The 67,223-nt window shown below is 47.6% G+C and overlaps 1 protein-coding gene and 1 pseudogene across 2 annotated transcripts; both read left to right on the forward strand.

Annotated features, from left to right (window-relative positions):
- The first annotated feature begins 2,284 nt into the window (after window positions 1-2,284).
- LOC120361543 (heterogeneous nuclear ribonucleoproteins C1/C2 pseudogene) lies at window positions 2,285-3,469 on the forward strand (annotated as a pseudogene).
- Window positions 3,470-13,368: 9,899 nt separating this feature from the next.
- Window positions 13,369-57,676, forward strand: RAB11FIP1 (RAB11 family interacting protein 1). 2 transcript variants are annotated; one of them, XM_003938113.4, is made up of 6 exons: window positions 13,369-13,822; window positions 36,701-37,143; window positions 39,220-40,027; window positions 41,923-43,809; window positions 44,544-44,652; window positions 52,981-57,676. In XM_003938113.4, exons 1-6 carry the CDS (start codon window positions 13,452-13,454, stop codon window positions 53,197-53,199), a joined length of 3,837 nt encoding a protein of 1,278 aa, XP_003938162.3. In that variant the 5' UTR covers window positions 13,369-13,451; the 3' UTR covers window positions 53,200-57,676. The 2 variants fall into 2 exon arrangements, with proteins under 2 accessions (XP_003938162.3, XP_010347004.3); XM_010348702.3 differs by lacking the exon at window positions 41,923-43,809 and having other exon boundaries at window positions 13,374-13,822.
- Window positions 57,677-67,223: the final 9,547 nt, after the last annotated feature.

Raw genomic sequence — 67,223 nt, forward strand, 5'->3', positions numbered from 1 at the left:
ATTAGCCGAGTGTGATGGCAGGTACCTGTAATCCCAGCTACTCAGGAGGCTGAGGCAGGAGAATCGCTTGGACCTGGGAGGCAGAGGTTGCAGTGAGCGGAGATAGTGCCACTGGACTCCAGCCTAGGCAATAAGAGCAAAACTCTGTCTCAAAAAATTAAAAATAATTAAATCAATAAAGCAAAATTAATGTATGGAGATAGAAATTAGTATGGGTAACTTTTGGAGAGAAGGGGGACTGGGAAGGACTCATAGGCAGATTTCTGAAGGTGCTGATACTATTTCTTTACCTGGGTAGTGAAAATTCACTAACACGAACATTTTGGTGGACTTTTTCTGCATAGGATGTCTATAATACATTTTTCTTTTTGCCTCTTTCCTTTATTATAGCTATTCTAGCTTTTAATAAAGAAGTTTGTTTTTAAAAAATTGTTACAGGCTGGGTGTGGTGCCTCATGCCTGTGATCCCAGCACTTTGAGAGACCTAGGTGGGTGGACCACATGAGGTCAGGAGTTCGAGACCCAGCCTGGCCAACACAGTGAAATGCCGTCTCTACTAAAAATATAAAAATTAAGGCCGGGCGCGGTGGCTCAAGCCTGTAATCCCAGCACTTTGGGAGGCTGAGGCGGGTGGATCACGAGGTCAAGAGATCGAGACCATCCTGGTCAACATGGTAGCGCCGGGCGCGGTGGCTCAAGCCTGTAATCCCAGCACTTTGGGAGGCCGAGGCGGGTGGATCACGAGGTCGAGAGATCGAGACCATCTTGGTCAACATGGTGAAACCCCGTCTCTACTAAAAGTGCAAAAAATTAGCTGGGCATGGTGGCACGTGCCTGTAATCCCAGCTACTCAGGAGGCTGAGGCAGGAGAATTGCCTGACCCCAGGAGGCAGAGGTTGCGGTGAGCCAAGATCGCGCCATTGCACTCCAGCCTGGGTAACAAGAGCGAAACTCCGTCTCAAAAAAAAAACAAAAACAAAAACAAAAAACATGGTGAAACCCCGTCTCTACTAAAGATACAAAAAATTAGCTGGGTATGGTGACACGTGCCTGTAATCCCAGCTACTCAGGAGGCTGAGGCAGGAGAATTGCTTGAACTCAGGAGGCGGAAGTTGCGGTGAGCCGAGATCGCGCCATTGCACTCCAGCCTGGGTAACAAGAGTGAAACTTCGTCTCAAAAAAAAAAAACAAAATAAAAAATAAAATAAAATAAAATAAAAATTAGCCGTCATGGTGGTACGTGCCTGTAATCCCAGCTACTCAGGAGCTGAGACAGGAGAATCCCTTGAACCCAGGAGGCAGAGGTTGCAGTGAGCCAAGATTGTATCATTGCACTCCAGCCTAGGCAATAGAGTGAGACTCTGCCTCAAAAAAAAAAAAAAAAAATTGTTACTATACAGGTGTGAGCCACCATGACTGACTTACAATGAACATCTGTATATCTATCTATCTATCTAATCTGTATATATATATATATATACAGATATATATATGGAGAGAGAGAGACAGACAGAGAGAGAGATGGAGTCTCAGTCTGTTGGCCAGGCTGTAGTACAGTCGCGCAATCTTGGCTCACTGCAACCTCTACCTCCTGAGTTCAATAGATCGTCATGCCTCAGCCTCCTGAGTAGCTCGAATTACAGGCACCTACCACCACACTGGGCTAATTTTTTTTTTTTTTTTTTTTTTGAGACAGAGTCTCACTCTGTCACCAGGCACTAGGCTGGAGTGCAGTGGCACAATCTCGGCTCACTGCAACCTCCACCTCCCGGGTTCAAGCAATTCTCCTGCCTCAGCCTCCCGAGTAGCTGGGACTACAGGCGCACGCCACCACGTCCAGCTAATTTTTGTATTTTTAGCAGAGACGGGGTTTCACCATGTTGGCCAGGATGATCTCGATCTCTTGACCTCGTGATCCACCCACCTCGGCCTCCCAAAGTGCTGAGATTACAGGCTTGAGCCACCGCGCCCAGCCCAATTTTTGTATTTTTTTTTTTTTAGTAGAGACGGGGTATTGCTATGTTGGCTAGACTGGTTTCAAACTCCCTCCCGACCTTAAATGATCCACCCTCCTCAGCCTCCCAATTGCTGAGATTACAGGTGTGAGCCACTGTACCCAGCCAAAAAATATTTTTTAAATTTAAAACTAGAGTGGGGATGTTACTATGTTACCCAGGCTGGTCTTGAACCTCTGAGCTCAAGGGTTCTCCCACCTCAGCCTCCCAAAGTGCTAGGATTACAGGCATGAGCCACCATGCCTGGCCTAAACCTTACTATTTTAGAAAGATAATTTAGGCCATTTTGTGAAGAGATGAAGACTGAGCGGTTGTGTCCGCGTTGCCGACCTTGAGCAGCAGTCGGCTTCTGCACGTAGAACCCGGGAGTAGGAGACTCAGAATCGAATCTCTTCTCCCTCCTCCCTCCTGTTTTCGGCTTTGTGAGAAACCTTATCATCAAACACAGTGGCCAGCAACGTTACCAACAAGACAGATCCTCGCTCCATGAACTCCCGTGTGTTCATTGGGAATCTCAACACTCCCGTGGTCAAGAAACCTGATGTGGAGGCAATCTTTTCGAAGTATGGCAAAATTGTGGGCTGCTCTGTTCATAAGGGCTTTGCCTTCGTTCAATATGTTAATGAGAGAAATGCCCGCGCTGCTGTAGCAGGAGAGGATGGCAGAATGATTGCTGGCCAGGTTTTAGATATTAACCTGGCTGCAGAGCCAAAAGTGAACCGAGGAAAAGCAGGTGTGAAACGATCTGCAGCAGAGATGTACAGCTTCTCTTTTGACTCGGACTATGACTTTCAACGGGATTATTACGATAGGATGTACATTGCCCAGCACGTGTACCTCCTCCTCCTCCTATTGCTCAGGCTGTAGCACCCTCGAAACGTCAGTGTGTATCAGGAAACACCTCATGAAGGGGCAAAAGTGGCTTCAATCCTAAGAGTGGACAGCGGGGATCTTCCAAGTCTGGAAAGTTGAAAGGAGATGACCTTCAGGCCATTAAGAAGGAGCTGACCCAGATAAAACAAAAAGTGGGTTCTCTCTTGGAAAACCTGGAAAAAATTGAAAAGGAACAGAGCAAACAAGTAGAGATGAAGAATGATAAGTCAGATGAGGAGCCGAGCAGCAGCTCCGTGAAGAAAGATGAGATTAATGTCAAGATGGAGTCTGAGGGGGTGCAGATGACTCTGCTGAGGAGGGGGACCTACTGGATGATGATGATAATGCAGATTGGGGGGATGACCAGCTGGAGTTGATCAAGGATAATGAAAAAGAGGCTGAGGAAGGAGAGGATGACAGAGACAGCGCCAATGGCGAGGATGACTCTTAAGCACATAGTGGGGTTTAGAAATCTTATCCCATTATTTCTTTACCTAGGCGCTTGTCTAAGATCAAATTTTTCACCAGATCCTCTCCCCTAGTATCTTCAGCACGTGCTCACTATTCTCTCCATCCTTGTCCTTCCCATGTTCATTAATTCATATTTCCCTGCGCCTGGTCCCATTTTCACTTCCTTTGACCCTCCTAGTAGTTTTTGTTAAGTCTTACCCTGTAATTTTTGCTTTTAATTCTGATACCTCTTTATGACTTAACAATAAAAAGGATGTATGGTTTTTATCAACTGTCTCCAAAAGAGATTACTCTTGTTATGAAGGGAGTACAGTTCTTTTCATTCATACATATGTTCAGTAGCTGCTTCCCTAACTGCAAAGGCAATCTCATTTAGTTGAGTAGCTCCTGAAAGCAGCTTTGAGTTAGAAGTATGTCTGTTACACCCCAACATTAGTGTGCTGTGTGGGGCACTTCAACACAAACATAACGATGTATTGTTTGTGAATGAGAGTTGGCATGTCAAATGCATCCTCTAGAAAAATAGTGTTAGAGTCTTAAGATTTGTTTTCTAGCCGGGCGCGGTGGCTCAAGCCTGTAATCCCAGCACTTTGGGAGGCCGAGGTGGGTGGATCACAAGGTCAAGAGATCGAGACCATCTTGGTCAACAAGGTGAAACCCCGTCTCTACTAAAAATACAAAAAATTAGCTGGGCATGGTGGCGCGTGCCTGTAATCCCAGCTACTCAGGAGGCTGAGACAGGAGAATTGCCTGAACCTAGGAGGCGGAGGTTGCGGTGAGCCGAGATTGTGCCATTGCATTCCAGCCTGGGTAACAAGAGCGAAACTCCATCTCAAAAAAAAAAAAAAAAGATTTGTTTTCTAAAGTTGATACTGTGGGTTATTTTTGTGAACAGCCTGATGTTTGGGACCTTTTTTCTTCAAAATAAACAAGTCCTTATTAAACCAGGAAAAAAAAAAAGAAAGAAAGAAAGATAATTTATACAGGGTGTAGTGCTAAAGATGGCAAGGACTGAATGGACAGATGCGGAAGCTTTGCAAGTCATTTATGTCTGTTCTTTTTTTTTTTTTTTTTTTTTTTTTTTGAGACGGAGTTTCGCTCTTGTTGCCCAGGCTGGAGTGCAATGGCGCGATCTCGGCTCACCACAACCTCCGCCTCCTGGGTTCAGGCAATTCTCCTGCCTCAGCCTCCTGAGTAGCTGGGATTACAGGCACACACCACCATGCCCAGCTAATTTTTTGTATTTTTAGTAGAGACGGGGTTTCACCATGTTGACCAGGATGGTCTTGATTTCTTGACCTTGTGATCCACCCGCCTCGGCCTCCCAAAGTGCTGGGATTACAGGCTTGAGCCACCTGGCCCGGCAATGTCTGTTCTTTTTTTTTAAAGGGCCAGTCCTACAGCATAATTTTTTTTTCTTTTTTTTTAAAGGGCCATGTCTGTTTTACTTAACTTGAACTGCCTTCCATTTATAAGGAATCAGAAGGGCTAGAAATGGTGACACAAAGGTGAAATACTGGCCAGGTACAGTGCCTCATGCCTGCAAGTCACTGATTTGGGAGTCCCAGGTGGGAGGTTGGCCTGAGGCCAGGAGTTTGAGACCAGCCTGGGCAACACAGTGAGACCCCATCTCTACAAAAAATAAAAAAGTTAGCTGGGCATAGTGGCACACAGCTGTAGTCCTGGCTACTTGGGAGGCTGGGGCAGGACGATCTCTTGAATCTAAGAGTTCAAGGTTGCAATTGAGGCAGGAGAATAGGGAATTAGGGTAACTAAGGGTTAAGGTATAAGCAAAAGAACAACAGGTGCAGCCAGTACTAGCTAGGATTAGGCAGCATCCAGGCCACACCCTCGCTCCTGTGATAACACTTCAGACTCTGGTTGCATGCCGATCTTTCACAGGGTGTAACCAATGAAGCACCTAGGGGTGTTACCAAATTGTTTCAGCTTAATAAAAACCCTAAAGAAGCCGGGCGCGGTGGCTCATGCCTGTAATCCCAGCACTTTGGGAGGCTGAGGTGGGTGGATCACGAGGTCAAGAGATCGAGACCATCCTGGTCAACATGGTGAAACCCCGTCTCTACTAAAAATACAAAACATTATCTGGGCATGGCGGCGCGTGCCTGTAATTCCAGCTACTCGGGAGGCTGAGGCAGGAGAATTGCCTGAACCCAGGAGGCGGAGGTTGTGGTGAGCCGAGATTGCGCATTGCACTCCAGCCTGGGTAACAAGAGCGAAACTCCGTCTCAAACAAAAAACAAAAAACAAAAAACAAAAAACAACCCTAAAGAACATTGCGATCGGCAGGGCGCGGTGGCTCAAGCCTGTAAGCTTGAACCCAGGAGGCGGAGGTTGCGGTGAGCCGAGATCGCGCCATTGCACTCCAGCCTGGGTAACAAGAGGGAAACTCCGTCTCAAAAAAAAAAAAAAAAAAAGAAAAAAAGAAAAAAGAACATTGCGATCTGGGCTCTTGAGCTGCTTGCTCGAGCCTGTTCCCACTCTGTGGAGTGCGCTTTCGCTTCAACAAATCTGCGCTTTTGTTGCTTTGTTTGTGCTTTTTGTTCAATTCTTTATTCAATGCACCAAGAACCTGGACAACTTGCAGTCAAGACTACCCATCTGGTCAGGCGCCGCACGACCGTAATCCCAGCACTTTGGGAGGCCGTGGCGGGCGGATCATGAGGTTAAAAGATGGAGACCATCATGGCCAACAGGGTGAAACCCCGTCTCTACTAATAATACAAAAATTAGCTGGGCGTGGTGGTGGGCACCTGTAGTCCCAGCTACTTGGGAGGCTGAGGCAGGAGGATTGCTTGAACCCGGGAGGTGGAAGTTGCAGTGAGGCGAGATTCCGCCACTGCACTCCAGCTTGCCGACACAGCGAGACTCCGTTTCAAAGAAAAGACTTCCCATCGGGTAACACAGTGAGCGATGATTGCATCATTGTACTCCAGTTTGGGCGACAGAACGAGACCCTGTCTCTAAAAACAAACAAACAAAAAAGAACAAAACAAGAAACAAAGGTGAGGCACCTGTTTCCTGCTTTTGAGATGATTCCAAGTGAATAAAGCAAGTCCTGAATAAAGCCTAAGAAATACGCTAGGAAACAGAAGTAACCCGGCTAGGAGAGGCCTAAAGCAAGGCTTTGTGCGGTGCGAAGGGAAGGGAAGGGGTGCACATTTTCTACTACACTGTATTCGTGGGATCCAGAGGTCTTCTTTGAGGGGATATGACAAATTGGAAAGACAACACCTTTGCATTATCTGCAACAAGCTTTGTTCAACAAAGCCGTGCTCTCAAAAAGGTTGCAGGGGAAATGGCTAGCCACGTGCCTGTTGAGATCATTTTCCGTCCAGTTTTCTGTCCATGCTGAAGGCTTGCACGCCATTTATGCCTTTTTTTTTTTTTTTTTTTTTTTTTTTTTAGACAGAGTTTTGCTCTTGTTACCCAGGCTGGAGTGGAATGGCGCGATCTTGGCTCACCGCAACCTCCGCCTCCCGGGTTCAGGCAATTCTCCTGCCTCAGCCTCCTGAGTAGCTGGGATTACAGGCACGCGCCACCATGCCCAGCTAATTTTTTGTATTTTTAGTAGAGACGGGGTTTCACCATGTTGACCAGAATGGTCTTGATCTCTTGACCTCGTGATCCACCTGCCTTGGCCTCGCAAAGTGCTGGGATTACAGGCTTGAGCCACCGCGCCCAGCTATGTCTTTTTTTTTTTTTTTTGAGACAGTGTCTGCAATCTTGGCTCACTGCAACCTCCACCTTCCGAATTTAAGCGATTCTCCTGTCTCAGCCTCCCCAGTAGCTGGGACTACAGGCACGCACCACCACGCCCAGTTAATTTTTTTATTTTTACTAGAGGCAGGGTTTCACCATGTTGGCCAGGATGGTCTCAATCTGTTTTTTTTTTTTTTTTTTTTTTTTTGAGACGGAGTTTCGCTCTTGTTACCCAGGCTGGAGTGGAATGGCGTGATCTTGGCTCACCGCAACCTCCGCCTCCTGGGTTCAGGCAATTCTCCTGCCTCAGCCTCCCGAGTAGCTGGGACTACAGGCATGGACCACCATGCCCAGCTAATTTTTGTATTTTTAGTAGAGACGGGGTTTCACCATGTTGACCAGGATGGTCTTGATCCCTTGACCTCATGATCCACCCGTCTCGGCCTCCCAAAGTGCTGGGATTATAGGCGTGAGCCACTGCACCCCACCCATTTATGTGTCTTCTGCTTACCTTGAACTCCCTTCTATTTGCCAGCAGTCATGGGAGCCAGAAATGATAACACAGAGGGAAAGTACTGGCTGGTGTGGTGGCTCGTGCCTACAAGCCACTGCTTTGGGAGGCCTAGGCAAGAGGATCGCTTGAGCTCAGGAGTTCAAGACCAGCCTGGGCAACATAACAAGACCCCTTCCTCTACAATAAAAGTTTTAAAAAATTAGCCAGCCATGGTGGTGCGTGCCTGTAGTGTCAGCTACTTGGGAGGCTGAGGTGGGAGGATTGCTTGTACCCAGGAGGCTGCAGTGAGCTGTGACTGCAGCACTGCACTGACTGCAGTGAGCCTCGGGACAATCCACCTGGGCCATGGTTTCAACCTCCACATTGCCACAGCTACTGGGGTAAGGGAAAGAGAACCCGATGTCAGGCACTTGGCCTTCCTTGCCTCTCACTGGTCCCACAAGGCAGGAAGGCCCTTGCTTCTCAAACCTACACCTGGAAGGTGCCCACAGCCAATCAAGCGGGCAGGAGGCTGAGGCAGCTGGACATGGGGAAGCCCGACGGCTGTTTAGAGCCAGGTGAGTGAATCACCCCATGTGGACATTTGTCCCCACACCCCAGAGTCTGAGGCAAAGGAGAAGGTCAGGAAACCATTTCCAGCCCCTTTCTGCTCCTCCATGGGATAGCACAAGAGCCCACCTGGAGTCCCTAGAGATGGTTTCTGAGCTAGCGTCCCTGCAGGAGGGGGATTGGGGACACTGAAGGGCTCTGGGGAGTGACCGTCAGTCAGGAGGTTTCTCTCCCTGCAACCTGTTTTCTCTGCTCTTCCAGCGTGGCCTCAGGGACTCTCTTATGGAGGAGGGGCTTCCCACGGGCCTCGGCTCAGCCCTGCCTTCTCATCAGCTCTAACTGCACAGCTCGGCTGCCCAGGACCATCCAGGTGGCTGGGAGTCCTGGCACTCTCTGCTCTGCTGATTTGAAGGAGGGCAGGTGTCTCACATGTCCAGTCTAACCTGCCAGGCTTGTCCATGTGCTCAGGGCCGACTGAAACTCTTCCTCTTTCAGTCGGAGCTAGAGGCGGGGCAGGGTGGGAGGAAGGAGCAGCCTTCCTGTCCCGCCGCACCCTGGCTGCGGGAGGTATTTACAAACACTCCTGGAACTCAGTGACCCTGCGCTGGTTCAGCCGCCCAGCAAGGCCTGTTCTTTGGGAGCGGGGAGGGGTGGCCACGGTGGGGTCCTCCCAGAGCCGGTGGGGAGCCGGAGGCCTGCCGGGTACCCGCCTTGTCCCTGCCCCTGCTGTTGTCCCTGTGCATCCCCCAGCTTGAACTCTGGGTCTGAAAAATGGGTGACTCCCGGGCAGGGAGTCGTAGGGACATTGTGCTCTGGGCTGGGGGAGGGGAAAAACAGCCACCACAGCAGCTGGGGGCAGTAAACCGGCTCTGAGGCACACCTGGTGCTGGGGCTCTGCCGCTCCCTTTTCTGAAAAATTTCCAGTTCCTGCCTTGGGAAGCCCCACTCCTTCCAGCTAACCCCTGCCAGTGGTCAGTGTCCCAGGAGAGCCACCTGGATTCCTCCTGGGGGGTGAGGCAGCTGTGCCCCCCTTCAAACTACCACCTCTGCCTTCGCCAAAGTCTATTTGTGTCCCACAGAAACTCAAACACATGAGGTCACGGGTGCTTCCCCACCCTCTTTGTCTTCTAATCCTTTCCATGAGTGGAAGACATGCTTTGTTTCACACTCAGCTGGAGGAGGCTGTCCAGTTAGGATTCATGCCTGTTGTCTTTATTGGGGGAGCGGCACTAAACATGTGAGTGCTGGAGAGGAGCAGGGACTAGAGCTGGAAAACTTACTCCCAGGGTCAGTTGTTTGTTTTTGTTTTTGTTTTTTTTGAGACTCCTCTCTTGCCCACGCTGGAGTGTAGTGGTATGATCTCGGCTCACTGCAACCTCCGCCTCCTGGCTTCAAGCAATTCTCTGCCTCAGCCTCCCAAGTAGCTGGGCTTACAGGCGCCAGCTGCTGTGCCCAACCAATTTTTGTATTTTTAGTAGGGATGGGGGTTTCACCATCTTGGCCTGGCTGGTTTTGAATTCCTGACCTCGTGATCCACCCGCCTCGGCCTCCCAAAGTGCTAGGATTACAGGTGTGAGCCACTGCACCTGACCTTGTTTGTTTTTAAAGACAGGGTCTCACTATTGCCGAGGCTGGAGTGCAGTGGTGCAATCGTAGCTTACTGCAGCTCCTGGGCTTCAGCAATCCTCCCAACTCAGCCTCCCTAGTAACTGGGACTACAGGTAGACACCACCACGCCCAACTAATTTTTGAAGTTTGCTTTGTAGAGACGGAGTCTCAGTATGTTGCTCAGGCTAACCATGAACTCCTGGGCTCAAGAGAGCCTCTAGCCTTGGCCTCTCAAAGTGTTGGGATTACAGGTGTGAGCTGCTGTGCCCAGCCTCCCAAGGTCAGTTTTGAACTGAAACCTATGACTTTGTTCAGCTGGGGTGTAGTAGAAACCAAGAGGAAGGTATATACCCTCTGACTTAATTCAGTACCAACTTAGAAAAGACTAAGATGGGGAAGGGGTAGGCAGATTGGAGCAGAGGGCAAACAACTGCCAGGTGAAAATGAATGAAGGCATCTGGCTGTGACCTGCCTGCCAGGCTGTTGGCTGCTGGGCTCCTGCTCATACCTGCCTTGCAATCTGAGAACAGCCTAACCAGGTCACCGCTCAAAGTTCTCTGAAGCCTGGCTCCCCTGGTCTCACACTGTGGCATAAACTCCTTAGCCTGGTGTTCATGGTGTGAGCCCAGCCTGTCTAATTTCTGTCTTATTTCTACTATTCATTCTCAGTGGTCTCCTAAAGGATCCTACACTCCAGCCACAATGGGGTATGTGAAACCCGGAAACGCCACGACTCTCTGGTCCCCATACCTTTGCTTAGGCTGTTCTCCTGTTCTCTCCTCCTGAAACACTCTTCTGTTATGTTTCCTCCTTTTTCTGTCAAATCTGATATATCCTTCAGGGCCCAGCCGAGACCCTCCTCCTGCACGAAAATCCACCTGCTTACAGAAATCGCTCTCTCCTCAAAACACCCAAAGCATCATATTATTCAGGACTTCCTTTAGATGATCATGGTGTGCCTTGGAACTGAGCCTCATTCAGCTTTGTGGCCTTGGTAGCACCTGGCACATGCCTGGTACAAAGTAAGTGCTCAATAAATCATAACAGGGTCTTTCTCTGTTGTCCAGGGTAGAGTGCAGTGGCACAATCACACTGTAGCTTCAAACTCCTAGGCTCCAGCAATCCATTTACCTTAGCCTCCTGAGTAGCTGGGACTATAGGTGCACACCACCATGCCTGGGTAATTATTTGGTTTTATTTTTCATCTTTTTGTAGTAATGAGGTCTTGCTGTGTTGCCCAGGCTGGTCTTGAACTCCTGGCTTCAAGTGATCCTCACATCCCGGCCTCCCAAAGCACTGGGATTTCAGGTGTGAGTCTGTATCTGGTCTCAAGAAGCCTTTATGGAAATGAATTGAGCTGTGAGGTTGAATGAGTATAATGGATTATCCAGAAGAGAAAATGGCACCAAAACAACACAGGTCTGTTAGGCTTTCCTGCCCCTTCTATGCCTGCTGGCTCCTTCCCTCCCTCCTCCCATGGCCTTTACATATTTCCAACATGGCCAGGTGCAGTGGCTCACACATGTAATCCCAGCACTTTGGGAGGCTGAGGCAGGCGGACAACTTGAGGTCGGGAGTTCGAGACCAGCCTGGCCAACATGGTGAAACCCCATCTCTACTAAAAATACAAAAATTAGTGGTGGTTTGCGCCTGTAATCTCAGCTACTCGGGAGGCATGAGAATCGCTTGAACCTGGGAGGCAGATGTTGCAGTGAGCTGAGATTGCATCATTACACTCCAGGCTGGGTGACAGAGCAAGACTGTCTCCAAAAAAAAAAAAAGAAATAAAAATATTTCCGACGTACTAAACAGGGCTTCCCCGAACCGCAGCTGCACCCAAGTTTGTGATGGAGGCTGGGAAGGAGACAAGTTGAAGAAAATAAGTTGAATAATTTATCACCTGGTCCCTGCCCTCAGCAGGGCATAGGAAGTCAAACCTTGGAGAAATATGCGTGAAGCCTTGCAGTGGGAGGTTGGCAAGGACAGTCAAGGGTACAACAGGAAGGCCTGGAGGTAAAGTGTCTGGGCTACAGGTTTGTTTGTTCCGGAGATAGAGAAGATTGAGGTAGGGTGGGGCCAAAATGGAATGCCTTGAAAATGTAAGTGTTGGAGAGGAGTGGGGGACTAGTCTGTTCAGACCGAAGGGAATGCAGTTGCTGGTGAGGCAGCCAGCAGGTTAGTAAGGCAATGTGCAGGGTGGGCCAGAGGAGAACCTGGAGATCGGAGGGACACGAGTAGCCATCTCTGACCGGGGTTTGCAGATCAGGAAGAATCAAGAGATGCACTGAACCCCTGACTGGGAGTCAGGACACTGGGCTCGCAGTTGCAGCTCTGTGGAGGGACCTTGGACTTGTCACTTCTCTCTTCTGAGCTTTTCCTTAACTGTAAAACTTTAAAACCTTCCACGTGACCTTTCCAATCTGATGACTCAGTTGAACAGCTGAGCCTTTGAACTAGGACCTGGGAAATGAAGGGAAGCAGCCAATCTAACAGGCATTTAGAACAAGGAAGAGACTGCCTAGGAGCCCAGGGATAGAGGCAGGGAGAGACTAAAGAGGGCCTGGCCGGGAGAAATGGGGAACTTCGGGCTGGAGGCCTGCCTCTGTCCCGATGTTTGATTTGGCAATCCCACTTTCAGTTCCTCTTTCTTTCCTTTTTCTAACTCTGCGTCACCTTATCTGTTGAGGGGAGGGCAAAATAGGACACTCCCACATTGAACTCATGCCCCGCAGAATACCTTCCCCTTTTCCGGTCCTCACCAGGTCCTCACCAGGTCCTCACCTTCCTCTGCAGCTGCCTTCCTCCAGAGCAAGACTTCCCAGCAGAAGTAGAATGCGCAGTGAATTGAGTGGGCACCTTCCTTAGCGCCCTCATAGTTACCAACTTTTTTTTGAGACAGAGTCTTGCTCTGTTGCCCAGGCTGGGAGAGCAGTGTGGCACCATCTTGGCTCACTGCACCTCGAACTCCTGGGCTCCAGAGATCCTGCAGACTCAGCCTCCCAAGTACCTGGGACCACCGGCGCTTGCTACCACTCTCATCTAATTATTTTTAATTTTTTTGTAGAGATAGGGGTGTGGCTGTGTTGCCCAGGCTGGTCTCGAACCCCTGGGCTCAGGAGATCCTCCTGTCTCAGCCTCCCAACGTGCTGGGCATAGTTATTTACCGACAACTCACCGTAAGCCAGGCACTGAGCCAAGAACTGTAATGCATTATTATTATTATTATTTTTACAGCAATCCTAGGAGGTGATTGTTAGGTGAAGAAATTGAGGCTTGACATTAGGTAATCTGCGCAAGGCGATGTGGCCCTGGAAATGAAGTCTGCTTCCCAAGTCAGTGCTTCGGCCAGCTCCTTCCCGCCATGTGACCTTTGGCAGCTGGGGACCCCATCCTCACCGACCATCTCTCAGATCAGATTCTCCACTCGCCTGCCCCTGCCCACGTGATCTTCCGCCTGCCTGGCCGCGCCAGCCCCGCCCCCGGCGCCCTGGTGCCCCGAGCTGCCAGCGCCGCGGAGGCCGGCGGGGAGCCGCGCAGCAGGTGGGGCGGGCGGTGTGGGCAGGGGCGGGGCCTTGGCCGTGACGGGCGGGGCCTGGCGGGGGTGTGGCCGGAAGCCTTAAAGTGGCCTGGTCGCCGGGGCGTGCCGTAGAGGCCGCCAGTCGCGGCGATCTTCTCCTCGCGTCTCGGGGGTCGTTGTCACCATGTCCCTAACGGCCTCGGCGGGCCGGGGCCTGGGGGCCGTGTGGTCCCCAACCCACGTGCAGGTGACGGTGCTGCAGGCGCGGGGCCTGCGGGCCAAGGGCCCCGGGGGCACGAGCGACGCGTACGCGGTGATCCAGGTGGGCAAGGAGAAGTACGCCACCTCGGTGTCGGAGCGCAGCCTGGGCGCGCCCGTGTGGCGCGAGGAAGCCACCTTCGAGCTGCCGCCGCTGCTGTCCTCGGGGCCCGCGGCCGCCGCCACCCTGCAGCTCACCGTGCTGCACCGCGCGCTGCTCGGCCTGGACAAGTTCCTGGGACGCGCCGAGGTGGACCTGAGGGAGCTGCACCGTGACCAGGGCCGCAGGAAGACGCAGTGAGTGCGGGCGGGGATGGGAGGGCTGGCCTGGGGAGCGGACCCGTCGGGCAGGGCGGCCTGGGCGCTGGACCCTTCGAGAGTAAGCCGGGCAGCAGCGGGGAGACCTTTCCGGACCGAGCCCGCGGCCGGTGCTGGTGTTCTCACCTGGCTTCCCCTTCTGGAGCTGTCCCGCCCGACTCTCTTAGCTTTGGGGCTTCTTGGAAGCAGGGGCCGTATTTGGGTGCCTGTGTGTGTGTGTGAGAGACAGTCTCTCCCTCTGTCGCCCGGGCTGGAGTGCAATGGCAATGGCACTATCTCGGCTCACCTGCAACCTCAGCCCTCCCAGGTTCAAGTGATTCTCCTGCCTCGACCTCCCGAGTAGCCGGGATTACAGACCTGCACCACCACGCCCGGCTAATTTTTGTATTTTTAGTAGAGACGGGGTTTCACCGTGTTGGCCAGGTTGGTCTCGAACTTCTGACCTCAGGTGATCCGCCCACCTCGGCCTACCAAAGTGCTGGGATTACAGGTGTGAGTCACCGCGCCCGGCCCGGAGCGCTTTTGAATTTGCTGGACGCCCCTCAGCTTCTGACACACTGTAAGCGCTAAGCGAATTTTAGATGAATTGCCACTATAGGTGAGCAGGTGTTTTCTTACTAGGGTGGGTAGCCTGTGTCTCTGATACGCGCCTCAGCTTGCGTGGAAGGCCTCCGGATATTTCACTGAATAGAACACTTCGAGCCGAGAATGACCGGGCCAGGGCGCAGGACAGATAAACCCGAGGCTTGAAACCCGCCGACACCCCCACCCTAAAGACTAACCCCGGGGGCAGCGCCTTTGCAATGCGGGTCGGGTCAGGTGGAGGTTGGGGGAGGGGAATGGCGTGTGCCGGCTGTCACGTGATTGCAACCCCCTTCCCCTACCTCGTACTTGCCTCGGGGGTTGGTGAAGAGAATTTGCCCCTCCAGAAGGAATGCTACAGTTGTGTGGTGTGTGACCTGGCCCAGCGTTAGTAAAGATTTCTTAGGGTTGGAGGGAGCCTGCGTGGGTCCTTGGCCGAGCAGAACTGGGCATTGTTTCTCTTTGGAGTTGGTAGATCTCTTCTCTCTGGTCCTAATCCTGGTTGGTGTCTGCTCACCTGTAGCTCCCAAAGATTGTGTCAGGGTATTTCACTTCCGAAGTAAAAACTGGGCAAAAGCCATTCACTCCAAGATATTACCAATTTATTTGTTCCCTTACACAGGTGTTTGGAAAGGGTAGTGCTTGACCCAAAGGAACTTTGATTATGTTCGTCTAGTATACCAAAGCTAGCCTCGATTAGCTTAGCTGATTACTTTGCTAGACCTTAACTATGCAGGCCTGTCAGTTAGCATCGAAAGCCTACAGTCTAGGAAGCCTACAGTTTAGGAAACACACTGGTTCGCTTTGTGTGTTTTAGATATACATAGCCTTTCAACTTTCCCTTGTAAGGGAGACAGGAAAAGCCAGAGCGAGTTGTCAAGAGGCTCCCTTTACTGTGGGGTGGGTTCCATTTCAGCATGCAGGCTTGCAACCAGAGTATCTGATGATGCACTTAGCTGGCCAAAGATGAATAGGCATTTCTGAACTCAGATAAAACTAGCCTTGATGTGAGGATGGATGGGGTATGTCACAGCATCAATTTACAAGCCATAAGGTGAGCAGTGTTTTTGCTAAGGAGGGGCTGCAACGATGCTGATCTTCATCTGATTAAATGACGCTGGGGGTGTGGGCCGGCTTCCCTTCCAGCTGCAAATGGGTGCTGTCGGCCATCTATTGTCTTGCGCCATCCCAACATGTGTGTATTCACTTCCTTCTCTGCCACCTGTTTCTTATGTGGACATTTTATCCCCTTGAGAGGCGGATCACATCTCCCTGCCAGAGATGGAGATGCCAGAGTCCTGGGTCCAGAGCCCACGGCAGCCCTGACTCATTGTTGGGCTTCTCTGTCCCTAAACACCCAAGTTTCCCTATTTGTACAGAGAGCATGCTGTCAGACTTAATTGATGTTTGTAAGATGTGTCTGGGTTCTGGATTAATGTGGCCAGTGTATTCAAGAAGTGATTGAAAACGTTCTGTAATGGCTTTGTGAGAGATTGAAACCTCTTTGAGTTCTCTTTTTTCAGGAAGAGTTTAGCCTCTGCATCTTCATTTTTCTCATTTTCTGCAATGTAACCTTAAACCTACATGGTTACTCCCATCTGTATGTGAACCGATCACCGCCTAGTCACAGTATTGACATGCAGGAAAATGGTGCTTAGTTGATTTTTTTTTTTTTTTTTTTCTTAAAATAACTGCAAAGGAAGGCTTCTTTGCACCTCTGTGAGTAGATGAAATTGCAAGCTTTCCATCTACAACTTTCTGGGACTTTCCAAGGTGCTAAAGGTGCTGTGTGATGCCCTGGTGCCCAAGATAGCTGAGATTTAAAGAATAAGATATGCAGGCCAGGCGCAGTGGCTCATGCCTGTAATCCCAGCACTTTAGGAGGCCGAGGCAAGTGGATCACAAGGTCAAGGGATCGAGACCAGCCTAGCCAAGATGGTGAAACCCTGTCTCTGCTAAAAATACAAATATTAGCCGGGCATGGTGGTAGGTACCTCTAATCCCAGCTACTTGGGAGACTGAGACAGAGAATGGTTTGAACCCAGTGAGTTAAGATCACACCACTGCATTCCAGCCTGGGCTACAGAGCGAGACTCCATCTAAAAAAAAAAAAAAAAAAAAAAATGCTGGGCACGGTGGCTCAAGCCTGTAATCCCAGCACTTTGGGAGGCTGAGGCGGGTGGATCACGAGGTCAAGAGATCGAGACCATCCTGGTCAACATGATGAAACCCCGTCTCTACTAAAAATACAAAAAATTAGCTGGGCATGGTGGCGCATGCCTGTAATCCCAGCTACTCGGGAGGCTGAGGCAGGAGAATTGCCTGAACCCGGGAGGCGGAGGTTGCGGTGAGCCGAGATCGCGCCATTGCACTCCAGCCTGGGTAACAAGAGCAAAACTCCGTCTCAAAAAAAAAAAAAAAAAAAAAAAAAAAAGAATAAGAATAAGATAGGCATTGAAAAGGCGGAATTTTAACAGAAGGGAATGAGTTGTACTAGAAAAGTCATTTGAACTGGTTATTAATAGTTTGACTCCATTTCAGATACTAAAAACAAGAAACAAAAACTAAAGTCTTGGTCTGTAGATATCACTGTGTGTGTGTGTGTGTGTGTGTGTGTGTGTGTGTGTGTCTGTCTGTCTGTCTGTCTGTCTGTCTTTGCCTTAATCTCTATCAAAGAAGAGTTGCTGCAACAGAGTGTGACTTTTGTCATGGGTCCAGAAGCTGAAACTCAAGGTGTTAAGAGCTAACCGTGCAAATATTTTCATTTGTTTTCTTGATAAGACCCCAGTGTCATTTATTCAGAGTCAAGATGTGATGACATACACTTTTAAAACACCAAACAAGGCTGACATATAGATTGGATGCATCTAATAGGGAAGAATGTGTGGCCCATTTGTTAGGGAAAATGGAAATGAATTGACTTTGCATTTACACATCTGTTAAGGGCCTGGGGTCTCAGTGGGTCTCAGATAAATGAGAATCAGTTAAGTATTGTGACTGCAAAACAGACATGAATCTAAGAGGTAGAATCGGGTGACCAACATGAGGGATTCTCTGCTCAGCTCTCTAGTCTCACGTAGTTTGGGATCCTAGACTGATGGAAACCTTTTTAGGAAGCTAGACATGGTGGATCCTACCTGTAATCCCAACACTTTGGAAGATCGAGGCAGGAGGATGACTTGAGCTTAGGAGTTCAAGACCAGCCTAGGTAATGTGAGACCCCAACTCTACAAAAAAAAAAAAAAAAAAAAAAAATTAGCCAGACATGTTGGCAGGCACCTATAGTCCCAGCTATTCCAGAGGCTGAGGTTCATGAGAAGATCGCTTGAGCTCAAGAGTTTAAGCTTAGGGTGAACTGTGATCAGGCTACTCTTCTCCAGCCTGGGCGACAGAGTGAGAGCCTGTCTCTAAAAAAAAAAAAAAAAAAAAAAAAAAAATCTCTGTGTCTATCTATCTACCTACCTACTTACCTACCTATATACCTATCTGTCTAAGTATATATGGCTGGGTGCGGTGGCTCACGCCTGCAATCACAGCAGTTTGGGAGGCCGAGACAGGTGGATCACCAGAGGTCAGGAGTTGAAGACCATACTGGCTAACATGGTGAAACCCCATCTCTACTAAAAACACAAAATATTAGCCAGGCATGGTGGCAGGTGCTGTAATCTCAGCTATTCGGGAGGCTGAGGCAGGAGAATCACTTGAACCCAGGAGGCAGAGGTTACTGTGAGCTGAGATCGCATCATTGCTCTCCAGACTGGGTGACAAGAACAATACTCTTTCTCAAAAAATAAATAAATAAGACTGGGCACGGTGGCTCATGCCTGTAATTGCAGCACATTGGGAGATGGAGGTGGGCGGATCACTTGAGGTCAGGAGTTCGAGACTAGCCTGACCAACATGGAGAAACCCTGTCTCAACTAAAAATACAAAATTAGCAGGGAATGGTGGTGCTTGCCTGTTATCCCAGCTGCTTGGGAGACTGAGGTAGGAGAATGCTTAAACCCAGAGGTGGAGGTTGCTGTGAGCTGAGATCATGCCATTGCACTCCACCCTGGGCAACAAGAGTGAAACTCTGTCTGCAAGAAAAATAAAATAAATAAATAAAAATCCAAATGAAAAACCTTTTTAGAACACTAAGAGCGACAAAATTTGGGGAAATAATTTCTTTTCTTTTTTTTTCTTTTTTGAGACAGAGTTTCGCTCTTGTTACCCAGGCTGGAGTGCAATGGCGCGATCTCGGCTCACCGCAACCTCCGCCTCCTGGGTTCAGGCAATTCTCCTGCCTCAGCCTCCTGAGTAGCTGGGATTACAGGCACACGCCACCATGCCCAGCTAAAATAATTTCTTAAGAATAGATTAAAACAAATATTTATGCAGCCTGCTGACTAGGCCATTGTGTAACTAAACACCATGAAACTTAACTATTTGGAGTCTTCCCCACATGAAGAGAGTGGGTGATGAAGGGCCATGTTCTTGTATCTATTAGGAGTCTAGGGAATTTGGTTGCCTATGAAAGGAGTTAGATATTTTAAAGGCTTAGATACTTTGAAGAACTGCAAGTGTAATAAGATGCTGAAATAAATTGCCAACAGAAATGTGGGTTATATATATAAAAAAAGCAAGGGCTAGACAGTTGTTTTTCTGGAAGAGTTGGACGCAGAGAAATGACATAGATGACCATAGCTGTCCGTAATTCACACATTCTAAGCAACGGGTGTTTGTTTTTATACCTTTAGGTTTCCTAAGCACATTTAGATTTTGCTTAATAGGTTGGAAAATTCGAGTAACGTTATTACTGATTACATTTTTCTTTTCTTGGAATTTCCCCTAAAGATAATATTGAGCCTTACTGGAAAACTCCCCAGGTCTCACGAAGCCACAGTCCCCTCCCACTCCAGTGTAGGAAACTGAGATAGCTCAGTGCTCAAGCCTGAATTCTGTGTAACTTCTAGAATAAACAACCCTAACCTACTTGTGACAGAGGAATGAAATGACTAAAACGGATGAGAGTCCTTCAGAATTGTTCTGGTGATGTGGAAGATATTCCATCATGTTTTTAAAATGGTATTGTTTATGATTTCATTTGTAAGACATTCAGTTAGTATGGAGAAAGTTCTGCCTGCGTTTTTTCCCCGCTTCTTGTTTATAAAGTTCGTTTTTTTTTTTTTTTTTTTTTTTTTTGAGACAGGGTCTCACTCTTTCCCAGGCTGGAGTGCAGTGGCATGATCACAGCTCATTGCAGCCTTGGCCTCCTGGGTTCAAGCAATCCTTCCCCATTAGCTTCCCGAGTAGGTGGGACTACAGGTGTGTGCCACCACACAGAGCTAATTTATTTTTGTTTTCTTTGTAGAGATGGGATGTCCCTGTGTTATTGGCTGTGCTTGAACTCCTGGGCTCAAGCCATCCTCCTGCTGTAGCCTCCTGAAGTGCTGGGATTATAGGTGTGTGCCACTGCGTGTGGCCTCATCCATTCTTGTAGTCAATATTTTTTAATGCCTACTATGTGCCAGGTGCTGGGTCTACAGTATAAACAATGGTGAAGGAAACAGGGATGATTTCTGCTTTCAGGAAGCCCAGAGCCCTATGGGAGAGTAGGCATTAAACAAATAAACATGTCATCCCAGCACTTTGGGAGGCCAGGGTGGGAGATCACCTGAGATCAGGACTTCAAGACCAGCCTGGCCTACATGGTGAAACCCTGTCTCTACTAAAAATACAAAAATTAGCCTGGTGTGGTGGTAGGCACCTGTAATCCCAGCTACTCAGGCAGCTGAGGCAGGAGAATTGCTTGACCTTAGGAGGCAGAGGTTGCAGTGAGCTGGGACTGCGCTATTGCACTCTTGCCTGGGCAACAAGAGCGAAACGCTGTCTTGATAAATAAATAAATAAATGCAGTGGGTTGATGCGGTCCAATTTATTTGTCAGAGATCACCGTGGCTCCTGGGTAGAGAATGGATTTGAAGCTGGCCTAACTTAGAATTAGAGGAAATGAGAGGCTGTTGCAGTAATCTAGATAGTAGATGGTGGTGGCTTGAACTAGAATGATGGCTGTGGAGGTGGACAGAGGTGGGTGGATTTCAGAAATATCTTGGATTGGGTATGGTGGGGAGGGAGGGAGAGGAAGTAATAAGAATGAACACATAAAATCAGGAACGCTTGGTGTTGAAAGTGAATCAGGAAGTGGCGTCTGCTTTCTTTCCCTTACAGTCACTATGATACCAGGGTGATGTCACCATTACAAAGGCAGCTTTGGGCCATGACACCTGTGAGTGGAATCTTCTGTTGGAGTGAATTAGTAGGAAATGCCATTGAAACCAGGGCATGTATGTATGTGTCTGCTGGTGTTTACTGATTCAGTATGGCCAGGTCTTTGTCTTGTTACAGCAGAGCTGCTGTGATCTCACTGATGTGCTCCCACACCACAGATGAAGTCACTGCTTTAAGGGATATAGCCGAACATAATATATAACAGTAGGAAAGTTAGACCCATAAATGAAAACAAATTCCAAGTAAGTGAACCAGTTAAATGTTTTTTGGATTACGAAAGGTAAGCGTGGAAGAGAGTCCCGTGCCTTTTTCATTTTACTGAAACTGTCTTTGGTTACAAAGACTTCTATTGTATTTCTATAACTCCCATCAGAGGAAGGTTTTTATAAATAGTATCTGATATGTCATTTTAATTGTAGTTATTAACTTAAAAATGTTATAATTACATTACAAGGAATCCACATGCTTATTAAAACGCCATCAACTCCAACATGTATTTGCTGACATTACTCTTCCTCTCCCTTCACGATCATCTTAGATAGCCATTAAGATACTCTGATTTTCATTGCTATACACCCTGGAAAATTGGGCTTCTTACCCTATACTTTTGAAGGAGGGACAGCTAGCTCTGGCTTAGCTCCAGAAGGATTCAGAAGCTCTAGCCCTGAATAGATAGAGTGATGGGAGGTCCATTTAGGCCTTATCTTCATCTCAGAGCACTTCCCTAGGTGGCTTTTGGCACAGATCTCTAGATCTAAGGGTCTCTGAATTCCAACAAAATTAACACCCAGACCCTCATATTGGCAAAGAGAGGGGTTCTGCTCTCCACAAGGTGTCCAGGCTCAGCTCTCAGGCACCAGCTGGCTCAGGAGGAGGCCAAGCCTGACTTTGCCCTGTTTTCTTCTGGGACAAGGACCATGTCTGTCGTGTCCTTTGCTGTGTGACCCAGCACAGCAGGGGCTCAATAAACGCGTCTTTGAAGGAGACAGTGGTTGTGGTTCCTGTAGGCTCAGGGCAGGCAGTCGATTGCCGGGGTGAGCATGGAGAAGCATTTAATCTTACATTTAACTGGGGAGATTACAGACTGGGGATGTCCGAAGTATGAAATCAAAGCTCTGCTTCTTTCAGTTTCCCAGTTTGGGGTATAGCTTCGTGGTCAGTGCCTCTTTCTTCCTTCCTTCTTTTCTTTTTTTTTTTTGATGGAGTTTTGCTCTTGTTGCCCAAGCTGGAGTGCAATGCCACAATCTCGGCTTATTGCAAATTCTGCCTCCTGGGTTCAAGCGATGATTCTCCTTCCTCAGCCTCCTGAGTACCCTTTTCTTAACACTGAAGAAGCAGGTTACCTTCTGTGGCTTGCTGGCTAATGATGCCTGTGGCAAAGGAGGCAGTTTTCACCGCTAATGAGACAGAAATTCCTCTCCTGCAGGGAGACGCCTGTTGATAATCTGTTAGAGGAAAATCAAGGGCTTTAGTCTCCCGGGTGTTCCTGAGGGACACATTTAGGAATGTGGCTGCGGAGAGAAAAAAGGCAGTGGTAATTAAGTATCTTTTCCTGAATGCTGGACTTTGAATGGCGTAGAGGGAAGGCATTTATAAGAAACCCCCCAAAAATATTTCTAGAGGTATGACTGCCACACACACTTCACTTTTTAAAAAGGACATGGCTAGCCTCTAGGTAGAACAATGAAGGCCTCTAGAAAGCCGGGTCTAAAGAGGTCTCTGGTTATTATGAAAGAATGGGCAAAGAATGGGCATCCTGTGTGAAATACAGTAGCAGCAGGCTGTCCCTTTTCCATTCAGAGACTGTGACATGCGGTTCACCAAAATAGAACTTTTCATTTTTACTAATCATTTGTTATTAAAACAATTTAGAAACGCTTTTGGTGTTACCGGGGCTGATGGCTCACACTTGTAATCCCACCAAGGTGGGCAGATCACTTGAGGTCAGCAGTTTGAGACCAGCGTGGGCAACATGTTGAAACTCCGTTTCTACTAAAATGCAAAAATTAGCCAGGCATGGTGGCACACACCTGGTATCCCAGCTACTCAGGAGGCTGAGGCAGGAGAATCACTTGAACCTGGGAGGCTGAGGTTGCAGTGAACTGAGATCACGCCACTGCACTCCAGCCTGGGTGACAGAATGAGACACTGTCTCAAAGGAAAAAAAATAAAGAAATGCTTTTGGTGCAATTTTTTCCCCTTCCTTTGGACTTCCCTTGCTTATGGAATAAATCACAGATACTCTGCTCCCTTGCCAGGAACTCTCATAGAAAGAAGTATGGGAGTTTATGTGGTGAGGAGGCGCTGAGTGTTCTCTGATGTTGGTCATGCTGAAGTTTGTTTTTCTTTTGTCCTGGTTAAGGGATGGTGAATCAAACGATTGCATTCTTTTTCCATTCTTTTTTTTTTTGAGGCAGACTCTCACTCTGTCACCCAGGCTGGAGTGCAGTGGCGTGATCTTGGCCTACTGCAACCTCCACCTCCCGGGTTTAAGCAATTATCCTGCCTCAGCCTCCCAAGTAGGTGAGATTACAGGTGCATGCCACCACGCCTGGCAATTTTTGTATTTTTAGTAGAGATGGGATTTTACTGTGTTGATCAGGCTGGTCTTGAGCTCCTGACCTCATTATCCACCCACCTCAGCCTCCCAAAGTGCTGGGATTACAGACGTGAGCAACTGAGCCCGGCTTCTTTTTCTATTCTTAAAGTCTCTTTGTGTGAGGACCCCACGTTGCCATGAGACACTGCTCTTTGACAGAACAAATAAATGCATCAGTGGCATTTACATTTGAGCAAGAGGTGAGATAATGGATTTGATAGTAGGATATTAACACGTGTGGCTTTTTGAGATAGGATCGAGCTTTGTAAAGAATTGGTAAGTCATGATGGTGAGTGTGGTAGACTGACGTGTTTAAAAATGAGTTCATTTTTCTAATTTTTAGAGAATTGTTAAAGATGCTTGGTATTTCCTTTAGTCTTCACGTACAAGACATTTCATATTGCTTTACACTTAGAAAACCTATATTGATTCATAGACTTAATTATGCCATCTTGGCACATTTCCAAGAGTTCAAGAGCCCTCTGTTTCTTGTCTGTTTCTTCCCTGTGTAGAAACCCTGAAGGGGTCCGTGAGGATCATGACATTGCTCCAGAAAGTATACATTGAGGGGCCAGATGCAGTGGTGGTTCAGTCCTGTAATCCCAGTACTTTGGGAAGCCAAGGTGGGAGGATCACTTGAGTCCAGGAGTTTAAAACCAGCTTAAGCAAGATGGTGAGACCCTGTCTCTACAAAAAATAAAACATTAGCAGGGTGTGGTGGCACACAGCTGTAATCCTAGCTACTGACAGGCTGAGGTGGGAGGATTGCTTGAGCCTGGGAGGTTGAGGCTGCAGTGAGTCATGATGGCATCACTGCACTCCAGCTTGGGCAACAGAGCAAGATCCCATCTAAAAAAAATAAAAACAAATATATATATATATATATTTTTTTTTTGTTTGTTTGTTTGTTTTTTTGTTTTTTTTTTAGTACACACTGATCATTTTTTTGTACATTTTTTAACTTTGGGAATTCAGCTGGGCGCAGTGGCTCATGCCTGTAATCCCAACACTTTAGGAGGCCAAGTGGAGGCGGGTGGATAACCTGAGGTCAGGAGTTTGAGACCAGCCTGGCCAACATGGTGTCTCTATTAAAGACACAAAAATTAGCCAGGTGAAGTGGTGGGCGCCTATAATCCCAGTTACTCGGGAGGCTGAGGCAGAAGAATCGCTTCAACCCAGGAGGCAGAGGCTGCAGTGAGCTGAGATCACGCCACTGAACTCCAGCCTGGGCAACAGAGTAAGACTCCGTTTCAAAAGATAGAGAAATAATTTTGGAAACTGTATAATACAAACCAATTTTGGAAGTGAGTCTTTTCTGTTCCCTTCAAATGCAAATCATTGTTATTTATATTTGGTGGGTAAGTTAGGGTACTTAGTAATACAGTCTGTCGAAACTGTTAATATCCTAAGTTCCCCTTTGATAACCATCTAAATGAGTAGATAAACTACGGCATATACCCACTTCACAGAATATCATTAAGCCATTCAAAATGATAAGTTTGTCGATCATAAAAGGCAATAATGTATAGTGTACTACAAAGAAAATTGGGTGTGTACAGCTAAGTAGTAATTATAGCTAAGACTTATGGCCAGGTACTGTTTTAAGCACTTTACATATATTAAGCCACTTAATCTTCCTAGCATTCTTATGAGGTGGGTGTTCCTAACCTTGTTTCAGAAGAGGAGCCTGGCCCACAGAGAGGTTAAATATTTTGCCTACGTTTTCTCAGCTGATAGTTGTTAAAATGTATGGGAAAAAGACTTCAAGAAGATTTATAAAAAGGCAATAGTCAGATTGGCGTGGGACTGAGTCAATTTTTGCTCTTTATTATTTTTTTTTTCAGATGGCATCTCGCTCTGTTGCCCAGGCTGTAGTGCAGTGGCATAATCTCGTCAAACTCCAACCTCCACTTCCCAGGTTGAAGCGATTCTCGAGCCTCAGCCTCCCGAGTAGCTGGGATTACAGGCGCACACCACCACACCAGCTATTTTTGTGTTTTTAGTAGAAGTGGGTTTTACCATGTTGGCCAGACTGGTCTTGAACTCCTGACCTCAAGTGATCCGCCCACCTCGGCGACCCAAAGTGCTGGGATTACAGGTGTGAGCCACTGCAGCTGGCTGTCATTTACCAGTTCTTAGAATTCAGTTTGGTGGCTACAAACAGCCTTTCCATGATGCTGAAGGGGCTGTTTTAGGGTTTCGGGCCAAAAAATGAGCCATGACCCATTTGCTACTCTTATGATTTACCAGTTTTTCCAAGTAGCTGACAATGGGCAGAGGGCAGGGTTGAGGGAGGCAAGGTTGGCTGCTGGGTAAGTCTGTGTTCAGAGTTAGGTGATGATGACTGGCTACCTTGTTCAATACCAGCACTCGTTAAACTGCATAGCTTCTGGAAGGTACACAGCACAAATGTTTTATAGGTCATAAACATTTCTGTCTGTTTGCTGTGCATTGCTTCTAGGTGACCAGAAGGAAAGACTGGACATTTTACCCATATGGAATAGCTCCTTTTCAGACCCTTTTTAAAAGATGTTTTCAACTGCTAACCACATACTTTTTAGCCTAATTTTTTATTTCCTGGGGAAGACAGTTCATGAACTGCTTTTAAAACTTCTTCATCTAAGAAAGATTAAGTGTGTCCTCTGTCCCACACTAGGTCAGGGGTGGTTCTGTTCTTCCTGCTTCTTTCCTCACTTGAGGCCATCATCCCCTGTGTCACGATGCCTGCTTAACGTGGAGATGACTCACTCTATAAGTCAGGGTTGGGATTTTGTACAGCAAAGGAAGTAGGCAGTCCTCACTGGATGTCCAAACTGGAGCAGAAACAACGATCCCTTGAAATGAACACTGATACATGTAAAATGTGGAAGTAATCAAGAGAGCTGGTGATCCTCTTTGCCTGGCCTTTCCTGGAGACTCCTATGTTTAATATGGGGATGCAGTATTTATTCACTTGCTGAACCGTCCCTAGATGGGTAATTCTGAAACCTTATTTGTACGTGAATTGTTATTTGTGATGAATTGATACTTTAGCAGGAGTGTCAGCTGTAATTAATTTCTCTCATTGCCCCAATGTAACAAACGCTTTGTGATCTTGGGTGAGCCTGTTCCCTATCCCATTGCAGGATCCGTTTTTTAGTCCTCTTCATTCTCTGTATTTCCAGCATCTGGCATGTAAAAATGTTGGAACTGGCCGGGCGCGGTGGCTCAAGCCTGTAATCCCAGCACTTTGGGAGGCCGAGGCGGGTGGATCACAAGGTCGAGAGATCGAGACCAACCTGGTCAACATGGTGAAACCCCGTCTCTACTAAAAATACAAAAAAAATTAGCTGGGCATGGTGGCGCGTGCCTGTAATCCCAGCTACTCAGGAGGCTGAGGCAGGAGAATTGCCTGAACCCAGGAGGCGGAGGTTGCGGTGAGCCGAGATCGCGCCATTGCACTCCAGCCTGGGTAACAAGAGTGAAACTCCGTCTCAAAAAAAAAAAAAAAAAAAAAAAAAAAAAATGTTGGAACTGAATCTCTGAAGGCATCATTTCTCTGTGTGTGTCTGCTCTCCAGAATGTTTTAAAGGGAGGAAACATGCTCATTTCAGCTGCAGAAAGATTATTTTTAAGACATACCAGTCAGTCCTTTATCAGAGTAATCTCGAATGCCTGCAGGGGTGCATGGGAAAGCTTTTCATTTCCCAATAGCAAGAACCACACTGCCCTGACCCCGCCACATTCCCACAGAAGGCCCCTGGGGTGGGATCAGCTCTGGGTGTGTTTGAGAAGCCAACTGTATGTTCTGAGGCACACGGCCCTCAGAATGGGGCATGTTGGATGGTCTTAGCTCTTCCAGAAGGACTGAAAAGCCCAGGAGATGTCACAGCATGCTCCAGGCATGGGCTCCCAGCGGGCTACCTGGGAGGTGGGTGTGCCCTGCACCCTGCTCTTGTGTGTGGGCATAGGCTTGTGTTTTTTCTGCCAGGTACTTAGTTCATTCTTTTTCTGTGTTCCCTGATTTCTCTTTATGAGACATCTTTTTGAAAGTGCCAAAAATGTAAATAATTTTTTGTATACTTTTAGCTGTTGCCTTTTCTTGGGTTTGTCCAAATAAAATAAAATCCCCAAAAACAAAAACCACAGAGTAGCCTGTTTGGATAATACACAGTTTTGCTTGTCTCCGGCGAGACCACCACTTGGGAGGGTGTTATAAAACTGATAATAGTGGTTGTCTCTGGCTCGGAGACTGAGGGGCGTGGAATCAGGAGGGGTACGAAGACGGAATTTTTCATCCTATACCATTTTGTATAATTTGAATTTTTACCCAATGTCTGTTATTACTTAAAAATATAGGCTGAGTGCAGTGGCTCACACCTGTAATCCCAGCACTATGAGAGACTGAGGTGAGAGGATCCCTTGTGGCCAGGTCAGGAGTTTAAGACCAGTCTGGGCAGCATAGCCAGACCCTGTTTCCAAACAAAACAAAACAAAACAAAAACTAGCTGGCCTAGCGGTTCACACCTGTAATCCTCGCACTTTGGGAGGCTGAGGCAGGCAGATCACTTGAGGTCAGGAGTTCGAGACCGGTCTGGCCAACATGGTAAAACCCTGTCTCTACTAAAAATACAAAAGTTAGCTGGGTGTGATGACACATGCCTGTAATCCCAACTACTCTGGAGGCTGAGGCATGAGAATTGCTTGAACCCAGGAGGTGCAGGTCGCAGTAAGCTGAGATCATGCCATTGCACCCCAGCCTGGGTGACAGAACAAGACTCTCTCTCAACAAAACAGCAACAATAACAAAAACTAGTTAGGTGTGATGGCACATGCGTTTAGCCCCGGTTCCTCAAGAGGCTGAGGTGGGAGCATGGCTTAAGCCCAGGATTTCAAAGCTCCTGTGAGCTATGAATGTGCACTGCACTCCAGCCTGGACAACAGAGCAAGACCCTGTCTCAAAATATACATGTGTGTGTATATAGTTTTTAGAAATTTTATGTCACTTTCTACATATCCAGAGATCCTTTCAATTCTTGCAGGACTAAGTTTAATGATAAGTAATGATAATTTGCTTATTGAAGGGATCATTTGGAGTTTTTTTGTTGTTGTTTTAAGATGAAGAATCACTCTGTCGCCCAGGCTGGAATGCAGTGGTATGATCTCGGCTCGCTGCAATCTCCACCTCCTGGGTTCAAGCAAGTCTCTGCCTCAGCTTCCTGAGTATCTGGGATTACAGGCACCCACCACCACATCCAGCTGTTTTTTGTATTTTTAGTAGAGACAGGGTTTCACCATCTTGGCCAGGCTGGTCTTGAACTCCTGACCTCACGCTCCACCTGCCTCAGCCTCCCAAAGTGCTGGGATCAGAGGCGTGAGCCACTGCGCCTGGCTGGATCATTTGATTTTTACTTTTGATAGGTGGCAAGATTTTTTCAGAATATGGGCTTAAAAATAAACCTGCTATATTGGGATTATGGCTCTCTTTCTCTGCACTTTGGACCAGGGAAATGGACCCAACCCTGATTTCTGAGATAATTCAAGCTTTCTTGGCCTATGTGAAAGATAATACTGGAACACACCCATGCCACTATCACATGTTGTGTTGCTATGCTGGGACTTTACTAATTATGAGCTACCTCTGTGAGGTGCAGGAATTAAGTGAACTGAAAACACATGGGCAGAAACACTTAGAAACTGAGTTGATCTTAGATACAAAAACCCACAGATCTGTTCTTCTGGTTCGGGATTTCTTAGAGTGAGATATTCAAGCACTGTGGCTTTCACTGTCTTATGAAAGTATGCTGTATCGGATAAAGTATAAAGTATGCTTTATCCCTTGCTTAAACTGTTTTTGAATTTGAGGATAATATTGCTAGGAAAAGAAATAATTCTTAGCCGGGCACAGTGGCTCATGCCTGTTATCTCAACACTTTGGGAGGCTGAGGCAGGTGGATCACCTGACGTCGGGAGCTCGAGACCAGCCTGACCAACATGGAGAAACCCCGTTTCTACTAAAAATACAAAATTAGCCAGGCGTGGTGGCACATGCCTGTACTCCCAGTTACTCGGGAGGCTGAGGTAGGAGAATCGCTTGAGACTGGGAGGTGGTGGTTGCAATGAGCTGAGATGGCACCATTGCACTCCAGCCTGGGCAATAAGAGTGAAACTCCATCTCAAAAAAAAAAAAAAAAGAAAAGAAAAGAGAAACAATTATTGGTCGAGTGTGGTGGCCTACACCTGTAGGCCCCTATGGCTGAGGCAGGCGTATCATCTGAGGCGAGGAGTTCGAGACCAGCCTGGCCAACATAAAATTAGCTGGACCTGGTTGCTCATGCCTGTAGTCCCAGCTACTCAGGAAGCTGAGGCAGGAGAATCACTTGAACCCAGGAGGAAGAGGTTGCAGTGAACTGAGATTGCGCCACTGCACTCCAGGCTGGCAACAGAACGAGACTCAGTCTCTCAAAACAAACAAACAAACAAAAAACTCCAAAACCCAAAACAGTTTTTGTTTTCCTTTCCAGCTTTAATATATAGAGCACAAGATTTGTAAAACTTCTGCCCCTTTGCCTGGGCTGTTTCCCTGCCGGCCTGTGATTCAGCCTGTTTCACATCCTTCAGTAGCCCCTTGGCTGTGCCTGGCTTCCTGGTGTTTGGTGTTAGGTTTCTTAGTGAAATTAAGCACAACAACAGTTGGTGACATTTTTATTTGTACTTCCTAATGGTGTTAGAAGTTTCTAAGGCAAATCCCACTGTAGGGCCCAGGGATTGGACCTGAAGATCAGGGAGGATTCTGGAATTGCTTGTAGCTTTCCTCAAAAACCACTAGGAAGTGCAAACAAAACCTCACTGATAGACCTTTGGAAGGGCAAGGCTACCCCTTGGAATTGTCAAGTGGCTGTGTTGCAGGAAAGGGGTCCCAATCCAGACCCCAAGAGAGGGTTTTTGGATCTCCCGCAAGAAACAATTCAGGGGAAGTCTGCAGGGCAAAGTAAAAGCAAGTTTATTACGAAAGTAAAGTAGTCAAAGTACAGTTTTTCCAGAGACAGAGTATGACGGTCCACCCTAGGTACTATGCTTATTTTTATACAGGACAAAAAGATCTTGGAAAGATGTGCCCTGCTACAGGGGTTTGTGCTAAGGGATTAATTTCCTTAATTACTATTTTTAAGAATTTTGCAGTAATCAATATTATTATCTTTAAAGCAAAATTAGGAATGCCTTTGTTCTCCAGATACTGGGACATTAGGACACTTCCAAGTCTGAGTCTGTTTAGTAATCATTATCAGTCTGTTCCCTTAACTGGAAACATCTAGAAGCTAGGAATACCTAACTTTCTGGGACTGCAGCCCAGCAAGTCCCAGCCTCATTTTCCTAGCCCTCACTCAAGATGGAGTTGCTCTGGTTCGAACGCCTCTGACAGCTTCTCTGGAGGCCTGCTGCATTTCTGCATCCCCAGGGAGGGTTAATAGAAGGCGCTGCGTGGAAGGGCCGTGGAGAAGGCTTGCCTGCTGCTCCTGCCCTGGCTGGGGAGGTGAAGCGTGCTGCCCGCCTGCGGTTGACGAGGTCATCGAAACCTCCTCAGTCAGCATTTAGCAACTTCTCCTTTTCAGGTGCCTACAATTGGTATTTACCAAAGCTAAACACCCTTCATCACCAAGGCTACCATTTACCACATGACTGTCAGAAAAATACAAATAATCCTTTCAAAACCGAAGTGACAAATATGCAAACTATTCCAGGCCAGGCCCTGGAAAGGGGATTGGAAAGACACTAGGCTGGCAGGAGTGACTTTGTGTATAAAGACCTTGCATCTTGCGCTTGAGCCCAGGAGTTCGAGGCTGCAGTATGCTATGATCCCACCACTGCACTCTGTTGCAAAAGAAAAGAAAAGAAAAAAAAAAAGGCCTTGCATCTTGTTAACAGCTACCACTCCCTGCTTGCCCAGCTCTGGATTGGGTTTATAAAAACCATAAGAGATTCTCTCCTAAAGGTCCAAAATTATAGCTCATGTAATTTTATCCTTTCTTGGCTGTATTTTGTGAATTCATTTTAAGTTCTTGATGACTTTGTGTACTCGCCTTTAAGTCATCTTAATGATTTACAACTGATGGCAGGCTGTGTTAGTTTCCTCCCTTTCTTCTTTCTTTCTTTCTTTTTTTTTTTTTTTTGAGATGGAGTCTTGCTCTGTCACCCAGGCTGGAGTGCAGTGGTGCGATCTTGACTCACCGCAACCTCTGCGCCCTGCCCCCCAACCCCCAAGTGATTCTCCGGCTTCAGCCTCCTAAGTAGCTAGGACTACAGGCATGCACCACCACACCCAGCTAATTTTTGTATTTTTAGTAGAGGTGGGGTTTCACCATGTTGGTCAGGCTGGTCTTGAACTCCTGACCTCGTGATCTGCCCACCTCGGCCTCCCAAAGTGCTGGAATTAGAGGGGTGAGCCACTGCGCCAAGCCTGTTCTTTCTTCTTTGGACATTTAAATTAGAAGCTTAAGCCGGGCGCGGTGGCTCAAGCCTGTAATCCCAGCACTTTGGGAGGCCGAGGCGGGTGGATCACGAGGTCGAGAGATCGAGACCATTCTGGTCAACATGGTGAAACCCCGTCTCTACTAAAAATACAAAAAACTAGCTGGGCATGGTGGCGTGTGCCTGTAATCCCAGCTACTTAGGAGGCTGAGGCAGGAGAATTGCCTGAGCCCAGGAGGCGGAGGTTGCGGTGAGCTGAGATCGCACCATTGCACTCCAGCCTGGGCAACAAGAGCGAAACTCCGTCTCAAAAATAAATAAATAAATAAATAAATAAATAAATAAATTAGAAGCTTAAATGTTTCTCAAAAAGAATTTAAATTTGTGCCCTCCTTTCTCTATGTTACAAGAGATGACCTGTCAAAGGTAAATTAGGAGAGAATTTAAAGCAGGAATCTTGCTGTAGGGGAGAGAATAGGAGCTTTGGGGAAACTGATTTGGAATCCTAACTGAACTCCATAATGGTTGCAAGACTGTGCTAATTTTCAGACTTCTGAGCTTCAATTTCTTCATCTGTAAAATGGGAATAATAGCCACTCCGTGTCATTCTTGTGAGGCTGAAATGAGGATATTTCTGAGCGTATACAGTGTCGGTATACCGTAGGTGCTATTTAGGTGTTAGGTTTCTACTTTCCCCTGCACCTTCCCTCTTAAGTGTTGAAGGAGCCATAGCAGTGGGGGCAGGGATCTGCCCTGTGAGCAAGTCGCCAGCCACAGCTGAAGGGGAAAGAGGAAGTTGTGCTCGTTTGGGCAAAACCATCATTTCCTTAAAGCCCACAACCCTTGGCCCTTAAATAGGTCACTGAAAAGAACATCAGAATGTGACATCTCAGTTTGCGAGGGTGACCTGGTGGACAACTCTTTATAGACCAGATATTTGGAGTTATTTGTCCCATTGTATGGTCTTGCTACTAACTGGGCTAATTTTTTTTTTTTTTTTTTTTTTTTAAGAGATAGGGTCTCACTCTGTTTTGCAGGCTGGAGTACAGTGGTGCAATCATAGCTCTTACTACAGCCTTGAACTGGACTCAAGTGATCCTCCTGCCTCAACCTCCTGAGTAGCTGGGACTATAGGCGTGCACCACTGCACCCAGCTAATTAAAAAAAATTTTTTTTAGCTGAGCTTGGTGGCTTATGCCAAAGTGGGTGAATCACTTGAGTTCAAGAGTTTGAGACCAGCCTGGCTAACATGATGAAACCCCGTCTCTTCTAAAAATACAAAAAATAGCCGGGCATTGTGGCACACGCCTGTAGTACCAGCTACTCAGGAGGCTGAGGCAGGAGAATTGTTTGTATGCAGGAGACAGAGGTTGCAGTGAGCCAAGATCATGCCACTGCACTCCATCCAGCCTGGGCAACAGAGCGAGACTGAGATCAGTATAAGCAACAAAGCAAGATCCCACTCCTGAATCCAACCAATCCTCCTGTCTCAGCCTCCCAAAGCACTGCGATTATAGGTGTGAGCCATTGTACCCAGCCTGGCTCACATTCTTACACTTCACTAAAGGTATAGGGCTCTTAGATGGAAAATGAATGTCATGAGGAGATTTCCTTTTTTGGAAGCTTGTCTCTCAGTGGAGCTAGACTTATATTATGTCCTTTGCCACATCTTGAAGTAGATCGCAAATGACCAAGTGTAATACTTGGATAGTGTTTGAAATGCTCCTTTTTCTGATTATTAAGCTAGGGAAGAAGGCTTCTTTTTCAATTCCCCATTTGTTTTATTGTGGTAAAACGTATATAAAATTAAATTTACCATTTTATCCCTTTTTTTTTTTTTGAGACAGAATTTTGCTCTGTCGCCCAGGCTGGAGTGCAGTACGTGATCTCAGCTCACTTGCAACCTCCGCTTCCTGGATTCAAGCGATTCTCCTGCCTCAGCTTCTAGAGTAGCTAGGATTACAGGATGTGCCATGATGCCTGGGTATTTTTTGTATTTTTAGTAGAGACAGGGTTTCACCATGTTGGCCAGGCTGGTCACAAACTTTTGACCTCAAGCGATCTGCCCACCTCAGCCTCCCAAAGTGCTGGGATTACAGGTGGGAGCCACCACTCCTGGCCCCATTTTTATTTATTTTTATTTTTTTAATTTTTTAAATTATTTTATTTTATTTTATTTTTTATTTTTATTTAAATTTTTTTTATTATTTATTTATTTTATTTTTTTATATTATTTATTATTTTTTTATTTTTTAAAATTTATTTATTTATTTATTTATTTATTTATTATTATTTTTTAAATTTTTAAAAATTTTTTTATGGCCCCATTTTTTTTTTTTTTTTTTTTTTTTTTGAGACAGGGTTTCGCTCATTACCCTGGCTGGAGTGCAATGGCGCAATCTCGGCTCACTGCAACCTCTGCCTCCTGGGTTCAGGCAATTCTCCTGCCTCAGCCTCCTGAGTAGCTGGGATTACAGGCACGCGCCACCATGCCCAGCTAATTTTTTGTGTTTTTAGTAGAGACGGGGTTTCACCATGTTGACCAGGATGGTCTCGATCTCTTGACCTCATGATCCACCCGCCTCGGCCTCCCAAAGTGCTGGGATTACAGGCGTGAGCCACGGCGCCCGGCCTATGGCCCCATTTTTAAGTGTGCAGTTCAGTGTCATTAAGAACATTTGTGCTGCTGGGCACGGTGGCTCAAGCCTGTAATCCCAGCACTTTGGGAGGCCGAGGCGGGTGGATCACGAGGTCAAGAGATCGAGACCATCCTGATCAACATGGTGAAACCCCGTCTCTACTAAAAATACAAAAAATTAGCTGGGCATGGTGGCGTGTGCCTGTAATCCCACCTACTCAGGAGGCTGAGGCAGGAGAATTGCCTGAACCCAGGAGGCGGAGGTTGTGGTGAGCCGAGATTGCGCCATTGCACTCCAGCCTGGGTAACAAGAGCAAAACTCCGCCTCCAAAACAAACAAACAAAAAGGACATTTGTGCTGTTATGTGACGATAACCACCATCCATCTTCAGAACTTTTAAATTTTCCCCAACTGAAGCTCTATACCCATCAAACATTAATTCCTCATTCTTTCCTTCCCCTTCTCTGGCAATCACCATTCTACTTTCTGCCTCAATTAATTTGACTACACCGGGAACCTCACATAAGCAGACTCATATAGTGTTTGTCATTTTCTAACTGACTGATTCACTCTTTTTTTTTGAGATGGAGTCTGGTTCCGTTGCAGTGCCAGGCTCTCAGCTCACTGCAACCTCTGCTTCTTGGGTTCAAGCAATTCTTCTGCCTCAGCCTCCTGAGTAGCTGGTATTACAGGCACTCACCATCACACCTGACTAATTTTTACATTTTTAGTAGAGACAGTGTTTCGCCATGTTGGCCAGGCTGGTCTCGAGCTCCTGACCTCAGGTGATCTGCCTGCCTCTGCCTCCCAAAGTGCTGGGATTACAGGCTTGAGCCACTGCACCTGGCCTTATTACACTCTTTTTAAAAATTCTTTATTTGTATCTATTTATTTTTAGAAACAGGGTCTTGCTTTGTCACCCAGACTGGAGTGCAGTGGTACAATTATAGCTCACCGCAACCTCGAACTCCTAGGCTCATGTTGAGCAGCTGGAACTATAGGAGCATACCACCATGCCGGCTAATTTTTAATTTTTTATAGAGATGGGGTCTTGCAGTGTTGCCCAGGCTGGTCTTGAACTCCCGGCCTCAAGTGATCCTCCTGGCTCAGGCTCCCAAAGCTCTGGGATTAACATGTGTGAGTCACCATGCCCAGCACCCTCCTCCACCTTTTTTTAAAAAAATCTGTCTTGTATGTTTTATTACTCCCTAGCAGGGACTATTTCTTACTACAAACTTGCTTTTCTCTGAGATTTAATTACACAATTGCATGCCACCCTTCTTAGCTGTTTGTATATGATCTTTGCTTTATTTATTTATTTTTTTGAGATGGAGTCTCACTCTGTCCCCAGGCTGGAGTGCAGTGTCATTATGATCTCAGCTCACTGCAACATCTGCCTCCTGGGTTCAAGTGATTCTCCCACCTCAACCTTCCGAGTAGCTGGGACTACAGGTACATGCCACCACACCTGACTAATTTCTTATATTTTTAGTGTAGACAGGGTTTCACCATATTGACCAGGCTGTTCTTGAACTCTTGACCTTGTGATCCACCCACCTAGGCCTCCCAAAGTACTGGGATTACAGGTGTGAGCCACTGCGCCTGGTCCTGATCTTTGCATTTTTATTCTACTGAAGGGAAACTTCAGTCATCGGAAGTGATTCCATGGAATATTTTTTTCTTTATTTTTAGAATGAGCTCTTTATTGAATCAGGATTTTACATTATTATACGCTAAGTACAACACCAGATCATATCTTTGTCTCTAGTGCACGTATTCTCAAAAATAAAAGTGCAAAATAAAATAAAACGAACAAAAGAAATACAAATAAAAGTGCAAATTCTGCTCTCTACTGGGTGCAGTGGCTCATGTCTGTAATCCCTGCACTTTGGGAGGCTGAGGTAGGCAGATCACCTGAGGGTCAGGAGTTTGAGTCCAGCCTGGCTAACATGGCAAAACCCCATCTTTACTGAAAATACATAAATTAGTGGGACGTGGTGACCAGTGCCTGTAATCTCAGCTACTCAGGAGGCCGAGGCAGAAGAATCTCTTAAAGCTGGGAGGCAGAGGCTGCAGTGAGCCGAGATCGCAACATTTCACTCCAGCCTAGGTGACAGAGCAAGACTGTCTTAAAAAAAAAAAAAAGAAAAGAAAAAAAAAAAAATCTGCTCTCATCTGGATCTCCCCAAAGAGAAAACCTAAGAATGCCTGCATTGAACAGGTTGCTGGTAGCAGAGAAGAGAGGCAGTTCATGGGGATTGTGCACATTGTTGCACTCTGTTTCATTCCAATGTAACTCCTCAGCCTTTCTCCTTTCAGGTGGTATAAGCTGAAGTCCAAACCAGGAAAGAAAGACAAGGAGCGAGGAGAAATTGAAGTTGACATCCAGTTTATGAGAAACAATATGACCGCCAGCATGTTTGATCTTTCCATGAAAGACAAGTCTCGGAATCCATTTGGAAAACTGAAGGACAAGATCAAGGGGAAGAATAAGGACAGTGGGTCGGACACCGCCTCTGCCATTGTCCCCAGCACGACACCCTCAGTCGACAGCGATGATGAGTCTGTGCCCAAAGACAAGAAGAAGAAATCAAAGATCAAGACCCTGTTTTCCAAGTCGAATCTGCAGAAAACGCCCCTTTCCCAGTCCATGTCTGTCCTGCCGACATCAAAGCCAGAAAAAGTGCAGCTTCGTCCCGGAGACTTTCAGTCCCAGTGGGAGGAAGATGATAATGAGGATGAATCCTCCTCGGCCTCAGATGGTGAGTTTCTGCCTCTTCTTTCTTGACCTCTCTTCCTCCACTTAGCCTGCTTCCTTCTGAGAGAGAAGAAACGGACAAATCTTAAGATAAAGAGTTTAATTCAATTCCTCAGTTACAATATCATGGTGGCGGTGGCGTTGATAATGGTGAATAATCTTGGTTAAGATGCACTCTCTAACCATGTGCAGTGGCTCACGCCTGTAATCCCAGCACTTTGGGAGGCTGAGGCGGGCAGATCACCTGGGATCAGGAGTTCAAGACCAGCCTGGCCAACATGGCGAAACCCCATCTCTACAAAAATACAAAAATTAGCTGGGTATGGTGGTGTGGGCCTGTAATCCCAGCTACTCAGGAGGCTGAGGCAGGACAATTGCTTGAACCCAGGAGGCAGAGGTTGCAATGAGCCGAGATCGCACCGTTGCACTCCAGCCTGGGCGACAGATCGAGACTTCGTCTCAAAAAACCAAAACAAAAAAACAAATGATGCCCTCTCTAAGGCCAGGTGTGGTGGCTCACTCCTGTAATCTCGGCACTTTGGGAGGCCAAGGGAGGCAGACCTCTTGAGCCCAGGATTTCAAGACCAGCCTGGGCAACTTGGTGAAACCCTATCTCTACAAAACATACAAAAATTAGCCAGGTGTGATGACACACAACTGTAGTCCCAGCTACTCAGGAGGCTGGGGTAGGAGGATTGCTTGAGCTCAGGAAGTAGAAGCTGCAGTAAGCTGTGATCATGCCACCACAGTCCAGTCTGGGTGACAGAATGAAAAAAAAAAAAAAAAAAAAGATGCCCTGTTTCTTTTTATTTTAAATATTTTTTGTTTGTTTATTTTAGAGACAGGGTCTGCTCTATTGCCCAGGCTGGAGTGTAGTGGCGCAATCATAGCTTACTGCAGCCTCCAACTCCTGGGCTCAAGGGATCCTCCCACCTTGGCCTCCTGAGGAGCTGGGACTACAGGTGTGCACCATCACACCTGGTAATTTAAAAAAAATTTTTTTTTTTTTTAATAGAGATAAGGTCTCACTATTTTGCCCAGGCTGAAACTCCTGGCCTCAAGCAATCCTCCTGCCTCAGCCTCTCAGAGTGTTGGTATGACAGGTGTGAGCCACTGCACACGGCTGTGATGCCCTCTCTATTTCTAAGCCCTCTGGTTTCTAAGAATGCAGAAATTCCCTTTCCAGAGTGTTTGGCTCTATAACTGATGTCCATTAGTACAAGTTTTAGAGCTAACAGAATGAGTGTCTCCAAGGTTTTTTTTTTCCAAGAGCAAAATCGTGGAACCTTATAGTAATTCTGCTATTTCATTAATTCATCAGGTAGTTATTTAGTTCCTGTGATGTGATTAACCCCCATGGAATATAGCCCATCAGAAGCCAAGGAATCTGTTTCCTTTAGCTCTGAATTACTTGTGGTTTTTTTATTTGTCTGTTTGTTGGTTTTTTGAGATGAAGTGTTGCTCTTGTTGCCCAGGCTGGAGTGCAGTGCGCAATCTCAGCTCACTGCAAACTCCATCCCCTGGGTTCAAGCAATTCTCCTGGCTTAGCCTCCCAGGTAGCTGGGATTACAAGTATGCGCCACCACGCCCAACTAATTTTGTATTTTCAGTAGAGACAGGGTTTCACCATGTTATTCAGGCTGGTCTCGAACTCCTGACTTCAGGTGATCCACCCTCCTCAGCCTCCCAAACTGCTGGGAGTAGAGGCATGAGGCACTGCACCTGGCATAATTGCATAGTTTGAACTTCAATTTCAATGTCTCAATCCCTCCCACTGGCCAGATTCTGCTACTATGAAGAGTGCTGCCCTTTACATTGGTTTGATCCAGGGTTTCTCAGGCTCAGCATTGTGGACAGTTTGGACAGGTCTTTGTCATGGGGGGGTGGTAGGAGGAGCGTGCTGTACATTGTAAGATGTTCAGCATCATCCTTATCCTCCATCTGCTTAATTCAAATAGCTGCACACCCCCTTCAAGTGTGACAACCAAAAATGTATCCAGACATTGACAGATACCCCCATGCTGCAGACCACTTGTTTAATGTCTTACCGCCTTTCTGCTCTTTGTTTTTCTTCCCAAAGTCATGTCACACAAGAGAACAGCGAGTACGGATCTTAAGCAACTGAACCAGGTCAATTTCACCCTTCCCAAGAAGGAAGGACTTTCCTTTCTTGGTGGCCTTCGGTCTAAGAATGACGTCCTTTCCCGCTCTAATGTCTGTATCAATGGGAACCATGTTTACCTGGAGCAGTCAGAAGCCAAGGGTGAGACCAAGGACAGCAGCCCGTCTTCCTCCCCATCCCCGCAGGGCTTCAGGAAGAAGCATTTGTTCTCATCTACCGAGAACCTGGTGGCTCGGTCTTGGAAGGAGCCTGCTGAAGGAGGTGGGCTGTCCTCTGACAGGAGGCTCTCCGAATCTTCCACCAAGGACTCCCTGAAGTCTATGACCCTGCCATCCTACCGACCTATCCCGCCGGTCAGTGGGGACCTCAGGGAAAACACGGCCCCTGCAAACTCGGAGGCCCCAAAAGAAGCCAAAGAGAGCAAGAAGCCGGAGAGCAAGAGGTCCTCTTTGCTGTCTCTGGTGACGGGGAAGAAGGACGTGGCTAAGGGCAGTGAAGGTGAAAACTCTCTCACCGTCTCAGGGAGGGAAAAGGAAGGCACGCTGATGGGGGTTAAGCCGGGGGAGGATGCGCCTGGGCCTGCTGAAGAAGTTGTGAGAAGATCCGAGAAAGATACTGCGATTATTGTCTCCAGACCGGGCAGCTCACTGAACCCCTTTGCAGATGTGGAGATCACAGAACCGGAAGCTGAGCCAGAGGCCGAGTCTGAACCGAAACCTCCAATTCCCTCTGCAAGGGCTCCCCAGACCAGAGCTGTCAAGCCCCGGTGAGTTTTGGCTCTTCTCATGCAGGGCATTTCTACCTTGCCACTGGCAGTTTTCAAGCTTACGTTAGATCAGATCTTCCTGGTTCCATGACATCTTAGTACCTGAATATGCCAGAGGTGTGCTGGTCTAAATTATTATTATTATTTTTAATTTTTATAATTTTTTGAGATGGAATCTCACTCTGATGCCCAGACTGGAGTGCAATGGCACGATCTTGGCTCACTGCAGCCTCCACCTCCCGGGTTCAAGTGATTCTCCTGTGCCAGTCTCCCGAGTAGCTCAGACTACAGGCGCCTGTCACCATGCCTGGCTAATTTTTATATTTTCAATAGAGATGAGGTTGGTTTCACCATATTGGCCAGGCTGATCTTGAACTCCTGACCTTGTGTCCACCCACCTCAGCCTCCCAAAGTGCTGGGATTACAGGCGTGAGCCACCACACCTGGCCTAAATTATTATTATTATTATTATTATTATTTTTTTTTTTTTTGAGACGGAGTTTCGCTCTTGTTACCCAGGCTGGAGTGCAATGGCGTGATCTCGGCTCACCGCAACCTCCGCCTCCTGGGTTCAGGCAATTCTCCTGCCTCAGCCTCCTGGGTAGCTGGGATTATAGGCACGCGCCACCATGCCCAGCTAATCTTTTGTATTTTTAGTAGAGACGGGGTTTCACCATGTTGACCAGGATGGTCTCGATCTCTCGACCTTGTGATCCACCCGCCTCGGCCTCCCAAAGTGCTCTAAATTATTATTTTTTTAACCAGTCCCTACTGCCAGCCTGGCCTGCCCTGTACAAATTGCAGTGATGTTTCTTAGCCCAGAGCTACTGCCCAGCAGGCATGGTCTGTCATCTCCGTCAGATTATCAGATCTCAGTGGAATGAAATGGTTGGTAGCAGATTCTGGGTGTTGCAAATTGGGAATGCTGGGTTTGCATTGTGGTGTATGCGGAACCTGTGTTTATGAAGTTGTTATTGCACGTTTGCCCATAAGCCAGATCCTGTCCTGCCTCCTTGCACTTTGGCACTGGTTTCTGGCACGAGAGACCCTCGGTCCTCTCTTGAGTGTGCCTGTGACAGTTCTCTGTGTCTGCTCTGCCCCTTCTTGTAAGAGCTGGGGTGAGCCTTGGGAGGTTCCATTTTTTCCATGTGATCTCATTCACACTGACAATATTTCTGTGGTCTGGGGGGTGAGAGATATTTTTAGCGATTCTGCTTACTTTGACATGCACACATACACACTGTTCCTCTTAAACATCTGTGCCTGTGGCTTTGTGTTATATCTTTAACCACTTTGAACTTTTTAGGTGTACTTTGTCCTGTAATAATCAAATGCCCCAGCCTTGTGTTAATCACCACAAGAGACCAGAGGCAGTTGCTTTCCTGGGATCTTTTCATCTCTATTGCAACAGACCTTTGTGTGGCAGATCTGCTTGGTTATCAAAGTGTCTGTTGTGTATGTTAAATGTTAGTGTTCTTTGAGACAGTCCCCCTCTGTCTCCCAGGCTGAAGTGTAGTGGTACAGTCTTGGCTCACTGCAACCTCCGCCTCCCAGGTTCAAGCAATTCTCCTGCCTCAGCCTCCCGAGTAGCTGGGACTACAGGCGTGCGCCACCACACCCAGCTAATTTTTGTATTTTTCAGTAGAGACGAGCTTTCACCATGTTGGTCAGGCTGGTTTTGAACTCCTGATTTCAGGTGATCTGCCTGCCTCAGCCTCCTGCAGTGTTGGGATTACAGGCGTGAGCCACCGTGCCCGGCTAGTGTTCCTTTTTTAACTCCTTCAGGTACTGCCCCAAGTGTAAAGACGTTCTCTCCTGGTGAATGACTTGAGTTTTGTGTGCTTTGTCCCTCACGATGCATCTGCACTGACTTGCAGATTTTGTCCTTTTTGCAGACTGGAAGTGTCTCCGGAGGCGCAACCCACAGCCAGGCTTCCTTCCCCCACTGACTCCCCTTCCTCTCCTCCTCCTCTCCCTTCTAGTTCTGGCCAGGCACCTGTCCCCTCTGCACTGGGACGTGGTGCAGACACACAGTCCTCTGAGAGTCTTTCTGTCTTCTCCTCTGTCTCATCTCCTATAGCAGCTCCCATTTCCACATCTACTCCAATTGAAAGCTGGCCTCCCACAGACAGGGGCCAGGCCAAGTCTGAAGAACCACCCTTGCTCCCTGAGCCAGCGTGGCAACGGGAGAGTTTAACACCAGTTCTAAATTCCGGTTCTTCTGCCCTGGGACCACTTTCCAAGCAGCCACCCATTCCAGCAAATAAAGGGGCGGAAGATTCTCCGATGCGCAGGACCTGTGAAACAGGCACAGAGAAGAACACCGGTAGCCTTGAGTTAGAGGAGCAGCCTGAAATGGGACAACGAAAGGGAGAACTTCCGAGGTTTCCCTGCAGAAAACAAGACTACAGCTCAACATCTGGAGAGGCCCGAGAGGTACCGCCTGCCCTTTCACTCAGCAGGGATGGAGCTGCGAGCCCCGCTGGGGAGCTTGCGGCAGGAGGAGACCGAGACTTGGAGAGTCAGGCTGGGTCTCTTGCGGAGAGCAAAGCTAGGGATGCAGTTGAAGAAGCGGCGCCCCCTCTTCCGGTGGGAGAATGGGTCCCCTCCATTGATTCCATGGTGCGGAAGCTGGAAGAGACGGGTCTGAACCTCGGTGAGGGCCAGAAGAAAACCAAGAAGCGCGTGTCGTTCTCTGAGCAGCTCTTCACGGAAGAGGCAGTGGAGAGAGCCGCCCCGCTGGTGGAAGAACACAATAGTTGTCCCCAGGAGCTGATCGCTGCATGGGCTGTCGCTGGAAACCCATCTGACAGGGAACCTCCTGCTCCTCCCCATGCAGAGGACTCAGAGAGGGAATTGGTGACCATGCCTGGGCCGGTGACTTGCGGTACGCCAGCCTCCCTGGCTGATCACCTCCTCCTCCCCTCCCAGGAGGAGAGTTTCTCCGAAGGCCCCACGAGAGATGCAAGCTCAGCAAAAGACACGCCAATCTTTAGGACGGAGGGAGGCGATGCCCTTGTGACTCAGTATCAGAGCAAGGCCAGTGACCACGAAGGTTTATTGTCTGATCCCTTGAGTGACCTTCAGTCTGCCTCAGATATTAAATCCCCAATCATGGCCGATCTGAACTTAAGTCTTCCTTCCATTCCTGAAGTTGCATCTGATGATGAAAGAGTAGATCAGGTTGAAGATGACGCTCAGGCTAAAGATGATGGAGAGACAGCAGAGTTGTCAGCTCTGGACGTAGGAGCTTCGTCCCCGAGCATGGTACTCCCTTGTCCAGAGAAGGGAAAGGGGCCGAGTGGTGAAGCAGACGGGTTGGCACTGGGGGAGGGCCTGTGTGATTTCAGGCCGCAAGCACCCCAAGCATCTGTGACAGCTCCTTCAGACCACACCACAGGGTTCGGAATTCATAAACCACAACTTGGCAAGAGTTCAAACTTGGATAAACAGCTGCCAGGCCTCAATGGTGGTGAGGAAGAAAAACCAATGGGAAATGGGAGTCCAAGCCCGCCTCCTGGCACGTCCCTGGAGAATCCTGTACCCAGCCCCTCCCCTTCTGAGACCTCTCCTGCCACACACAGTTTCCCCAGCTCTGCACATTCTGACACTCACCACACTAGCACAGCAGAATCTCAAAAAAAAGCCACAGCAGAGGGCTCCGCTGGTAGAGTTGAGAATTTTGGCAAGAGGAAGCCACCCCTCCAGGCCTGGGTCTCACCCTCGGAGACACATCCAGTCTCAGCTCAGCCGAGCGCTGGAACGGCGCCAGCCAAGCACAGGTGAGCAATGGGGGAGACTGTCTTTGTGATGTGAGCAATGTCTGCTTGGCTTTCTAACTGCAGAGGTTACGCTTTCTAACCACACAGACGTTCTGATGTGACAACCTGCTGACAGGACTGCGCCTTGTGGTGGGAATACCTCAAAACACTGCTGTGTTTATAGCAAGGACATAATAGTCTTCAAATAGAGTTTAGGAATTGTTCTGCACAGTCGGATTTGAGGCTGTCACATCGCATAAACGCAATGCCACCAATATCTTAACAGTCTCAGAACTAACCGGCATTGAGTGGTAGTAGCATCTAGCAGTGTCAAAAACTTCTTCAAGCACTGCCTGTCATGAAGCTTACATGTTTGTTCTGAACTCTCTTTACTGTAGAGGAACAGAAGCCTCTGCAGAGTTTCACAGTGAATACCTAGGCTCTGGTTGCCTCAAAAAAATAAGAGATTGCCTTTAATGTTCACCTGATGTTTGTAACAAGACCAAGGGTCCCGTTGAGGACATCAGGACACCTGGGAAAGGACGTGCTTTGCTGGCTTGCATGTGGCAGCCCAGTCCTGACTGCTTTTGTTTCCACAGGAACTGAAGACATTGGAGTGTGTTGGCCCATAGATGAGGACAGTGTGTGACCCACCTGCCACTTGTCTGGCTTACTGGCTGCCATCTTTTCGGTGGGCAGTTGCTCAGTTTTGCCGTGACAGGAAGGTCTAAAGATTCTTTTCCCCTTCTCTTTAGACCTCATCCTGTGAAGCCAATGAACGCAACAGCCACCAAGATTGCTAACTCCAGCTTGGGAACTGCTACCATCATCAGTGAGAACTTGAACAACGAGGCCATGATGAAGGTATGTCTTCTGGGAAGCTGGTGCATTCATTAGGGATTGACAGAGCACCCATTTCCATAGTCACCATTGTATACCTCTCCCTGGGCAGCCAGTGGTGGCAGGAGCCACTTAGCTGTACCTCTGGAGTCTTTGGATAAACTTGGGAAACTTCTAGACATTCCACTGGATAATTTCTGTATTACCTTATACTTGTTTAGTTATTGTTAAATTTTTGTGTCTCAAGCGACATGATTGACAGTGACCCTTCTTTTTTTTAAAAGTTTATTTAAGACTTCTCCTTCTTAACAGAGATGGGGCTTTGCGATGTTGCCTAGGCTGGTCTTGAAATCCTGGGCTCAAGCGATCCTCCCACCTTGGCCTCCCAAGGTGTTGGGATTACACTCGTGAGTCATCACACCCAGCCTGGCCCTTCTTTTTAATGAGAAGAAGATGTCACCCACAATCTGGCCCATTCACCTCAGGGATTTTCTTCCCACATTTCCCTTCTTTTGGCAAGAATGGAAAATTCTGATAATTGCAATCATTGCATATATACTTTTTTGGTAACTTCATTTTGAAATAATTCCAAATGTTAAAAAAAAAAAGTTCCAAGAACAGTACAAAGAGCTCCTTCAAACGCTTCCTCCCAGTTCACAAGCAGTTAACATTTGACCAGATTTGCCCAGCAGTCTCAACCTCTCTGCTTCCTCTCCCTCCCTTCTCTCTTGCTGGATGTACACACACACGTGTTGGCATAATTTTTTTTTTTTTTTTGGAATCATTTGGAAGTAAGTTGGGTAACTCATGTTCCTTTTAACCCTAAATACTTAAGTGAGTAATTCTTAATAGTAAGGACATTCATCAAAATCAGGGAACATTTTTTTTTTTGAGACGGAGTTTCGCTCTTGTTACCCAGGCTGGAGTGCAATGGCGCGATCTCGGCTCACCGCAACCTCCGCCTCCTGGGTTCAGGCAATTCTCCTGCCTCAGCCTCCTGAGTAGCTGGGATTACAGGCACGCGCCACCATGCCCAGCTAATTTTTTGTATTTTTAGTAGAGGCGGGGTTTCACCATGTTAACTAGGATGGTCTCGATCTCTTGATCTCGTGATCCACCCGCCTCAGCCTCCCAAAGCGCTGGGATTACAGGCTTAAGCCACCGCGCCCAGTCTTTTTTTTTTTTTTTTGAGATGGAGTCTTGCTTTGTTACCCAGGCTGGAGTGCAGTGGCATGATCTTGGTTCACTGCAACTCTGCCTCCTGGGTTCAAGCAATTCTCCTGCCTCAACCTTCCAAGCAGCCTGGGACTACAGGTGTGCACCACCATGCACGGCCAACTTCTGTATTTTTAGTAGAGACAGTGTTTCACTGTGTCGGCCACACTGGTCTCGAACTCCTGACCTCAGGTGATCCGCTTGCCTTGGCCTCCCAAAGTGCTGGGATTACAGGCATGAGCCACTGTGCCTGGCCTACCTCATGCTCCTTTTACCCCTAAATATTCCTAACAGTAAGGACATTCATCAAATTCAGGAAATTTCTTTTGATAAAGGGTCTTGCTCTGTTGCCCAGACTGAGTAGAGTGACATGATCATGGCTCACTGTAGCCTCGACCTTCTGGATCCAATCAATCCTCTCACCCTAGCCTCCCAAGTAGCTGGGACTACAGGCGAGCACCACCATACCTGCCTAATTTATGTATTTTTTGTGGAGGTGGGGTTTTACCATGTTGCTCAGGCTTTTCTTAAACTCCTGGGCTCAAGCGATAGGCCTGCTTAGGGCTCCCAAAGTGCTGGGATACAGGCAAGAGGCACCATGTCCAGCCTGTTTTCTGTTTTTCATTATGAATTAACACTATAGTCAACAACTTCCTATATGGAACTTTTTCTCCTCTTTTAGATTATTTCCTTACGCTAAATTTCCAGGAAATATCTTGCTTATTTGGAGGGTCTCTTCTCTTTGAAAAGCATGGGCTAACATTAAAAAGCAGCTCCTCACAATACAAAACCAGCCTCCCAGGTGAACTCTACCTGAGAGTGTCTTCATCCTGCCCTTTCTGGTTCTCAAATCTGAAGGATTTAGAATACTGCCTTGCTGCAGATCCCTGGTCTTCAATTCAGTATCATCTGTGCTAGAAGAGAGTGATTTACTGAGGGACTGGTGACCTTTAGGGCCAAGGATGTGTGTTGTATTTCAAATATGTAGAGAAGGACTTCCCAGCTGACACTGGGAACTGCAGTCTGTAGAAATAAACCTTAGTTTTATTTAGTTCGGAGCTGCTAAAGTTTAATTTCATCATAGATTTTACAGTCCCATGGACTCTGGATATTGAATAGTTTTTTGTTTTTGTTTTTTGTTTTTTTTTTTTGAGACGGAGTTTTGCTCTTGTTGCCCAGGCTGGAGTGCAATGGCACCATCTTGGCTCACTGCAACTTCTGCCTCCTGGGTTCAAGCAATTCTCCTGCCTCAGCCTCCAGCGTAGCTGGGATTACAGGTGCCTGCCACCACATCCAGCTAATTTTTGCATTTTTAGTAGAGATGGGGTTTCACCATGTTAGCTAGACTGGTCTCGAACTCCTGTGCTCAAGCGGTCACTCACAGTGAGTCACTGCGCCCAGCCTTGTTTTGTTTTTTAATGGAGATGGGGTCTTGCTCTGTTGCCTAGGCTGGTGGGCAATGGCTATTCACAGGTGCAATCATAGCTCACAGCAGCCTCGAACTCCTGTGCTCAAGTGATCCTCCTACCTCAGCCTCCCAAGTAGCGTGGACTGCAGATGCACCACCACGCTTGGCTGAAAGTGTTTTTCAAGTGCTGGATGGTTGATATTTCCTCTGGCTTCATTGCACATCTGCCAGTAAGAGCCGGGATAAAAGTTCACAGGAAGCTAGAAGTCCAAGTTTTTGGTAAAAGAAGCCAAGTAATCATAACTGATGATTGCTGAAAACAAGTTAACATCTTCTTACCATCTTGCCTCACTTTCTCTTTCTTTCTTTTTTTTTTTTTGAGACAGAGTCTTGCTCTGTTGCCCAGGCTAGAGTGCAGTGGCGTGATCTCAACTCACTGCAGCCTCCACCTCCCAGGTTCAAGTGATTCTCCTGCCTCAGCCTCCCAAGCAGCTGGGATTACAGGCATGAACCACCATGCCCAGCTAATTTTTTTTGTATTTTTAGTAGAGATGGGGTTCTACTATGTTGGTCAGGCTGGTCTCAAACTCCTGACCTCAGGTGATCCACCTGCCTCAGCTTCCCAAAGTGTTGGAATTACAGGTGTGAGCCACTGTGCCCGGCCCCTTCTCTTTCTTTGTAGGACACACTGACAGGGAAGGTGGTAAGCATTGGTCTCAAAATTGTCAGCCACAGCCAGAACTGTGTACCTACTACATTTCAGCCCTAGCCAAAAAAGCTACAATATGTCAGCCAGCTTGCCTGGCTCTGTGTGGTTGTTGCAGATAGAAGAGGCAGCACTCATTTTCCTGGAGTTAATGATATTTATCAGGAAATGGGATAAAATGACAGCAAAAACGGGACGGCAATGAAAATGAATCATTCAGCAGCTTCCCATCCCTCTTCCTTTTACTGTGGAATGCAGTGCAGCTCCAAAGAGAAACAAACACCTTGTTTCTGGGAAGTTAGTGAGACCTTTGACTCCCATCTTATTCCCTCTTCAAAGCTCATTTTATTCAGGTGCTTACCTCCTGGCCCTAAGAGAACTTAGCTCAAAACAAAGGCAACTGGCGCCTATTTTGCTCATGATTTGTAAGCCTGGCCGCCGCCCCGCTGCCTGCCTGCAACACATCTCTTGGTTCTGGACCATGCCTAGTAAACATTCAGAGTAAATAGGGGACGTTTCCTGGAGGCTCAGCTATTGGCTTGCCACATGATAGATGCTTTGTGTTAAGGCATAAGACAGTATTTATAAAGATAACGTCTCTTTGGAATGTTGCAAAGAGAGATTTCAGGGAAAGAAATTGCATAGCTAAAGTTATGAAACATTAGCTGGATCGTTACTACAGTGATTTTTTTTTCTTGCTTGTTGTTTTAGGGCCTCCATCCTTTATAGATGATTTATAACTGGGAGTGTATTATTTACCCAGGTGGCTTTAACATTTCCATTTTAAAATAGTAAAGCCAACTTGATCCAAAAATCATCTGTGATATGGAAAAAGTTGGATGCATATTTGAGTGTGTGTCATTATCACAACTATGTAAAAGGAAAAGTGCAGGACAAGAATCCTGGTGGGAAATACGTGACAGTGGGCACTGTTCGTTCTTGCATTCCTGGGTATTTTCTCTGCGCGTCTTCTCCAAGACCATTACTCACTTTTTATAAAGCTGGATTGTTTTATAATTTTCCTTTTTCCCTTTGAATTACAGAATCCAAATTAAATAACTGATGGTTTGTATGAAGTACCTTTTTTTTTTTGAGACAGAGTCTCGCTCTGTGCCCAGACTGGAGTACAGTGGCACAATCTCGGCTCACTGCAACCTCTGCCTCCCAGGTTCAAGAGATTCTCCTGCCTCAGCCTCCCGAGTAGCTGGGACTACAGACGCGCCACTACACCTGGCTAATTTTTTGTATTTTAGTAGCGACAGGGTTTCACTATGTTGTCCAGGATGGTCTCTGTCTCCTGACTTCATGATTCGCCCGCCTCAGACTCCCAAAGTGCTGGGATTACAGGTGTGAGCCACTGTGCCTGGCTCGTATGAAGTACCTTAAGTGTGTACACGTTTTCAATTCTATGCATTTATCTTAAGGAAGTACTTAGAGATATGACCAAAGGTTTATTATGTTCATGCATCTTGATAAAAATGTTATATATAATTATACAAATTGAAAATAACATAACTATCTAGTAATAGAGGAATAGTTAAAATATAATGGGATTTTAAGTATCCATTAGAAAAGCAATTTTTGCTAAAATGTTATGACGGAAAAAATGCTTACTAATAGTAAAAAGCTGTAAAACTCTATTTCATATGAGGCTGACATTATAAAACGTATCATGAAGAACCCCAGGAAGGCCGGGCATGGTGGCTCACGCCTGTAATCCCAGCATTTTGCGCGGCCGAGGCAAGTGGATCACTTGAGGTCAGAATGTGACTTCAGGTTCAAGACCAGCCTGGCCAACATGGTGAAATTCCATCTCTACTAGAAATACAAAAATTAGCTGAATGTGGTGGTGGGCGGCCTGTAATCCCAGCTGCTTGGGAGGCTGAGGCAGGAGAATCACTTGAACCCGGGAAGCAGAGGTTGCAGTGAGCCAAGATCGTGGCATTGTACTCCAGCCTGGGTGTCACAGTGACACTCTATCTCAAAAAAAAAAAAAAAAAAAAAAAGAATCCCAGGAAACATAAAGAGACCCAAATGTTAGGTGTCGGAATTCTATGACACCCTACAGGTGTCAGCCTCTGCATCTTTCTTTCTCTCAAACTCCATGCAGAATATCTTATGTATTGAATCTTAAAAAAAAAAAAAAAAAAGTAAGATTCTTATATGACAGAGGTGTAATCTAAAATCCCTGAGGACATATTCTTTGCCGTTATTTACAGAGGTGACTTTTTTTCCTTGATATGAAATGTAAGGCCAGGTGTGGTGGCTCACGCCTGAAATCAAAGCACTTTGGGAGGCCAAGGTAGGAGGATCACTTGAGCTCAGGGATTCGAGACCAGCCTGGGCAACATAGCAAGATCCCATCTCTGTGGGGGGGAAAAAAAAAATAGATATTAAGTATGTTCACATTGTTGTGCAACCAATCTCCAGGACTCTTTTCCAGACATGCACATTTTCAATGATATATTGTTTGGGAAGCCACATCTACAGTGACTGAGGCCCAGATGAGGTGCGCTGTGAATGCATGCCTTCAAAGTTTTTAAAAAACAAAGATTAAGCCGGGCGCGGTGGCTCAAGCCTGTAATCCCAGCACTTTGGGAGGCTGAGGCGGGTGGATCACGAGGTCGAGAGATCGAGACCATCCTGGTCAACATGGTGAAACCCCGTCTCTACTAAAAGATACAAAAAATTAGCTGGGCATGGTGGCACGTGCCTGTAATCCCAGCTACTCAGGAGGCTGAGGCAGGAGAATTGCCTGAGCCCAGGAGGCGGAGGTTGCGGTGAGCCGAGATCGCGCCATTGCACTCCAGCCTGGGTAACAAGAGCGAAACTCCGTCTCAAAAAAAAAAAAAAAAAAAAAAAAAAAAAACACGAAGATTAGGGGAGAAGCAGATTTTGGAAAAGCAGTCCAGCGTCTCACCTCTGAATGTGCGGCCTGCGTGGGGTTCAGCCCGCTCTGTCTATGGAAATGTTGGTGTTGTGTCTAAGTTAGTACCACCATCATCATGCTTCTGTTCCTGGCCGGGATGGGAGGGCTGGGATCCCTCCTCTGACTTCCTGTCGTGTCCAGGCAGTTCGTGTCACTGGACTGAACTGGGGCTCCTATCATGTCACTGAGGAGCGAGTGTTGATTCTTGGAGAAAGTCGTCTCTTAGCCCTCCTGGTAGACAGGGAAACCATTAGACCCTTAGGGCACTCAAGCCATTCCTGCCTCAGGGTTCTGCCAGCAAAATCATCTTGATTATTTAAACATGTGGATCTCAGGCTACAGATTTCAAGAAAAGTTCCTTTTTTTTTTTTTTTTTTTTTTCCTTACTGGGGACTTGCACAGCGTGTGACTTTTCATTTAAGCTTTACCTGGAGTCTCCTCACGGTGCAGCTGCTTGGGCTTGCAGCTGGACTCCAAGGGCCCCAGATTATAAATGCTGATAAAGCACAGTGACTCCACGGGGTACGTGCTCTCTTTGGGATTGGAACACTCAGCTCTGGGACAGACCGCTGTGTACCCAAGGGTGTGCCTAGATGGCCACAGATGAGGACAGGGCACAGTGGCGCCTGGCTCTGACTGCACATGTTTCTCAAGTATGAAATGATATGAAGTGGGGTCCCTGGGTGTCCACGGCATCTACCTGCTCACCGAGTCCTTCTGAGCACCGCTTCAGCAGGAGCGGATGGTCTGGGCTGGACCTCAAACCTGCTGCCCTGGAAGGAGAGTCCTTGCCCCCGTACCTTCAGTCACGGCTGTGTCAGCTCTTCCCCACCTGTACCTTCAGTCACAGCTGTGTCTTACTGGGCCTCCTCTGGCTTGGGGCTCGTCTCCAGCCTTGAGACCAGGTGTTTGGTTGTGCGAGCTCCTAGTGTTCCCAGAGAAGTGAGTACTCATTTGGAAGACTCAGTCCTTCCGCTATGACATTGCCTAAAACCCAAACCCAGAGTCAAGCCCAGAGTCCTCGCCTATGCACCAAGTATGGTTTTTTAAAAGGTCATACAACAAAATAAAACAAAACAAACCAAAAAACCAAGGAAGAACATGTTAACAAAGGCCATCTGTAGCCCACAGAGGCTCAAATATGTGCTATCTGGCCCTTTCCAGAAAACTTCATCAGTCAACAGCCTGTTTTCACTGTGAATTGAAGACAGATTCCCTGGCTGAGCTCAGTGGCTCACGCTTGTAATCCCAGCACTTTGGGAGGCTGAGGCAGGAGGATTACCTGGGGTCAGGAGTTCAAGACCAGCCTGGCCAACGTGGTAAAAACTTGTCTCTACTAAAAAATACAAAAATTAGCCAGGCATGGTGGCATATGCCTGTAGTCCTGGCTACTCAGGAGGCTGAGAAGGCTTTATTTTATTTTTTTTTTTTTTTGAGACGGAGTTTCACTCTTGTTACCCAGGCTGGAGTGCAATGGCGCGATCTCGGCTCACCGCAACCTCCGCCTCCTGGGCTCAGGCAATTCTCCTGCCTCAGCCTCCTGAGTAGCTGGGATTACAGGCACGCGCCACCATGCCCAGCTAATTTTTTGCACTTTTAGTAGAGACGGGGTTTCACCATGTTGACCAGGATGGTCTCGATCTCTCGACCTCGTGATCCACCCGCCTCGGCCTCCCAAAGTGCTGGGATTACAGGCTTGAGCCACCGCGCCCGGCCGAGAAGGCTTTATTTTTAAATGCCACCGTGGACTTGGTTGTAAATATTTTATGTAAATATTACAACTAGGTTGTAAATATTTTATGCTCACCAGAGACATGGTTATAGATCTGATCCTGAGCCCGAGATTCCCATGGTACAGGAGGTATTCATCACTTGAACCCAGGAGGTGGAGGTTGCAGTGAGCCAAGATCGCGCCACTGCACTCCAGCCTGGGTGACAGAGTGAGACTCCGTATCCAAAAAAAAAGAAAGAAAACAGATTCCTAAGAGACCCAGATCACTAGTCATGTTTTCCTCCTTTATACTTCTTTCAGGTTTTAGATTTCTGTGCTGCTTTGATAACTCCTTTTTTCCAACTTGTTCCTTCTCTCGAAAGAAATACAGCCCCTCGGACCCTGCATTTGCCTACGCGCAGCTGACCCATGATGAGCTGATCCAGCTGGTCCTCAAACAGAAGGAAACAATAAGCAAGAAGGAGTTCCAGGTCCGCGAGCTGGAGGACTACATTGACAACCTGCTCGTCAGAGTCATGGAAGAAACCCCTAACATCCTCCGCATCCCAACCCAGGTTGGCAAAAAAGCAGGAAAGATGTAAATCAGCAGGAAAAAAACCAACAAGACGTTTCTGAGAGTTCGCTTTCACCCGCTCCCGGGGTCAAGGACTTGCCCTGCCTGATAACCAGCCAGCAGGCTCCAAATTGCCATCTCCCTTGCGTGTTATCGGCAAGAGTGAATTCCACCAATGGAAGCCAGGCTAATGATTACAATGAATCTTTTACTGTACATTCCCAAGGCTTTATTTTTAAATGCCACTGTGCCTTTAGCTAGGTTGTAAATATTTTATGCCCACCAGAGACATGGTCATAAGATCTGATCCTGAGCCCGAGATTCAGATGGCGCAGGAGGTGTTCATGTATTTTAACACTGGGGTTTTCTTTCTTTCATACTGAGATGTTTTTTAATATGTATCCTACAGTTCTTAAAGCTTACCTGAGAGCTTTAAATGAGAAAAGGCCCACGCGATTGGTGCTGTGTTACATACACGTACTTTCTTGGGTTTTCAGTAGCTCAGGTGTGGCTTTTGGCTGCAGATGTTAAATTTTGATACCGTGTAAACCTACCCAGCTTCTCAGACTTGGATCTGGTTTTTCGATGGAAGCAGAGGCATTTAGAGAAAGCCTCTGAGTGTGCCTTTCAGGGTTTGAACAAGCGGCCTTTTCTAAACATCAACTTTTACTACTTGCTCGCCTTAAAACGTGCTCTGTTCAGGTCCGGGGCCCTTCTACTGGAGATAGGAAAACTAGAATCCCGGAACTTTAAAGAATCACCTTTTATTCGATTTGATGAACTTGGTTAAAGCCCCTCCTCTTATGACAGCCGGGTTCCTGCTGGCTACACCAGCCTGTTCAGAGCCTTGCTAGGGGATTGAGTGGCCCACACACTCGCTAACAGAGTTCTGGCAGGTGTGGAATGATGTCAGTAGGATTACTTGGCCCTTTTCCCTGTGCCTTTGCTTGGTGCCCTGGTTTCCTCAGCAACACTCCTTGTGAGCAGCAGAGGCAGGGTCCATCAGCTCCCCAAGATGAAGAAGCCCCTTCAGGCCAGCCTATAATCCCAGCACTTTGCCAGACTGAGGCGGGTGGATCACTTGAGGTCAGGAGTTCGAAACCAGCCTGACCATCATGGCGAAACCCCATCTCTACTAAAAATACAAAAATTAGCTGGGTGTGGTGGTATGTGCCTGTAATCCCAGCTACTCAGGAGGCTGAGGCAGGAGAATTGCTTGAACTTGGGAGATGGAGGCTGCAGTGAGCCAAGATTGTGCCATTGTACTCCAGTCTGGGCAGGAGTGAGACTCCATCTTTAAAAAAAAAGAAAGAAAGAGGCCGGGTGCAGCAGCTCATGCTTGTAATCCCAGCACTTTGGGAGGCCGAGGCAGGCAGATCACGAGGTCAAGAGATGGAGACCATCCTGCCAACACGGTGAAACCCCATCTCTACTAAAATTACAAAAATTAGCAGGGTATGGTGGTGGGCGCCTGTAGTCCCAGCTACTGGGGAGGCTGAGGCAGGAGAATCGCTTGAACCAGGAAGGGAGAGGTTGCAGTGAGCCGAGATCTTGCCACTGCACTCCAGCCTGGTGACAGAGCGAGACTCTGAAGGAAAAAAAAAAAAAGTCCCTTCACTGTGCAGGGGACAGGAGACCATGGATTGGACCCCAAAGGGATTGGACTGCATCTGTATGTCTGTCCTTTGAACAGTTTCAGTCCCTGCCCAAAAGGAAACCCAAATTATTTCTCGGATACTGGGGAAATTGTAGTGAAGGGCTTAATATAGTTAATAAAAGATAAAAGTCGGCCGGGCGCGGTGGCTCAAGCCTGTAATCCCAGCACTTTGGGAGGCCGAGGCGGGTGGATCACGAGGTCGAAAGATCGAGACCATCCTGGTCAACATGGTGAAACCCCGTCTCTACTAAAAATACAAAAAAACTAGCTGGGCGTGGTGGTGCGTGCCTGTAATCCCAGCTACTTAGGAGGCTGAGGCAGGAGAATTGCCTGAGCCCAGGAGGCGGAGGTTGCGGTGAGCCGAGATCGCGCCATTGCACTCCAGCCTGGGTAACAAGAACGAAACTCCGTCTCAAAAAAAAAAAAAAAAAAAAAAAGTCAGTAGAAAACAGGTATGCCTCAGCCCTCAGATAGTTGCTTCTTTTCCATTTCCTTCATGAATAGACTCACCACCATTTTACCCCCTTGTTATGAAATTGTGCAGAGCAAGAAAATGATACTCATTTTTGGATTTGTATTTTTAAAACTAGATTTATAGACTTTTTTTTTTTTTTTTTTTTTTTTTAAACTAGGATGCTTGCTTCCTTCTTAGCTAAAAGCACCAGTTCAGATTTTTCAGGTAATTTTGTTGTTACTCACTTAAGACTGGAATTAGAATGTTTCTGGTATTGCTTATTTTTTTCTGGCTGTGATAGAATCTCATCAAATCTTGACATTTCTCTTAGGGGAAGAATAACACAGGCCAATAGCATGGGTGGGGGTGGAGATGATAGCCGTTATTAAAGCAGGAATCTATTTTATGTATGTCCTTGTTACATTGAGGGTAAGAGGCAAGATTATTGGCAGCGGAATCCCGTTCCAGAATTTTGTGTGCTGTAGCATTGGTTTTATCAGCGCACTTTAATCTGAAGGATGATACTGTAACTTGATTTATCTAATTAGCTTTTAATTATCTACTGCTATTTTATTTTATTTAATTCTCTCCTACAGTACTGGGACCACTGTAAACTTCTCAGATGACTTGTATTTTTGTAGTGCTATGAAATTTATTTACATACTTATAAAGAAAACTGTAGTCACTTGAACTCTGAAAACGTACATGTATGGCTGGATGCCATAGCGGTAGCTCATGCCCATAATCCCAGCACTTTGGGGGGCCGAGGCGGGCCAATCACTTGAGGTCAGGAGTTCGAGACCAGCCTGGCTAACATGGCAAAAACTCATCTCTGCTAAAAATAAAAAAATCAGCTGGGCGTGGTGGTGGACACCTATAATCCCAGCTACTCAGGAGGCTGAGACACAAGAATCGCTTGAGCCAGGGAGGCGGAGGTTGCAGTGAGCCGAGATCACACCACTGCACTGGAGCCTGGCCAACAGAGTGAAACTCTGTCTCAAAAGAAAAAAAAAGAAAGACAGACAGAAAATGTACATGTATATATTTGTCCCGCATTATGTTTTTTACTTGATATAAATGTATTTTTACTGTGATAACCCAAGTGCACTGGGGGCAGGTGTCCTCCAGTGGAGAGCTGGTGTGGAGACCTGCAGTGTTTGTGAGGACGGTGGTTTGGACATGTCTGCTGCTGGGACCTGGGGCGTGTGACTCGGTCCACATGAGAGGGACATCTGGGTGAAGGAGTGAATTCCTGTGCTCTGAAGTGCCACTTGGGAGCTCTGGACAATGAAGGACAATTGACTCAAGGGTGCCTGGCTTCTGTGCTGCTGCTGGGAAAAAATTCAGTTTATAGCATTCCTGCACCTCCCAAAGTAGATAAGCTGGAGGTCATTCAGTTAACAGCTGTCCCTGAGGAGGCAGTTTGTGGGGAGGCGTTATCTAGGAGAAGCTTTAGCCTGCTCTGAGCCATTAGCAGATATTTGTGAATTGGAGCACTGGAGAATCCTACAAATAGGCTCTGTCTCAGAAGAGCTGGGACCTCCTTCCAACTGCTGCAGATGCCCGCGGGCCCTGGGAGGCGGCTGTGCTCTGGAGAAGCCGGAGCAGCTCATTTCTTGGCCTGGCTGCCTCCAGAAAGAGCAGTCAGGACTTGAGGGAAGCATCAGATTCATGACCCATAAACTGCAGTCGGAGATCAGCTTTCTGACATGTCCAGCCTTTGCCCAATTGTTTCAGATAATCTCATTCCTCAGGCTTTGGCCGGTGTCCTGCCCTCCCTCTTATTCTAGTGTGTTCACCTCATCAAGAAGCCAGAGTGGACGCGGAGCAAGTCTGCCCATTGCCATAGTGACAGCTGTGGGCCCTGATTGGTGAGGGCTATGCACAATCCTGTATGAAGGAGATACAGGGGTGTGTGCACGTGCCTGTATGAAGGAGATACAGGTGTGTGCTTCTCAGTTTTGCTAACAGTGGGAGTTCAACGGGGCAGAGAGGGAGGACTGGCCATGATGCTCAGCCACATACTGTAGAGAGAGGCAATTTGATGTTAAATGACATGCCATCCTCCCTCTCGGTCCCTTCTCCCAGTCAACTTTTTTCTTTTTCTAGAACTACTCATTATCCCTCACGGCTAAAAAATTAATTGCCTTAGGTGGAGAACTTAATTTCTAGTATCCACACCAAACTCAACTCCGTGGTTTCTCCGTATCTACTGTGTGAGCTGCTTAACTGACGCCCCCTTCCTCCAAATGAAGGATTGCTCAGCGTGTTTGGATTCTAGAATTATTATTTCCTGCTTGCTTTCTTTGGGACTTCTGAATTTCTTTGGTTTTGTTTTTAAGAAGTAACCCAAAATTTCCTATAACACTAAATAAAATGGTACCACCTTTCAAAGATTTGTGTCTGCAGTTTGGTATGGGTGCAATAAAAATGTCTCTGTCTTCCTGGGAAACCTCTCTTGGTGGGGGCGGGTGAGGACCAGTGTTTCTCATCCCCTGAGGGTCTCTCACTGGGATTTCTGCTGCTGCCATCTTGCCTGGTGCCCAGGAGTCCCAAGGCCCTTTTTCTCAGTAAGGACTGGACATGTCCCGTCCCTTTGGATACACCCATCATCTTGGCCTGAGGGATCGTGGCACTGGCCAGAGAAACCTCGTTGGAAGGTGCTGTCCCCCTTTTCCTTAGCAGCTGAGCAGAGGACCAGAGTCTTTCCTTAGTTCCCACCCCCACCAGGCACACACACAGGTTCCCACAGAGTGATGTCTTCACTTTGGGGGCATGAGTTGAATTCAGGCTGGGCTCAGATCTGCCCCATCTGGGAACCAGGTCCTTATTAGGGCTGCACAGGAGTCTCCTCTGGAGCTCATCTCTCCAAAATCCCAGGCCTTATCTGCGGAGGTGAGAGGTGTGTCTGCCCAGCAAGCAGTGCACATGGTCCTTACTCCGAGGTCCAGGACCTTCTGGAATGGAGGCGATGCTTTTGCTCTTAGAGATGAGTCATGTTGTAGAGAGATGGGTGGTGCCTGTGAGACTCCTGGGCTGGGATGGGGGAGCTTCCCTGAAGGCCTCCCTGCTTTTGGAGAGGCCTGGTGATCCCAAGTGGACATTGACTGCCATGTGAAGTGACATGAAGACAATTTCTCTTGATAAAACAGACCTCTAAAAGAAATAAAATGGTACTGCCCTCCAAAGCAGGGTCTTCAAGGAAGGAAAGTTTAATTACACAAATAACCCTAACTTTTCTCTCAGATTTATCCCCCTTGCTTTGGAGTTCTCCCTATGTGGTTCCTGCTACTGCCACCAAACCCAGCCCTCAGGGCCAGCCTATTGTATTTTTCAAATTCCAGCCCAAGGAGGGAGACACAACCATCTTTTGAGTCCCCTTAGCCCAGTGGCTAATAATGGAAAACTAAAAAAAATAAAATAAAGGCCAGGGACAGTGGCTCAAGCCTGTAATCCCAGCACTTTGGGAGGTCGAGGCGGGCAGATCACCTAAGGTCAGGAGTTTGAGACCAGCCTCATCAACATGGAGAAACCCCATCTCTACTAAAAATACAGAATTAGCCCAGCGTGGTGGCACATGTCTGTAATCCCAGCTACTCAGGAGGCTGAGGCAGAAGAATCACTTGAACCCAGGAGGCAGAGGTTGCAGTGACCTGAGATCATGCCATTGCACTCCAGCCTGGGCAACAAGAGCGAAACTCCACCTCAAAACGAAACAAAAAAACACCAAGCCAGGTGCTATGACTCATGCCTGTAATCCCAGCACTTTGGGAGGCTGAGGTGGATGGATTGCCTGAGGTCAGGAGTTCAAGACCAGCCTGGCCAACATGGTGAAACCCCGTCTCTATTGAAAATACAAAAATTAGGCCGGGCGCGGTGGCTCAAGCCTGTAATCCCAGCACTTTGGGAGGCCGAGGCGGGTGGATCACGAGGTCGAGAGATCGAGACCATCCTGGTCAACATGGTGAAACCCCGTCTCTACTAAAAATACAAAAAATTAGCTGGGCATGTTGGCGCGTGCCTGTAATCCCAGCTACTCAGGAGGCTGAGGCAGGAGAATTGCCTGAACCCAGGAGGCGGAGGTTGCGGTGAGCCGAGATCGCGCCATTGCACTCCAGCCTGGGTAACGAGCGAAACTCCGTCTCAAAAAAAAAAAAAAGAAAATACAAAAATTAGCTGGGCATGGTGGTGCATGCCTGTAATCCCAGCTACTTGGGAGGCTGAGGCAGGAGGATCATTTGAATCCAGGAGGCAGAGGCTGTGGTGAGCCAAGATCATGCCATTACTCCAGCCTGGGCGGCAGAGCAAGACTCCATCACACACACACACACACACACACAAACACACACAAGGGAAATAATCACAGGATAAGTTACATGAACAACATAAACAGTGAACTTTCCCAAATCCAGAATTCTGAGTTGAAGTCAAGCCCTAAAGCTCTAGGGGCTTGGTAGGTGCCCAGCTACTCAGCCAGATGACCCCAGTTGTTCTTAGGTGACCTGAAGTTCATTATGCTCCATTCTGGAGGAGCAATAGACACTGCTTCTCCTTCCACTCTGCTATCTGCTCACTCACTCTAGGTTTTTCTTTTCTTTCTTTTTTTTTTTTGAGACAAAGTCTCACTCTTGTCGCCCAAGCTGGAGTGCAATGGTGCCATCTCAGCTCATTGTAACCTCTGCCTCCTGGGTTCAAGCAATTCTCCTGCCTCAGCTTCCCAAGTAGCTGAGACTACAGGTGCCCACCACGCCCAGTTAATTTTTGTATTTTTAGTAGAGACAGGGTTTCACCATGTTGGCCAGGCTGGTCTCGAACTCCCGACCTCAGGTGATCCACCGGCCTTGGCGTCCCAAAGTGCTGGGATCACAGACATAAGCCACTGCACCCAGCCCTCACTCTAGATTTTTCTAAGTAACATCATAACATGTTTGTTCTTGGAAAAGAAAAACATCCTAATTTCCCCACCACCAAGAGGTAACACTGTTGTTTTGACTTGTTCCAGGAATTTTCCTCTCATAAATAGCTACACTTTAAAAGGAAGGTGGAATCACCCCGTCTGTACTGCTTCGCATTTCCATGTGTGTTCTGTGACAAGGACTGATAGGATTCCCAGGAGAACCTTTCTTGGCTAACAATCCCTTCTGAAAAAAAAAAAAAAAAGCTACAGCAGTCACAAAGGTCCCTTCCAGCCCAGGTTACAATCGTAGCCACCTGTGGATCAAAATGGGGACTTGCTTGGGGGACACCCTACCCACCCCCAGCCAGGAAAACCGTCACTTACAGGGCGTGGTTACCATTTTTATCTGAGGCCAGTGGTCAGCACAGCAGCCTCCATTAGCCCTGGGACTCAGTCTCTTAACAAAGGGAGCCTGTTCCCTGGGCTGCTCTGCGGGCATCAGCTTTTGGGCCCTGAAGTTTTCCCCTAATGGGAAGTCACGAGCTGCCACTTCTGACTCGAAACTGGCTTTCTTGAGCCCTTTGAGGGCAGGGTTTTCCAAAGCCAAAAAGCTTCCTGCTGGAATATGTCCTTACTTGGCCTTTCGACTTTCTATTACTTTATACAGAAGCCTGTATTTTAGGCCCGGGAAAGAGTCACCTTGGGGACACTATACGGCTCTCACAGAGTTGAGAAAAAGCTGCCTCTGTCCTTATGGACAGCTCACTTCAGCCTAGACCTTGACAAAAAAGGAAGCCCCGTGCTGAGATGTACTGTTTTTAATCACTCTCATCCAAGTGATAATGTCTGCACTGCACAGCTGAGCCAAGAGACCCAGAAGCGGCAGCGCTCTCTTGCCTAAGTCACACTGTGAGTCGTTAAGACAGGATTTGATCTTATGGCCGGGCGCGGTGGCTCACGCCAGTAATCCCAGCACTTTGGGAGGCCGAGGTGGGCGGATCACCTGAGGTCAGGAGTTCAAGACCAGCCTGACCAACATGGAGAAACCCCATTTCTAATAAAAATACAAAATTAGCTGGGTGTGGTGGTGCATGCCTGTAATCCCAGCTACTCAGGAGGCCGAGGCAGGTGAATCACTTGAACGCGGGAGGCAGAGGTTGCGGTGAGTCAAGATTGTGCCATTGCACTCCAGCCTGGGTAACAAGGGCAAAACTTTATCTCCAAAAAAAAAAAAAAAAAAAAAAAAAAAGAAAGAAAAAGAAAAGAAAAGAGAGGATTTGATCTTAATCTTATAACCTGTCTGACTTGTAGGCCTAGAACAGGCAAACTACAGCCTGCCTCCTTTTTCTGTATAGTCTTCAAGTCAACAATAGCTTTTACTTTTTTTTTTTTAGTGCTCCAAAAAAAAAAAAGTCAGCTGGGTGCAGAGGCTCACACCTGTAATCCCAGCATTTTGCACTCTGAGGCATGATACTATGAACCCAAGAGTTTGAGTCCAGCCTGGGCAACACAGTGAGAACCCCTCATCTCTACAAAATAGAGAATAAAAAATGAATAGGTGTGCATGGTGCACACCTATAATTCCAGCTTCTTGGGAGGCCAAGTAGGAAGGATTGCACGAGCCCAGGAGTTTAAGGCTGCAGGGAGCCTGGGTGACAGAGTAAGACCTCGTCTCCAAAAAATAAAAGAACCAAAACAACAGTATTTTGTGACACACACAAATTATAAAGAAGGCTGGGTGCACTGGCTCACACATGTAATCCCAGCACTTTGGGAGGCCGAGGCAGGCAGATCACCTGAGGTCAGGAGTTCAAGACCAGCCTGGCCAACATGGTGAAACCCCGTCTCTACTAAAAATACAAAATTAGCCAGGCATGGTGGTGGGCACCCGTAATCCTAGCTATTTGGGAGACTGAAGCAGGAGAATCACTTGAACCTGGGAAGTGGAGGTTGCAGTGAGCTGAGATCATACCACTGCACTCCAGCCTGGGTGATGCGGCGAAACTCCATCTCAAAAAAAAAAAAAAAAAAAAAAATTCTATGGAGGGCCATAGCAGGGCTGGGGTGGGCCCTGAGGAGGCGTCTTGGCCAGAGCAGGATGCGCCCAGAAGCCATAGGCTGCCTGCCTGCCTCATGCCTGTTGGCTGCCCCTCCCGTCTCTGCGCCCAGTCCTTGGCAGGGCCAGAGAGGTCACCACCATGGTCCGGTGGGGACCTAGTGGGAGTCCAGTGAAGGAAAGCCGAGAAGTGGGTCCTGGGGAGGAGCTCACCGTGCTCCCGAGGGACAGGGAGATGGAGGCTGAGTCACTCTGCTCATCACTGGAGGCCCGGGCGCTGCCTTTCTAATGGGGCGGTTCAGCTCTCAGCTCTCACCGCTGCCTGTTTGATTTTGTTTTCCCTGGGTCCTGAATGCCCAGAGACTCAGCAGAACGTCAGTCAGCGCTGCTCCCTTTAAAGCACTTCTGATTGATCCCTGTAAGTTTAGCTACTGTTGACTAGTTGTTGCCGAAATTGCTCTTACTGAAGTTAGATAGCATTAGGAATGGATGGTACTATTTTTCAAATAAAGGTTGTTTAATATAATTTTTTTTTTGAGATGAAGTCTTGCTCTGTCACCCAGGCTGGAGTGCAATGGTGCGATCTTGGCTCACTGCAACTTCCACCCTCTGGGTTCCAGTGATTTTCCTGTCTCAGCCTCCAGAGTAGCTGGAACTACAGGCAGTTGCCACCATGCCCAGCTAATTTTTGTATATATTTTTTTAAGCTGAGACGGGGTTTCACCATGTTGGCCAGGATGGTCTCTATCTCTGGACCTTGTCATCCACCCGCCTTGGCCTCCCAAAGTGCTGGGGTTTCGGGCTAATGTAATTCTTACAAATACATGCTTTCCAAGTCTCTGGGTCCTCCAGAAGTACATACGGTAAGTATTGTATTTTCACCAGGCACTGTGGCTGACACCTATAATTCCAGCACTTTGGGAGGCCGAGGAGGGTGGATCACCTGAGATCAGGAGTTCAAGACCAGCCTGACCAACATGGAGAAACCACATCTCTACTAAAAATACAAAAATTAGCTGGGTGTGGTGGTGCATGCCTGCAATTCCAGCTACTGGATAGGCTGAGGCAGGGTAATCGCTTGAACCCGGGAGGCGGAAGTTGTAATGAACCAAGATCGTGCCATTGCACTCCAGCCTGGGCAACAGGAGCAAAATGCCACCTCTAAATAAATAAATAAATAAATAACTGTTGCATTTTCTTTTAGAGGAAGGGCCTCTCTTACCTCAACATCATCATGTTCGATATGGATAGGAAGGTTTAAATAGACTATTTCTGATCTATGAGCTGCTCTTAAACAGTAGAGTAAGTTAGCTAGAATCAACTTTGGTTTTAAAACAAAACAAAAAATTATATGAAATTCAACTTCAGCACCCATAGAGGAAGCTTTATTGGAATATAGCCATGACCATTTGTCTGTTTATGTAACTGTCTATGGCTGTTTTCACATTACAACAGCGGGGTTGAGTAACTGCAGCAGAGTATCTATCGTTCGCAAAATCCAAAATATTTGCTATCTGGCCTTTTATAGAAAAAGTCTGATGGCCAGGTAAGTGACTCATGCCTGTAATCCCAGCATTTTGGGAGACCGAGGCAGGAGGATCATTTGAGCCCAGGAGTCTGAGATCAGCCTAGGCAACATAGTGAGATCCTGTTTCTGAAAAATAAATTAATAAAAAGTATTTTTAAAAAATAGAAAAAAATAAGTTTGCCAACCCCCAGGCTAGGGTTGCTTTGAGGGGCAGGAAGGTAATGTTCTATGATTCACTTGGAATTGTGGAGGATTGGGGCAGGCAGGGAAAATGGAGGCCATATGACTCAATCCTCTCGGGACTTGCAGAAAGATGAGCCTCAGCCTCCCAGCAGAGAGGCGTTCCAGGTCAGGTTGCTCTGGGCCTACACAGTCCACCAGGTCTGTGCTGTGACCACCTTCCTGGAGTTACCGGATGCCTTTGTTCCTTGGAGTTCAAGAAACTGAACATGTGACTCCTTAGCCTGGAGAGAAGTGGCCAGGAGGGGCAGACTAAACCATGCAGAAGGGAAGCTGCACGTGAGTGAGGAAAGGTGCTTGGCACGGGGATTTGGGAAGCGCCTGGCATGCTCTGCTCTGAGGCTATCTCATCGGAAGGTGCTGGAGAAGAAGGAGCACCCACTGAAGAGTGGTGGGAGGGAAGTCCGGTCAGAGAGGCGCCAAGGCCTAAGGTAACCGCCAGGCGCGGTGCCACAATGCGAGCTGTACTCAGCGCTCGGTGAAACTGGGTCAGGGTCGCAAAGCATCGTCAGCTGAGCTGAGAGCCCAGGACTGAGGCCGGAAGGCAGGCCTGGAGAGTAGGCCACTCTCAGCAGTCACTTGCTCTAGATGGAAATGGCCTGCCTCGGAGGAACGGGGTAGATTTGGTGCTCCTTCTTTAATTTTTTTTTTTTTTAGAGTCAGGGTCTCAACTCTGTTGCCCAGGCTGGTGTGTATTAGCACGATCATAGCTCATGGCAGCCTCTAACTCCTGGGCTCAAGTGATCCTCCTGCCTTAGCCTCCCAAGTAACTGGGATTATAAGTGCACACCACTATGGCCTGCTAATTTTTTTGAGGGGGAGGGGGGGCGTCTCACTATGTTGCCCAGGACAGTCTCGAACTCCTGGCCTCAAGCTGTCTTCCCACATCAGACTCCCAAAGTGTTGGGGTTACAGTCATGAGCCACGTGCTTGACCTGTTTGGTGTTTTGGACAGGCCCACCTCGGGCAGGAATTCACAGGCGTTGGACTCCTCCTTACTGAGTGCCGGCCCGCACTTTAGAAGGTCCTCCTGGGGACACAGGATGAGAAAGCCAGATTGTTCCCACAGAGACTTCCATCCAAAGAGAAAGTCCAACAACGCACTAGAATGTACACAGCCAACCAAGGGAGGAGGGGCAGAGGACTTCATTCAGGTGCCAGATCCTCCTCCTCCTCAGGACCTTCCTCTACTCTCCCCTCTAGAAAGAACTCTGGCCTCAACGTCAGCATTCTACATCTGTTCACAGCTGGGCTGCCGTTTAATGGCTTCTCCACTCGTAGCTTTCTGCTCTGGCCAAGCCCACCCTGGGTACTCAGCTCGAGGGACATCTGTTAAAAAGATAATCACTGCTGGGCGCAGTGGCTCACTTCTGTAACCCCAGCACTTTGGGAGGCTGAAGAGGGTGGATCAGGAGGTCAGGAGTTTGAGACCAGCCTGGCCAACATGGTGAAACCCCATCTGTACTAAAAACACAAAAATTAGCCAGGCATGGTGATGGGCGCCTGTGGTCTCAGCTACTCGGGAGGCTGAGGCAGGAGAATTGAACCTGGGAGGTGGAGGCTGCAGTGAGCTGAGATTGTGTCACTGCACTCCAGCCTGGGTGACAGGGAGAGACTCCGTCTCAAAAAAAAGCCAATCACTACCACCAATGATGATAACTCTTAGATGAGTTGGGAGTAGTGGAGAGGGCACCGAGGAGTCTTTCCACACCTGTCCTGATTTACTGGAGCGAGGCAAATACATTTCCCAAATAAATGGACTTCTGCCTGAGAAAGTGAACCTCAAAACTTACACATCTTAGTGGAGAGCGCCATCTTCTGGCCTGGACCCTATCCCCCTCCTGGCTGGCGTGTGCCCCAGGACCAGACTCTCCTAGGCTCCCGGTAAGTATCCCACACGTGTGACTGGGAAAGACAACCGGCCTTCTGCTCCTTCCGTGACTGGCTGCAGGATCATAAAACTGCTCCCCCACTTTACAATCAATCAGGTTGGGGCAAGCGGAATGTCAAGGCTTCTGTCACACGTAGATGAGCTCTGTAAAGTCCCACTTAAAAAAAAGTTGCCGGGCGCGGTGGCTCAAGCCTGTAATCCCAGCACTTTGGGAGGCCAAGGCGGGTGGATCACAAGGTCGAGGATCGAGACCAACCTGGTCAACATGGTGAAACCCCGTCTCTACTAAAAATACAAAAAATTAGCTGGGCATGGTGGCGCGTGCCTATAATCCCAGCTACTCAGGAGGCTGAGGCAGGAGAATTGCCTGAACCCAGGAGGCGGAGGTTGCGGTGAGCCGAGATCGCGCCATTGCACTCCAGCCTGGGTAACAAGAGCAAAACTCCGTCTCAAAAAAAAAAAAAAAAAAAAAAAAAATTGAGGTAGGTTCAAGATCTGCACACAACTGGGGATAAGGGGAGTCTGATGCTCTGCTGTGTAATCATGCAAGGAACTGCTCCAGTGCAAGCGATGTCGCCTTTAGGGACATCTTCTCACAAGTAAGAATGTCAACCACACTGTCGTTTGAATGGGTGTCTCTGTGGTGTGTGTTTGCACGTGCGCGTGTGCAAGTGTGTCTTAATTAACTGCCAGAAAGCCGAAATAAGCCTTCATCTCATACTTCACACTAGCAGGAGGTCTAGAAAAGGGGGGGGCTTGGACTGCCAAAGCCCACCCGTGATTAACGTGCTAAAGCCCCCTTCTGTGATGACACTGGAGTAATCTGAATTGAAGAGAAAGGGTGTCGTTGTGTCCCTTGGCCCTCCAATGTGATCAAACTCTGTGGGAATGAATGGGATGTCTCTGAAAAGGAGTAGAGATTCTCACACTCTGAGAAAGTAGTCTCTTAGTGAGGGGATGATGTCCTCAGGTTTGAATATCAGGTGTAAAAACTGGATGTGGAAAAGAAGGGACTGACACTTCATAAAGGCATGTTTTGTTTGTTCGAGATGGAGTCTTGCTCTGTTGCCCAGACTGGAGTGCAGTGGTGCAATCTTGGCTCACTGCAACTTCTGCCTCCTGGGTTCAAGCAATTCTCTTGCCTCAGCCTCCGGAGCAGCTGGGACTACAGGCATGTGCTGCCACGCCCAACTAATTTTTGTATTTTTAGGATTTCGCCATGTTGGCCAGGCTGGTCTGGAATTCCTGACCTCAACTGAGCCGCATGCCTCAGCCTCCCAAAGTGCTGGGATTACAGGCATGAGCCACCATGCCTGATCTGTTTTGTTT

The sequence above is a fragment of the Saimiri boliviensis genome, chromosome 13 (genome assembly GCF_048565385.1).
Source record: "Saimiri boliviensis isolate mSaiBol1 chromosome 13, mSaiBol1.pri, whole genome shotgun sequence".
NCBI lineage: Eukaryota > Metazoa > Chordata > Mammalia > Primates > Cebidae > Saimiri > Saimiri boliviensis.

Excerpts from the sequence above, each read along its gene's own strand:
- RAB11FIP1 (XM_003938113.4), top strand. The coding sequence starts at position 13,452 with ATGTCCCTAACGGCCTCGGCGGGCCGGGGCCTGGGGGCCGTGTGGTCC. Across the intron at positions 40,028-41,922 it reads ACCAGAGCTGTCAAGCCCCG|ACTGGAAGTGTCTCCGGAGG; the intron begins GTGAGTTTTGGC and ends TCCTTTTTGCAG. Across the intron at positions 43,810-44,543 it reads ACGGCGCCAGCCAAGCACAG|ACCTCATCCTGTGAAGCCAA; the intron begins GTGAGCAATGGG and ends CCTTCTCTTTAG.